The following is a 66,990-nucleotide window of genomic DNA, read 5'->3' as shown; positions in this document are numbered from 1 at the left end:
GCCTGGCTAGGGGGTTGCCAGCCCTCCGGATGCTCCAGAGAGGCGGTGGGTGTGCCCAGGAGCTCTGGGGATGGGGGACTGGGCTGTTCACCCCCAGAACACACTACAGGTCCCAGCAATTTCGCAGACAAGTAGCCGGATCTGGGGCAGTGCTCTGGGCACCACTGTTGGAAAGAAGCTCCTCAGCCAAATAACTGTCCTCCTGCCTCTCCTGCAGGAGCTGCTGGCTGTCCTGCAGCGGGAAGGGCCCACCACGGAGGGGATAATTCCACAGTCATGCCAGCAGGATAGAGCTTCGGAAGCTGCGAGAGGCCTTGGACCACAGTGCAGAAATTGACCTGGGAAGCCAGCCTGCACTGCTGCTGGGCAGCATCTTGAAGGTGAGTGCTTCCGAGCTGTGGCTGGAAGAGCTCCTGGCTGGCCCGGAACGTTCAAAGGCTCATCCGGAGCCCTTGGCATTGCAGGAGTTCCTCCAGAGCATCCCTGCCAAGCTCCTTGTGACAGAGCTCTACGAGGATGGCAGCGATGCAGAAGAGCAACAAGGAGGAGAAGATGAAAGAGCTGAAAGCGTAACCGTGGGTAGCAGCCTGCCTGTTGAGCAGGAGCCCTGGCTGCTGGCTGAGAGCCCCCGGGAAGTCGTGTAACACGGCCGCTGCCTCCCACCTGCCTTGGGCGAGTCTGGGCTATGGCAGTGGGCAACAACTGCTTTCTTCACCTTGTGTTCCTGTTCCCTCAGGGTGGCCAGGAAGTTGCCTGCAGCTGACCTCCTCCTCCTCAAGCAGCTGCTGTCTCTGCTCCACCATATCGGCCACAACGTGTCCACCAGCAGAATGACCTCCAGCAACCTGGCCATCTGCGTTGGGCCAAACCTGGTGAGTCCAGCCAACGAGGACCAGCTGCCACTGGAGGCCATGCTGGAGGTGACTGAGAAGGTACGCTCTCTTGAGCAGCCAGCTGCAGCCTTCCCGGCCCGTCAGAGCCTGGCTGTTGAGAGGTCCCTGGCTGCCTCCTCTCTGGAACAAACGCTGGCAGGGTGGCTGCCTGGAAGAGCAGCCCCACAGCCACAGCCTTCTGCGCAGAGGCGAGGGGCAGGAGCGGGAGAGGCTGCTTGCTGGTTTCAGGCAACTGGCTGGAGACCAAGGGTTTGGTGTGTGCAGGTGAACGTGCTGGTGGAGTTCCTGATCGACAACTGCCGGGAACTCTTTGGGGAGGAGATGGCCTTGCTGTCCAGTCTCTCAGCTGAGGAGTCACCAGCGCTCACGGATGGATGCACAGGTATGAGGAGGGGCTGAGAGTTGTCACAGCCTGAGCAGGCAGCTGGTGCAGGGCTTTGGGTAGGTTTTGCCACAGCCATTGTCCACTTCCCAGGCGTCACTTTGCTGCATGGGCTTTTGCATTCCAGAGCTGCCTTTGGGAGAGCAACGTGGCCCTGCAGGCGAAGCAGAGGTGAAGCAGCAGGTAAAAGCCTTCAGGGACGCAGCACTATCTCTGCCTGTCCTCCAGAAAGCAGCAGGGGCAGACACGGTGGTGGGATTGGGAAGGGCAGAGGTACGGCACCGCGGCACAATGAACTGAGCAAGTCTTTTCTTGCTCAGAGGGGGATTGCAGGCTCACTGCTGAATGCTGCCCCCTTCCAAACGCACTCCCGTGTGAACGTGGTGTTCCAAAGTGAGGCCCTCGGAAGAAAGGGCTAATGCCAACGAGCCAGAGGGTTCTTCTCTGTAGAGCTGAGGTAGCAATTTGCCAAACACTTGCTCACAGGTCCAGGGTGTCCCTTGCCCCCTGCTGACACCAGAAATTGAAAACAGAAGAAGAAGAAAGAGAAAGAAGACCTGGGCAGAGGAGAGGGAGCATCAGCCAGAAAGGAAGAGACAGAGACAGAAGACAGGTGCTACAGAAAAAGCAGAAAGATCCAGAACGTCAGGAAGCCCAGGTGTGTGGCAGGCCCTGCTGCCCATTTTCCCCAACTCTGAACACTGCTCTGAGCCAGCCCAACTCTCTGGCGAGGGATGGTGCAGCGCAGGGTTTGGAAAGAACTCCGTGGCAGCTCCTCAGCAGCTCCCGATGGAGCCCCGCTGCGTGGCACAGGGCCACTGTGCATCTCTGCACACGCACCGGTCTCTAAGGGCATCGCACGTGGGGACAAGGGGCCACAGCCATCCCAGAGTCCATGCCAGCAACAGCTCCCTCCTCTGGGCCATGAACAGCTCCTTGTAAGCGACGTTCCCCACAGCCAGGGGAACCTAGTGGTGCCTGGTCCTGCCTTTGTGGGTTATCAGAGCTTTTGTCTCTGTCGTTCCAGGTGCCGATTTCCTGTTAGTTGTTGAACTACTGTGACTCCTGGGCTCCTGCACTTGATGTCCACAATAAAAGAATATTTTCTCTCTTCTGACTATGTCTGCTGTACGATCTTCTGGACTAGGTAGAGGTTATTTTGTGATGAATCGTGGTGGAGGAGCCTGGGATCATCTCTTGCCCCAGGATCCTTTCCAGAAGGCATCAGGGCTGAGTTGAGAGGCTTTAGGAGTGAAGGCAAAGCGCGGAGTCAGGAGGGTTGAGGTTGGAAGGCATCTGTGGAGGTCATCTGGGCCAAGCCCTCTGCTCAAGCAGGGTATCTAGAGCAGGTTGCTCAGGACCGTGTCTCCTTGGGTTTTGAATATCTGCAAGGACAGAGACTCCACAACCTCCTTGTGCAATATGCGTCAGCGTTTGACCCCCCTTGACTGTAAAAATTGTTCTCGTGTGCAGGTGGAATATCATGTGTTTGAAGCGGTGCCTGTTAACTCTGGTCTTCTCAGCAGGAGCCCTTGAGAAGGGTCTGGCTTCCTCCTCTTCATTTCAACCGACGGTTGAAGAGAGTAACTCTGCCCTCCCTTTAATCCATGAGCTCTCAGTCAGCTCCTCATCCATGCCCAGGCAGAGCTCCATGCACTCCAGCTGCTCTGACACAGAGGACAACGCCTCCTCCCGTTCTCCCCTGCCTGTCCTTCCTAAAGAGCCTGTACCTTCCGTTCTGACACTCCAGTCACAGGATTCATCCCACCACGTCTCTGTGATGCCAGTAAGATCATAACCCTGCAGGTGCACACGCACCTCTAACTTTTCTTTACTCCCCATGCTACGTGGCCACCTGCTTTTGTGTAGAGGCATTGAAGTTGAGCCCCTGATGAAGCTGACTTACTGACTGGGGTGTCTGGAGTTCCTTTCTGCTGCTCTTCAGGTGCTCAGCCTGTCTTGATGGAGCTTGATATTATCCCCCTCCCCTGTCAAATCTAGTTTAAAGCTTTGTCAGTGAGCCCCACGAGCCGTTGTGCACAGACCCTCGTTCCCCGTTGAGAAAGGCAAATGCCATCTGGTGCCAGCCAGCCTGGTGCCGTGTGTGCCACCCCATTATCGAAAACCCCAAAATTGTGATGGTAACGCCAGCCACTTTGTCTGAAGGAACTGATAATGGATTAAACTGATTTGTCCCCACGCCGAGGCTGTTTGCCCGCGGCCGTGGCTCGTGGGTGATCCCTCCCTGTTCTCATCTCAACTCTCAGGCCTTTCCTTACGTTTTTTCTCCGCTCCACCCCACTGCGGGGGGAGGAGTGAGCGAGTGACCGCCCGGTGCCTTAGCAGCTGGCCGGGCTAAACTGTGATGATAAGTTTTGTTAATTTTGCTCTGGAAACAAACAGTTTTTACAGACGAATGGAATTGGCTGTAAGTTATGGACATGCCAGGGGCGTTTGCCACAGCCATAACAGAAGCATTTCTGGAACATGGACAGTGACATGGCTGTAACTGAATTTCCAGTCATAGTAGTTATCCATCAGCCTTGGAACGCTGCACAATCTCATGAGTGACGTCTGTCTGTTGAGGGGCAGGGGAGAGGTGCTCGCTGACGAGAATGTACCGGTCTGTACCGTTGGGTATCGGAATGGTTTAAGGATGCAGCGTAACGTGTGTTGGTGAGCAGGGATTTTAGTAACGAGAATGAGACACAAAGGGGTGGTTAGAAGATGTATAAATGTATTAAATCACGTAGAACCTGAGCATGACGCAAGTGGCGTGGGATAAGGGGTGGAGATCGTGTTGGCTCTGGCTGGGACGGAGTTCAGTTTTTTCCCAGCAGCCCTCACAGTGCGGTGTTCTCTGTTGGCAGCGAGGAAGGTGTTGAGAGCACAGCAGTGTTTGGGCTACTGCTGAGCATCTAGGCTGTCCCTCCAGCATCCCTCCCAGAAGGCTGGGAGTGAGCAAGAGGTTGGGAGGGGACAGCTGACCCAAACTGACCAAAAGGATGTTCCATACCGTAGGACATTGTGCTCAGCATCAAAAACTAAGAGAAGGGAGGAAGGGGGTGGGCGTTAGTCATCAAGGCGATGGCCAGAGCAACCACTACGCACCCTGAGGCCCTGCTTCCCAGGGAGTGGCTGGCTGTTGCCTGCCGATGGGAAGTACAGAAGAAATCTTGTTCTGTGTTTCCCATTGCTTCCGTGCAGAGCCTTTGCTTTTCTTTATTACGCTGCCTTTATCTCAACCCACGAGATCTTTTTCATCTTAATTTCTTCCACCCTGTCCTGCTGAGGAAGGGAGTGATAGAGCAGCTGGGTGGGCACCATGTGGCCAGCCAAAGTCAAACCAACAAAAGGCCTCACTGTCCCCGCCCTCCCTTGTGCAGGGGGGCAGGACATCCCATGGACGGCCATACTGCCCCACCTGTCCTTTGTGCACAGGGGCAGGACATCCCATGGACGGCCATACTGCCCCACCTGTCCTTTGTGCACAGGGGCAGGACATCCCATGGAAGGCCATACTGCCCCACCTGTCCTTTGTGCACAGGGACAGGACATCCCATGGAAGGCCATACTTTTCCCACCCTCCCTTGTGCACGGGGGCCAGAACATTCCATGGAAGGCCACACTGCCCCGCCCCCCCTCTGTGATGTCATTGCCGGGACACCTATATAAGGCCACTCGCCCACCCCAGCAGTGGCAGACGCTGTCTTGGCTTCGGCGCGGTGGCTGCACCGGGCTCAGGGGCTGCCACCCCTCGCAGACCCAGGAGCGCAGCCGCTGTTGTGGAAGAGAGTCCGTAAGGACACACCTGAGTGGGAAGTCTCAACAGCACAAACTGGGACGTGCTGCTGGGTTTCCTGCTGTCGTGAGCAGTGGAAGATTTTCCAGTTGCCTTTTCAGTTCCTCCTTGAGGTCAGTGTCAGATCCTGATTTGCTCTGGACGGGTTTAGTCTCCAGTAGCGGTGGGATGGCTGCTCAGAGTCTGGATTCAGTTGTTCCCAGGAGGTGGTGTGGGTTTTTGGGAAAAGAAATCCCCATGATGTCATGGATGGGCAGATAGATTTAGTGGCTTCACTCTGTGCCAGGCTGTACGCTGAGTACTGTTGGGCTTGTGCTTCCTTTTGGCGAGAAGGATGTAAAAGGAGTTGGAATTAGGGAGCTCTGGAGAGGCTGTGAAACCCGGGCAGGGGTAAAGGTGTGGGGTGAGTTTTGCTGAAACGGTTGGCGACCAAACGGAGAATGCTCAATAGGAGTTTCTTGGTGTCCTGGGAGTTGAGCCTCCTGGGAAACCTAAACAGAGTTTAAAAAATGCCCAGCTGCTGAAGGGCCCTTCTTCCCCAGCGCTCTGGCATGAGCGCTGGGCAGGCGGGCACACAGAAACCTTCCCGGCTTTTTTGTGCGTGTCAGAACGTCACATCCAGACGAAAGCCATCCAGAGCTTTCCCCTCTGTTCCTGAGAGGAGCGATGGACACAACGGGGAACGACTCCTGTGAGTAACGGCTTCAACAGCAAGCCTGGACTTTGTGAATCCCCAAAGGCAAGGGACGTGGCTGGCATGAATTTTGGTGTGCTCGCAACCTAGAGTGAATTCTGGGATGTTTCCTGACAGCAGCCGGGCTTGCCCAGGTGTTTTTGATTAGACACAGAAAAACGCCTTTTGTCACCCCTCTGCCACGATGTACAAGACTTTGAAAGATGACATTGCCCGTAGAAAGTTCTGATGTCAGCAGGGTTACCTTCTGTGATGGGTACTTGCTGGTTTTCCTCAAGTTACAGTCAGGAAAAGGGAAGACTTAACCTGATAATCCAATTCAAGGCTCTAGAGGGAAAGGAAGGTAGCCTGAGGCACGGAAAGCAGAGGGTGGCTTTGTTGGATTCTGGCAAAGTAAGCAGGGGAACAGACTGTTTTCCAAACCTGTTTCTTGACCAGTAAATTTCAATGGCAATGTTAGGCTTCCCCCGATGTTTCTGCGCTGGAGGATAGAGCTGGTTGTCCTGCGTGCTCCTGTACAGAGCTCGACTTTTAAAATACGCTTTTGTGCAACTGCATCGTCTCAACTCTTTCCAAATGTCATTTCCCTGCAGTCGTTGCTGTGGGCATGGCTCCACCACAAAGGAGCCTCTTTCCCTGGAGATCTGCATGGAGTGGCAGCAAAGACAGAGTGTTGGAGCGGGACTCTACAACCTGGGCAACACGTGCTTCCTCAACTCGGTCCTGCAGTGCCTGACGTACACCCCTCCTCTGGCCAACTACCTGCTCTCTCGTGAGCACAGCCAGTCATGTGAGCACTTCTAGGAACATCTCCTTGTAAATCTGTCGGGCACTTCCCAAGGATTCCCAGAAGCTGCAATATGATTTAGGAGAAAAGCAGCCCTTCTTTGTCAACCCCCTGAGTGGGTGTTCTTTGAACGCTCAAGCCTAGAAGCCACTTGTCAAGTTGTCGTGGCTTAGCCCAGCCAGCAGCTAGGCTACCGCCTCGCTCACTCGCTCCTCCGCCTCGGTGGGGCAGCGAGGAGAAATCAGAAGGAAAGGGCAAAACCGGTGGGTTGGGATAAGGGCAATTTAGTAGAACAATACCAGAAGAACGAGAAAGGAACCTGAAACCAAGCTTGCTCCTGACCCAGGAAGCAAGTCCCCGTCCAAGCTCTCTCCCCCGGTATATACTCTGAGTGTGTTGGCACAGTGGGTCCAGAGGAGGGCCACAAAGATGATCCGAGGGCTGGAGCACCTCTGCTATGAAGACAGGCTGAGAGAGTTGGGGCTGTTCAGCCTGGAGAAGAGAAGGCTCCGGGGTGATCTTATTGCAGCCTTCCAGTACCTAAAGGGGGCCTACAGGAAAGCTGGAGAGGGACTTTTTACAAGGGCATGTAGCGATAGGACAAGGAGCAATGGATTTAAACTGAAAGAGGGGATATAAGGAAGAAATTTTTCACTCAGAGGGTGGTGAGGCACTGGAACAGGTTGTCCAGAGAAGTTGTGGATGCCCCATCCCTGGAAGTGTTCAAGGCCAGGTTGGATGAGGCTTTGGGCAACCTGGTGTAGTGGAGGGTGTCCCTGCCCATGGCAGGGGGGTTGCAACTAGATGATCTTTGAGGTCCCTTCCAAAACTCTAACCATTCTATGATTCTATGGGATTGAATAGCCCACTGGCCAGGCTGGGTCTGCTGCCAGTGCTGTGTCCCCTCTCAGCTTCCTGCAAAAAAGTTAACTCTTTCCCACCCAAGCCCAGGACGCATACCTAGGTGTGTCCATCTTCAGAAAGGCACCTCTCTCTAGCCCCGAGTCTTGGTCCCTATTCCTGCAAGTTAAACTCTCTTCGCTTATTGCACAGAAAACTTTGGTCAGTTCAGCATCCCTCTGAAGCAATCTTTCTAAGGCACTAAAATGTTGCGGGCTTATTGGGACGTTGGAATCTTGGGACAAGAGGAGTGGAGACTGTTCTTATAACTTCAAGATCTCCATTAGATTTACCATTGCTAGGGATATTCTAACCTGAGGAGCTTGCTTCCCTCTCTCTCTCTTCAGGTCGTCAGAAAGGCTTCTGCATGATGTGCATAATGGAAGCACACGTTCACCAGGCCCTGCATTCCTCAGGCCGTGCCATCCGGCCTACTGCTGTCACCAGTGTCCTCACCCGTGAGTCCTTTCAGGTGCTTTTACAGGTTTTCTTCCCTTCTTGTAGGAGAGAACTACTAACATCTTCTTTCACAGGAATAGGAGAACATTTCCGGCCTGGCAGGCAGGAAGATGCCCATGAGTTCTTGGGCTGTACTCTCAGTGCCATGCAGACAGCTTGTCTGAGCGGAAGCGGCAAGTAAGCACAAGCAAATTACATTTTCCGATGTTCCCGAGCCCTTTGGACTCCTTGATGGACTCCCGTCAAGAAAGCCCTATGGCCAGGGCTTTCGGACAAAGGAGAACTCTTGGAGGTGATAGCTCTCTGCCTTACCCTTTCTTTCCAGCTGGGACATCTCTTCTCAAGAAACTACCATCGTCCATCAAATATTTGAGGGCCTTCTGATCTCCAGAGGTACTTTTCCACAACTATTGCTCCCCTTGGAATTGTCTGTGCCCTTCTGTCTGCCTGTGATACACAGCTGACCATGTCACTGGCATAGTAGGTATGAAGGACAGAAACCAGCACAGCCAGTCAACTTCCCCTATGGCTGAGCATTTTGATTTGTCTTCCAGTCACGTGCTTGAGCTGCAAAGCGGTTTCCAGTTCCTACGAGGCCTTCCTGGATGTCCCTTTGGATATCAAAGTAAGAGAGTTTGCAATTGTGCTTTGAGACATCCCAAAGCCCCTGTACCTTTCCAGAATCCACGCATTTGGCTTAAAAACTTATACAGCGAGTGCAAGAGAGCTTGGTGGTAGGTGGCAAGTGGAATGGACTGTGTCTGTCTGGGGAGGCCACGGCAGTGGTCTCCCTGTAGGCTCTGGCTTTAAGCCGGACACACGTGATCCTCTCTGCACCCTTGGCGAGCTCTCATCCTTCGTCCTTTGCCCCTCCTGAACACCCGTCTGACTCCCAGGCTGATACTGTTTGTATCGTTGTCATTATTGATGACCCTGCTTACCGTTGGTAGTTGAACTGAGTGGTGGCACAGAGAGGAAGCTCTTGGTAGCCCCGGGAATCCCTGGGAACTGTGGGAAATGTCCAGCAAAATACCCTCTTTCTGCCTCTTTCTGACACTGCTGGTGGGTTCACAGTGGGTCTGCTCGGCGTCAGCTACCTGGGCCCTCTTGTCAGCTCCTCGGAAGTGTTTGGGCCAGGGCGTTTCCCCGAGCTCAGCGCTCTCCTTTCTCACCCCTCCAGGCAGCCTCATCTGTCACCGCAGCTCTGGAGGACTTTGTGAAACCCGAGCAGCTGGACAACGAAAATGCTTATAGATGTGGCAAGTAAGATGACTACTAACCACATACGAACACTAGATCCGGCGTGAAGGTGCTGCACGTCACTGAGCACAAGTTGTCTTTTCATGTCGGTTTAACGCACAATAATGTGACGCAATTTTTAGAAAATATGGTCCTATGGTACTGAGAAGCCTTAAAATAGCATAAGGACACGTCAGACCTGACAGCTTGTCTGGCCTCCCTGGGGGAAGACAAGGTGCGCTCCAGCACTTGTCTCTGTGCTTGGTTCCCAGGTGTGACAAGATGGTCGCTGCCTCCAAGAGGTTCACAGTCCATCATGCACCCAGGGTGCTCACACTGTGCCTGAAAAGGTTCGACGCTTTCACGGGCAGGAAGATCTGCAGGGTGAGTACGCGATTGGAGTGCCCCTTCCTGGGGCGGGAGACTTCCCAAAGCAGGACGCTCTTTCACGAGCTGTTCATGTTGGGCTTTTCGTGCTCCCTTCTGGGGAGACGAGTGTTGCCGTGGGAAGACAAAATGGACTCTGCTCTGACAGAGCTGCTTTGGCCAAGAACAGCTTCCTGCCACCCAAACCATTGCGTGCTGCTTCAGGGAAAACCGAGTGCTCATGAGCCGACGAGATGTGAATTATACACCTCTAGCCTTTCCTCTGGGAAGGCTGTTTCATGTAGTGGTTCAGGATAATTTCTGAGCCCTCTTGGTCTCTCCGTAGGTTGTGAAGTATCCTGAGTACTTGGATCTTCGGCCATACATGTCCCAGGCAGCCGGAGAACCAGTCCTCTATGCCTTATATGCTGTCGTGGTACACAGCGGTCCCAGCTCTCATGCAGGACACTATTTCTGCTACACAAAGGTAAAGAGCAACTTCCTTCCTAGCAGGGGAAAAGTGTGTGCTGGGGAAGACAAACTTTCACGGCAGCGTTACTGGCAGCCAAGGTCTGGGAGGAGAAGGTCTCCTTAGGGGCTGGATTGGATGTGTTTTGGCACACTCTCGGTTCTGTAATTTTCTGCCCGTGTTTTTGTGGAGAAACCATGCAGTTCATCTCCAGGTATCCATGCGCTTCTTTGCAGGCCGCCGATGGACTGTGGTATAAGATGAACGATGAGTCTGTGAATAGTCGTGGCATCGACAAGGTTCTCCGGCAGCAAGCCTATTTACTGTTTTATGTCAGGTAAGAACAAGTGTTAAAATGTCTTTAGAAGACGTTTCTTTTCCCTGGCTCTGCTATTTCTCTTCTCATCCTCCTGAGCGTTTCTCTTTCTGTCACAGGAGACGGTTACTACCTGCACCATTCTGTGCTGTCGAATCTGAACTTCCCCATGTCAGTCCTTATCTTCCCCGGCTGCTGCCCTGGTGTGAACTGCTTCTTGTCTGCTAGCTGAAGCTGGCTAATGTAGGGAGGAGTACTTCAGGGGGGCTGCAGGAAAGATGGGGAGGGACTCTATCAGGGAGTGCATCAGGCCCAGGCATAACGGTTTTAAACTGAAAGAGGGCAGGTTTCGATGAGATCTAAGGAAGAAATTCTTCCCTCTGAGGGTGACGAGGCACTGGACCAGGTTGCCCAGAGAAGCTGTGGCTGCCCCATCCCTGGCAGTGTTCAAGGCCAGGTTAGATGGGGCTTTGAGCAAGCTGGTGTAGTGGAAGGTGTCCCTGCCCATGGCAGGGGCGTTGGAACTAGGTGCTCTTGAAGGTCCCTTCTAACCCAAACCATTCTAGGATTCTATGAAATGGAGGCTGGAGCAGGTAGAAAGACGAGGACTTGCTCTGACAGGGGCAGAACCTGGTGGGAAGACTCTCATCAAATTTCCCCTTTGTAGTCTTGGTTACATCATCCCATTGTTGTAGAAACCACTCCAAGAAAATGGCTGAACCCCAGAGGAGGCTGCAAGAACAGCCCTAACAGAGATCACTTTTTTTTCCTCCAGGTGCTCTGATTTGAAAACTGGAGAAAGGGCTTCTTCCTCACCAGCACCATCGCATGTCCATTCCTTCCCTGGTCAGCGGGGCACTGACAGCAAGCAGGTGGGTTCTGTGGGACCACAGGGTCTGCCTCATTGGACTAGGTTAACTAGGGCACCAGATGCACAGTGGATTTCTTTCTGGGGTCTTGGCATTGCTCTCTTTTCCCTCCCACACTGCAGCCAGCTTTCTTCACAGCTGCAACGCTGCTCCCTCTCAAAGCATCCCTCCTAGCTCCATCCCATTTGTCCACCTTTGGCCCTTCTGCCCTTGCAGCCCGCCAGGAGAGCCTTTGGGAGGCCCTGAGCTGTCCCCCTGCTCTGGTCCTTTCAGGAGGAAAGGGCAGGACCTTTTCACAGCTGTCTTTGCAGGACATGGCGGTGGGCATGGAGGACCCTCCAGGGGACAGCAGCTCCTCCACAACAGCCAGCACCAGCCAGCTAACCTGGGCACGTGCAGGGGAGGCATGTGCAGGCTGGTCAGGGCCCATCTGGCCAGGCACATTGATTATCACCACCTTCTACGTGTGCATCTACTTGCATCTCTGCCTCTGTGCCTGTATCTGTGCCTGTGTGAGGCTGACGTCCAGAAGGAAAGCTGCGTTCCTGACCTGCAGTCAACCATCTGACTATGCGCTGCAGACTGTGCAACAACACAGGAGAGCAAGAACAAACAGGGAAGAACGACAAGAACAGGAGCGCAGATTCAGCTCTTCTCGCTGGGGAAATGTCTCCCTCTGGCAGCACTCCACCGGCCAGAGGAACGGTGACAGAGAGAGGGCTCGGAGCAGATCCCCGCAGCGGGGTGATGATCTCTGTAGCTGGATTGTGGACACCTTGGACTGCGGCCATACAACAGGGAGGAGGAGGAGAACTATTCCTCAAGGTCATGACCACACTCGCAGTGTTGGCAGAGTTTCAGAGCCCTCCAACAGGCGCTCACAGCCGGCTCCTGCACCCAATGCTGCTGGGGAGCCAGCCCTGCTAACGCAGAGAGAGCGGAGCAGATCCCCACAGCGGCACAACTGTCTCCAGAAAGGATATTTGGAGACGACGGACTATCACCCCTCAGTAAGGAGGAAGAGGCGGAAAACAAGTTGATGCAGCACTGGGGCTGCTCTCGCTGCCCAGTCGAGAGCCGCCATCGGGGCACTCGGTGTGACATCCCTGTCTTCTCTCCCCCTTCTTCTCCTGCAAATGTTTTAGGAGTCGCTCAAGTCCAACATGGATGCGTCGGGCGAGCACAGGATGGACAATGCCGTTCGGATGCTGACCCACACGCAACCGCATGACGTGACGGTGACCCTCCTACGCTGCTCCCCATGGTGCAACAGGTACGGGCCGTGCCTGCCTTAGTGGCTCAGGGCTCACCAGCCCAGCAGCCCTGGGAACCCATCCCGTGCGGGCTGCCAGACAGATGGAGATTTTTCAGGACCCTTTGGCCCCTCCATTTCCCAGCCCTGCCATGTCAGCCCCAGCACCCGCTGCCGTGGCCCCTCCCTGCCCCTCAAGGCACCCGCAGAAGCGGGCCCACTGGGTGCTGCTGGCACGGGGCAGTGGGCAGAGGCAGGGCTGGCAGCCAGCCTAGGACCCTGCGGTGCCCCAGGCCACGGTGCTGTGGCCAAGACCCTGCTGACAGAGAGCTCTGCCCCTGCAGAGCTGCTGCGACCATGTGGAGCGCGATGGTCTCCACAAGCAAGACCGCAGAGAAGGAGCTGCTGGAGCTGCTCTGCGTGCTGGAGGACTGTCCGCAGCACAGCACGTCCACCTCCGACGGGAACACCACAGACGTCTTTGCCCCGGCTGTGAGTTTCTGGAGCGGGTCTTTGCTCACCACCAGCATCGCCTCTCCGGGTGGCTCTGCATCCTTCCCTGCTACAGCATCTCCCTGCCTCATGTGGCTGCGAGGGAAGCCCCGTCAGGGGGGCTGGGGCAGAGGGTAGGCTGTGCTGCCTGCCTGTGGCCCTGTGCTGCTGGGGGGATGCTCGGCCCCAGCCATGTTCCGTGCCCTCCATGGGTTGCTCTGGCTCTTCCCTTGTGGCTCCTTGAGGGCCGAGCGATGGGGGGCTGCCAAGGGCGGGTGCTCAGAGGCTTGGCCGCCTGCGCCAGTGCCCGCACCCCATGCTGCCGGCTGGGCCAGCCCTGCACGGAGCTGGGGTCCTGCTGACTGGCACCCCTGTCCCTGCTCGGTGTGTTGCAGCTCCTGGCCTGCCCTGACGTGAAGGGGGAGGAGGACCGCATCCTGCAGCTCATCCCCGAGTACCTGCGGAGCGAGTGCACAGCGCTGCGTCGCCTGGCGCTCAGATGCCTCATGGTGTTCTGGGAGAGCCCCGCGATGGTGAGCCAGGGGCACCGGGGGGCCGGCCAGGGGGTGCCGGGCACCGCAGTAGCTTGGCCGTGTCGGGGCTTCAGGAGCTGCGGTAGCTGCTCCCAGCTCTCCTGCCTCCCCGTTCACCTGCCCGAGTTCTTTGGGGCACAACTTTGGTTTCTGGCCCCGAGGCAGCAGCGTGGGGTCGAATCGCCCGAGCGGCTTTGGCAGTGCAGCCGTTTATGGCTTCATAACCCCGCGTTGTGTTCCGCACAGGCCGAAAGAAGGTGGTTCCTGAGGCAAAGCCTCATAGAGCTGCTGCAGGACAAAGACACGGAGATTGTCAGGACGATCCTGCTCAGCGAGGTGCTCCTGCCCAGAGACATCCCCGTGACCACCTCGATCGCTCTGCAGCTGGCTGAGAGGCTCCGGCCGCTCTTTGACAACGTAAGGCTTTGTGCCCCCACCTGGGTGCTGGGTGCTGCCAGGAAACTTTGTGCCCTGTGGGTTTTCAGACCTGTGCCCAGGTGGGCCTGGAGCAGCCGGTGCTGACGTCTTGCCCTCTTCCTCTGCACCAGGAGTCCAGCTATGTGCGACTGCTCTCCATCCGAATGTTCCGAGATGTGATGCAGTCTGCAGAGACATCGGGAAGAAAGCAGCTGAAGGCGCAGGTGCGCCAGAGCCTGCTCCCGCTGCTCTGCCACTTGCACGATGAGGACCAGCACGTGGCAGAGGTGAGGATTTCTGACGTGCTGGGGTCCCCACGGGAGGTGGCTCGGCCGCCTCCTGCCCTGGCGCCTCGCGGACTGTGGCGCTCCAGCCTCCTCCTGGCCCTGGCTACGGAGCAGCAGCTCTGGGGGACCTCTGTCCCCCAGACATGGGGGTTGCCCCCGTCCTCTGCCTGGTCACTGAACGACCAGCGATGGACACGTTCCCCAGCTGCTGCATCTTCCCACCAGGGCCCAGGGGAGGCCCTGAGCCAGGTGCGGGGAACGCCGATCCGGTGCCCTGGGCAGCGATGCCATCTCTCATTCTCTGCTGCTCTCCAGGCCTCTCGGGAAACCCTCCTTGGAGCTGCCAAGTTCCTGAGAAAGAGGAAGCTCTGCCAGCTGCTGAAGAGGGAGCAGACACAGGCAGTCGGCGAGTGCCTGGTAAGGATGGTCCCAAAGCCCCAGACCCAGCCTGGACAAACCTCCTGCCTCCAATGCCCAGCATATGGAGCTGGCAGCTGTGTCCCTGCCCACTGCTGCAGCCCATCACCACCAGCCTGTGCCCCACACTCACTCCCTTCCCTTGGGCATACGGTCCCATGGGCTTTTCTCCAGGCTCCTCTCCCTCCCCGAGCCCGGGGACGCCAATGGAGCCCTGACCCAACGGGCCTTTGGCAACAGAGTGGCACCACAGCTCCCCGGGCAGCACCCAGCCCTCTGCTCCCTCCAAACCCTGGCACCAGCCGGCTGCCGGCTGGGCATCGTGGGTGTCCTGGCAGTGGAGGCCAGTCTGGGGCGCAGGGACTACGCAGCCGAGGGAAAGAGTCTGCACCAACCCTTCCCTCCATGCCCTTGCGCTCTCTCCAGCTGGCAGAGTACAGCGGCAGAGCAGAGGAGTTCCTGCACCAGTCCCTGCCGTACCTGCAGAGCCCACATGAGTCCACGCGGGAGGCGGCCGTCAGGTTCCTTGGTGAGCCACAAGCCCCGGGGATTCCTCCCTGCCCCACTGCAGCTTGGCCCCAGCCCTGCTGCTGCACCGGCAGAAGGAGTCGGCCCAGTGGCTGTGGAGCCCTGACTACCTGACGCCAGGGCAGGGCAACCACGGGGCTCCCTGCCACCCTCTCCCACCCCTGCCCTTGGGCGTCACGCTCGGGGAACGGCCCGGGCTCGGCGCTGCCGAGGGGAGGGAAGCGTGCAGCGGGGCTGCTGTGGGAAGCTGTGCTGCTGAGGCTTGCAGGGTCTGTGACGGGCTCTGTGTTCCCAGGGCTCGCTGGGCGGCGCGTGAGAGGTCAGCGGGAAGAGAAGCTCCAGAACATCTGCAAGGGTGAGTGAGGGCAGCGGGGTGTCAGGTGGGGCTGGCGGGGAGGACAAAAGAGCCTGGGCAGGGAGATGCGATCCCTGCCTCGGCTGGGGAGGGCTCTGCTCCCTGCCTGGACGAGGGGTGGCATGGGCAGAGCAGAGAGAGATTTCAGGGGCATGTGGAGTATTCGTGGCCAGCACCTTCCAGTGGATCCTGTTGGCCCCTGCTCCCTCCTGGCCACGGGAAGAGCAGGGTGAGGTGGCCCTGGCAGGAGGGGATCCTGGGGTCCCTGCAGATCTGGGCTCTGACCTTGGCTCTGTTCCTCTCTGTTCCAGCCCTTCAAGACATGGCAAATGACATCAGCCCCTCCGTCTCAAACCTGGCAGCTGAAACCCTGTCGCTGCTAAGACCTGCAGAGACAAGTCCTGCCTCTGGATTCCGGCTGTGGGCGCTGCCAGACCAGCTCCGCAGGGCATGGAGGAGGCGGCCTCGTCTCTGGGACAACGGCTGGCTGTGCTGCTGGAGCTCTGGGCAGAGCTGATCCCAGCAGCTCCATGTGCTGGGGCCACCTCAGCCTGCAGGAGAGGCTGGGTGGCTCCTGTGCAAGGCAGGCGAGTGGCTGCGGGCGCATCTTGCTTGCCTTCCTCCACAATATTGACCCCCCTCAGCTCAGCTGGTTGGGGCGACTCCTCAAGACGGTGGTTGAGGGAAGCTGCGCAGCAATGGTGCCCATCCCCGTGTGTGGTTGTGGCCAACTACCAATAAATTGTTTCTCTGCACCTGTCTTCCAAAAGTGGAGTTCGTGGATGTTTTCTGGGGGAGATCTGCCTGGTTGTGGAAGGCGGAAGAGCCGGACACAATGTTTGTAGAAGTGCTCCATCAGAGCCCAGAGTAGCTCCAACACTTGGTAGCTTTGCTTCTGTGAAATCCCAGGTTCACCTGGGTCACCAAGCTTTGGAAAATGTCCTTGGGTGGCCAAGGCTGACTTGCTGATTTGCTCTCCTAGGTGCTGGGCTTTCAGGGGTCCTCGGCGCTCTCCTGGTGAATGCACAGAGGGGTCGTCTCTCCTGGAAATGCTCTTTTGCCTTCCCAGCAGATAAGAAGGAGAAAACAGCCAACTTTCCTACCCAGGAACTACAGCCAGAGAAATGAAACAGATGAGGGTCCAGCTGAGGGACGCCAGACTGCTCCAGTTGCTCACGTCCATTGGCAAAGAGGTGGTGTCGAGGTCACACAACTGCTCCATGTTGACGGAGTTGGAGAGGCAATCCTTGGTCCCTTCATCCCAGGAATGCTGCAGGAAAGAAGTGGCCATGAGGGTCTCATCAAAGTCTGGGTTGTTCTGGTTGGCTTCAGTGAGGCGCTGCTCCTGCCCCTGGGCACAGTCGATGTGCCCGGGTGCTGCCAAGTCCACATCGTGCAATATGGAGCTCGTTGGAGTCGTGAGCTCCAGCTCCCCAAAAGTGGAGGTGTCTCTGTTCAGGTTGGTGTTGAAGACAGCTTCCCAGTCAAAGTCACCTTTGAGCGATCCCAGCTGGGTCTGCTCTTCCTGGGTCAGCAAGGCAGAGTTGGAAAGCTAAGAGGCCTTGGCCATTCACTGGGGTGAGGGCTGCTTGCGCTTTTGCCCTGCTTTGGCATCAGCTGGATTCCAGTTCTGGTCGCCAGTGACTTCTTCAAACTCTTTCAGCAGCTGCTGCAACTCCCTGTAACCTTGAGGATGTTACTGGTGGCTCATCCTTCTCCTGAGGCACCTTGATGAAGCACTTACTGAACGGGAGGTTGTGTTGGATGAAGTTCTAGACCCAAAAGGGAAAAAAAAACAAGGTTGAAGGCTTGTCTGCTGCTGCAGCACCTGCCTGCATGAGGAGGCTGGTGGAAAGGCACATTTTCAGCAAGGACCTTTGGGGAAAAAGAAAGCAGAAATGGCAACATCAAGACATCCCTGGCTATGTGCCCATCTGAAAGTCCCCTGCCCCGAGTCACTGGCAGTTTTCTTGCCTCCTGTCTAACCCAACTAAGGGTGGTGGGAGCCAAGGGATTCAAGCTAGGACTTGCCAGCCAATGGGAAGCTTTTGGACAGCTCTCCTTGACTGTAAATTTGGGTTATGGGGCCTTGGTCATGCAGAGCACTGGGAGAAACCAGCCAGGCTTGCTCTAGGCATGGAGCTAAGCTGGAGGAGGTCAGATCTCTCCTTCATGACCAAGGAGAAAGAAGAGGGTCTTTACACTGATGTGGCCATAGCCTTATCACAAGTGGGAACACATGGAAGCACCATGGGGGACAGCATCATAAGGGCCCTCCTTGCATCCTCCAGTTCATCTGTAGCTATTGCCAGTGTTGAGGAGTGTCCTGGCTTCAGCTGAGACTGAGTCAGCTCTTCTTTTTAGCAGCCAGAAGAGCTCCGTGTTTTGGTTTGAGTCTGAGACTCGTCGTGAGAAGAACGCTGACGGCGCACTGATGTTTGTAGTGGACACTGAGGTCTCAAGGACTTTTCAGCTGCCGTGTTGTTGCCAGTGTGCAGGAGCACAACAGGATAGGGGGGAGCATGCCCGGGACGGGGGCTAAACCACAACACCATGTTACGATCTTGCCTTTCTCATTCTGCTCCGATCTTGCAGATCCATGGTTTCTTTTGTCCTCATTTTACCATCAGGGAAAGCTGTTACAAAGGCCAGTGGTTTCTGAGCAGTGGGCTGTGTCCCTTAGGGCAGTGCAGTGGTGGTTTGCAAGTTCTCTGCTCACGTGGGCTGGTTGCTGCCATCCTATCTGCCATGTGAGGGACACAGAGCAGATGGGACCCCTTGCATTCTCGGCCTTGCTGTGTGTGTGTTCGGCAGTCACGAAGAGATGGTGACGACTGCTTTGTTGAGAAGGAACAAGAGTACCTCTTACATTTACTTGGCCAAACCGTCATTCGTTATGAAACAAAGAAAATGCTTCCAGGTTATACTTTGATGTGTGGGTGTTTTTCTGTCTCTTTGCCGTTCGTGTAGCACTGACAAAATCATCAAGAGCTGAGGATGTATTACGGCAGAAAGAGGAAAAGGTGGGGCCCTCTTCCTGCAAAGTGCGGTGTAAGTAAGGTTGTCTTTATTTTTTTTCTGCCTAAAGAAAATGAAGCAAGCAGTGCCTGTGAGGACAAGCGGTCCTCTTCTATAGCCAGCCAAATGGGAAATACTGCCCAGGCTTTCTGGGAGAGTTTTATTGAACCTTGACCACCACAGTGCCTGTTTTTAAGCAACAGGTAGGTCTTGTTCACTTAGACACACAGAACACACAGCATGGTAGAACATTAGCTGTGGGCAATACAAATGTAGAAGACAATCCATGAGCATAATCTGAGGAAGAAATTCTGTATTTACTTGTATCCTGCTGACCGCTAAATGCCTGCAAAGTGTTTCTTTGATGGGATTGCTTCTCTGAAGCAGGATCTTTCTTCTGTAGCATAGAATTTCTTTCTATCCTATGTTCTTTGTTGTTTGAAATCACTTCTTAATATTTTTATTAAACTGAGGTGACAGTCAAACTCTTTTAGAATATTTATTTACTACAGAGGAAAGGAGAACAATTGTAGGAAAAAAACCCCAAAAACAATTAACCCAAGAACTTGGAGGAGTGCCTAACATGGACACTTACCTTCTGGGGGAATCTCGGATGGGATCCCAACGCCAGTGGAGGGTCACAGAAGACAAGAGAGCACCAAGTGCTGAGGAGCAGAGAACATGCTGCTGCAGCATCTCAGCCTTACGCGCTCCACATAGCAAAGGCCCTTGGGAACAAACAAGACATCTCCTACAAAGTTAAAATTCCAGCAAACCAGCTCTAAACTTTCCCTTTATATCGCCCAGGCAAACCACACTGCTGCTTTTAAAGGATCTCTTTTTTTCATGTTTTTTTTTTGAGAGGGTGAAAGAACCTGTAAAAGCAAGTTTGTCCTCTCACTACAGAATGCCCACCATGGAAGCTCATGCTCTTATCAAAGGAGTCTTATAACTGGAAATCAGTTATACACAAGTTTTTAACAACCAAGGAGTTCCCAGCTGTCACAAACACGATCTTGTTACAGAGCTTTGATGTAGCAGTAATGCACGATTATTTTGGAGATGGATCACAAGATTAGGCTGCATAATTATTAACAGCACTTAATCACCAGTCAATGTAACAGAGGGATTTAATGGAATTCATTACACTCAAAATAGTGACTTGGTTAAAGGTTTGAGAACGAGAAGGTTCACCCAAAGCTTACAGCGGGTTTACTTACAGAAGTGGAGGTTAAATCGAATCACAAGTGCAGACAATCAACACACACACACGCGCGCACGCGCACACACACAGGTTAACCTGTGATTAAAACGTCCCTTTTTGTGACTTTCGTGAATGACTCACTTTCATGTGCTGGCATTCATCAACAGACGGTTGGTGTACCTCATGAAATCAGGCCTTTGAGTGCTCACAAAATCATCGATAGATGATCTTTCCATCCTGGTGAAATCTATCCCGAGAGGTGTCCCAGGTCAGGGGGAGATAGTGGATCCCACAGCCTGCCACAATCAAGGAGAGCTGAAAAGCTCTCACTTCTGGATCACTCTTTATGGGATCTGGAGATGACTGGCTTTGGTTGGTACGCTCTGTTTTGGCCACCATTTGTGCCGAGTCTTTCCGGTAGACAATGCTGGCAGCAGATGGCCCCAGCGTGGCCAGAGAGTGCCCAACGCCCAAGTCACTGCACTCGTATCCCAGATGACAGCACAACGGGGCTTGTCCCGAGATCTTAAAATGGCCCAGGTGGCTGCACTGCCACATCACACCCTGTGGCCAAAGTCAACCTCTCTCTCCACAAAGTGATGGGGTGGTCGGCTCTTGCCTCTGTGCCTATGGATAGACAATGCCTCTCATTCTGAAGGGAAGTGCAAAAAGGAACCAGTAAGTGAAAGCAGTCCTAGCCACCAAACCATCCTTTGCCACATCCTGACTTCGGGTCGAGTGAAGCTACAATCCAGAATCGGGATTTGGCCAAAGAGGCTGCTGTATCCAAGGGAACAGAAGATGAGTCCAAACCTCCCTCACATTCGAGAGAGCGGGGGACCTTCTGATCTCCTTGGCACCAACTTCCATAAATGCAAAAACTCCGAATGACAGTGCGAAAAAGTTTTCACAGAGCCACAGCAAAATATTTTTCCTGAAAGGGGATTGCATTTGTACTTCATGTGGGAAGCAAGTGAAAAGCAGCTCTCGGCCATTTGCTTTCCATTAGTAAATTTAAACTTAAATAAATTGCCACTAAAAAAAAACCCCTCACTGCAATGAGAAAATAGAACGTTGATTAGAAGAAGACATTATGATACATCAAGCTGTAAAGAGATTCCTGACAGATGACGACAATTCTTTAAAAAATGAGACGATTCTTTAAAAAATGAGAATAGAAACAGCACAATCACACTGGTCAGACTTATCAAACCTTGACACAACCGAAGAGTTTCTGTGCAAGTCCGATCAGCTGCAGCAGTTGAGTAACCAAAACCGCTTCGCAACGTAAGTGCAACTGAGCAGTTACCGAAACAACAATTTAAGCAGAAAAGCCCATAAAACCTTTCCTGTTTATACATATATAAAAGGATTAAATCAGTTTGAATTCAAGTCACTTTAGTTTTTAAGTTACGTTATATACAATTTTTTTATATCCTAGGAGAACTAAGGGCAAGTATTTAACAAAAGGATTTTAAAAAGCCACAGTTAATTACTCTGTAATCTGCTCTCATGAGATTTCCCCCTCTGCAGTGCTGTGTTCAGCTCTGGGGCCCCCAACGTCAGAAGGACATGGAGCTGTTGGAGCGGGTCCAGAGGAGGCCACAGAGATGATGCGAGGGCTGGAGCACCTCTGCTCTGGAGACAGGCTGAGAGAGTTGGGGCTGTTCAGCCTGGAGAAGAGAAGGCTCCGGGGTGAGGGACTCCCCTGGAGAGGGGCTTTTTACAAGGGCATGTAGTGACAGGACAAGGGGCAATGGCTTTAAACTGAAAGAAGGCAGATTTAGATTAGATACAAGGAAGAAATTTTTTGCATTGAGGGTGATGAAACACTGGACCAGGTTGCCCAGAGAAGCTGTGGATGCCCCATCCCTGAAAGTGTTCAAGGCCAGGTTGGATGGGGCTTTGAGCAACCTGGTGTAGTGGAAGGTGTTCCTGCCCATGGCAGGGGGGTTGGACTAGATGATCTTTATGGTCCCTTCTAACCCAAACCATTCTATGATTCTGTGAAATTTCGGATCCATCATACAGAAAGACAGCAGGTACGTAAGAACAGGCAGATGAGCCCCAGCACACCTGTACAATGAACAGTATCTGCCTTCCCAGGAGAACATTGACATGGGACACCTGTGAAACAGTGATCTTGAATAATTTCTCACAAAGAAAATCTTCTCTGGGATCAACAGAACAGGCTAAGGGCTGTTTTGAAGGGCTTTTATTTGCCCACTGGAATGTCAAAAGAAGGTTAGCAACGAAAACTTCACGCTATATCATATTCCACAGTTCAGTGAAGGACCTGAGACTGCAGAACAGTGGTGCTGATAGAGCACAAAGTGCTACTTAGCACGGAAGATAAGTGTGGACAAGGACACAACACATGCAGGTACTTTAAGAAGAGGTACCAGACCCATCCCAGACACTAAGGGAGCTGCATTTTCTACCGTCTAACTTGGGTCAGTTATTTTATTTGCAAATTGTACCTCTGGTTAATGTTAGACCTAGTGCTGTACCGATTCTTTTGCCACTGACACACGGACCTGCCATGCACTGCTGTCGTGGTTTTTTTTTTTTGGACTGAGGGTCGAGACAAGAACCGAGCGGGAGCACCCACCAAACATGGTCTCGGGCAAAACATGACTCAGGCTTTCTTAATAAAACAAAACAATTTATTAACAGTTACTAAACAAAAGACAAAAGGGAACGAAACCGGTTACTTGAGAGGAGAAAGAGAAAACAAGGCCCGATCTTAAAACAACACCTCCCCACCCCCTATTTTCCTTTCGTTCCTGGCTCTGCCTTCCCCCCAGCGGCGCAGGGAGACAGGGAATGGGGGAGTACAGGTCAGTTCATCCATGTTGTTCACTGCCGCTCCTTTCTTAAAGGAGGAGGAGTCTTTACACCATTTTTCCCTTGCTTCGGTGGATCCCCTACTCACAAAGAAAAAGTCCCCAAACTTTTCCAAAGTAAGTCCTGCCCGCAGGATTGCAATCCTCCCCATGGATCGCACCAGTTCGGGCTTTACCAGTCTCGGCCTCTTAGGGAGCTGCTGCCACTCGCGTCGGCGTGGGTCGTCCCACGGTCTCCAGATGCCTCCACGACCTTGTCGTGCATTCCATGCCCCATTATCAACAGTACCTGGTCGCGCATCCCCTGCTCCACGACCTCTCCTGGGCTCAGGCATCTCCTTCCCGACGTGGGTTTCTCCACGGGCCGCAAGTGGGTCTCTGCCCCGCCGAGTACACCCTGGCTGCAGGGGGCCGCCTGCCATCTCCACACCGATTTGCAAGGGAAGCCTCAGCTCCAGCACACCTCCTCCTGCTCCATCTTTGCTGACCCGGTCGTTGTGGTTGTTTTCTCTTAGATATTAATCCTCTCTGGGGGAGCTCGGCCCGGCGGGCACCCCGGGAGCGGGGCGCTTACCGAGTCCCCCATGCGGCTCCCCCGGTGCCATCTTGAGCACATGGCGCCGGCCCGGGCCCGAGCGGCCGCTCGGCCGGGAGCCGGGAGCGAGGGCAGCGCCCTCCTGCTCTCTCCTCGCTCCTGAGCAAAAAGCCCTTTCCCGCCCCTTTGTCCCAACTTAAATAGGGCAATTCGCAGAGGCGCCGCCTTGGCTCAACCTCCCCCGGGAGGGATGGGACTCAGATCTGGTGGCACAGGGAGCAAATCCCCTCCCCTGCCACCAGAACACCCCCCCACATCAAACTATCACAACTGCTTAGTTGCAGCCTCACTACAGGCCGCTTAACATCCTCGAACAATAAGACTAGCAAATGTACATTTCTAATTACTGATCATCACTGAGCTACTTCTAAACCACAGGTTTTAGCCATGCCCATGAGCTTGTTCCCTGGCACCCACTGCAGTTCTCCGTTGATGGGTAAGGAGAAGCCAGCGGTCACCAGCCTTCAGCAAGAGTGTATCTTGCAGCACATGACACAGTACTGCCACGTCGCCCTGGCAGTTTCCTTCTGGGCACTATAAAATGGACTGACTGCTGAGCTGGTATTTCTCTTACTCTTTAAAGGACTTCGCAGTGAAATTCAAGAAACAGATCACTATCAAGAGGAACTCTGCAAAAGAATACAGTGCTGAACTGACAGTAGAACTCTCAGGTTAAGTATGCAGAAGTGTCTTAGCAATGCTGGAAGATGGGTCTTGAATTATTGCCGTAGAAGTATCACAAGTGACATGGAACTAACCACTCTTAAGAAGCTGGTAAGTATTGCTTTTTGTTGCTGTCAAACCAGGCTTCTCGTTTTCCTAACAAGAAAAGCCAACAGGGTGTTCAAGAGCCTCGTCACAAGTTAGGTACTTCGCTCTGGCCATTACCTTTAGTCAGAAATAAAGGATCAGTGCTTAAATTTATTTCGAACACATTTTGAAAGCCTCATTCTTGGCATAAGCCACAAGAAAAGAATGCAATTGCAAAGACTCCTGGCCCTCTGCGAGCATCACTTGCTTGTTTATATCTTGCCAGGTTTTGAAATGGTCGCAATCAAGTGACATATAAACATTTAGCTGTGTAAATACGGATTGTACAGGACGCTGGGTGGTGTAAGTGCTGGCCTGGATGGGCACACCCTCCTTTGGGTTAAAAACTGGCTGGATGGCCGGGCCCAAAGAGCGGTGGTAAATGGGGCTAAATCCGGCTGGAGGCCGGTCACCAGTGGGGTTCCCCAGGGCTCAGTGCTGGGTCCAGTTCTGTTTAACATCTTTATCAATGACCTGGATGAGGGGATTGAATGTACCCTCAGTAAATTTGCGGACGACACCAAGCTGGGAGGCTGTGTCGATCTGCTCGAGGGTAGGGAGGCCCTTCAGAGGGATTTGAACAGACTGGATCGTTGGGCTGAGGCCAATGGCATGAGCTTTAATAAGGCCAAGTGCAGAGTCCTTCACTTGGGGTATAAAAACCCCAAGCATCGCTATAGGCTCGGGGAGGAGTGGCTGGAGAGGTGCCTGGCGGAGAAGGACCTGGGGGTGTTGGTTGACTACCGGCTTGATATGAGCCAGCAGTGTGCCCAGGTGGCCAAAAAGGCCAATGGGATACTGGCGTGTATCAAGAATAGTGTGACCAGCAGGAGCAGGGAAGTGATCCTGCCCCTGTACTCGGCACTGGTGAGGCCGCACCTGGAATATTGTGCCCAGTTTTGGGCCCCTCGCTTTAAGAGAGATATTGAGCTCCTGGAGCGGGTCCAGAGAAGGGCGACTAAACTGGTCAAGGGGCTGGAAAATAAAACTTATGAGGAGCGGCTGAGGGAGTTGGGGCTGTTTAGCCTGGAGAAGAGGAGGCTGAGGGGAGACCTGATTACGGCCTACAAATACTTGAGAAAAGATGGTGGGGAGTTAGGGGAAGGGCTCTTTACATTAGTGATGGGTGATAGAACAAGAGGAAATGGGTATAAGCTTAGTCAGGGGAGGTTCAGGTTGGATGTTAGGAAGCATTTCTTCTCTGAAAGGGTTGTCAGCCACTGGAATAGGCTGCCCAGGGAGGTGGTTGAGTCCCCATCCCTGGATGTGTTTAAGAATAGGGTGGATGAACTACTTAGGGATATGATTTAATGGGAGATTAGGGACGGTTGGACTGGATGATCTCTAAGGTCTTTTCCAACCTAGAAAATCTATGAAATCTATGGAAACGCATTTTGTCATAGCAGGGGATTTTTTTTATTACTTGTTTTCACACCAGCAGCGACTCTGACTCCTATGTCTTTAACAGTCATTGCTGTGTGCACCTTCATACTCCTCCCTAAACATCGTCACTTACAAAGCAGACACGCTGCAATCCTGACTACACAGAAAATGTGATTCGTGTGTTTGTTTGAATGTCAACCTACAAGACTAAATCTCTAAACATCTGCTTAAACTATAGCTCCATGATTGCAGTAGGGTTTCCACCACGTTCCTAAACCCGCTCTCCTGCACTTCAAGCTTGACCTATCTAGCTGATAAATGGTCCAGTACTAGAAACCCAAAACCAAGGAACAAATAAAAGCATGAATTTCTGTTAAATTTTTTGATTTCTCTTTCAGCGGAACATCAAATGCTTTTTAAAAGGAAACGCTGGGAAAGATAGCCCTCTTTAAAAAACCTCACCTCTGCAAACTGAAACAATGACGACTTCTGACAAGCTTCCATAGAACTAGCCGCATCAGATCAGCAAGTACCCAAGGAAACCTGAATCAAAGAGTGTGGAGAGTAACACCTCAGGGGTGTTTCTTCCAAGCTGAGAACAAGAGTGAGCAAAACAAAATAGCAGGCAGCAGTGACACGGAGCAGTCTTTCAGGGAAGACGGACAATCTAATGCTTCACAGTCCTGGAGAGGTTAATTCAAACTAGAAGGTGAAAACATAGTTTAGCACCTGTTTTAATGTATTTGACAAACACCTAAGAAGAGAGCACCAAAATACCAGGATTATTATTTTATTATTCCAAACTTTGCAAAGGAGATTTATGCAACAAAGTACTAAACTGATAATTTCAGGCTACATACACAAGTATCGTGTACCGGTGATGCTATCAATGCTGTTATAGCTGTAATTTATACTGTCATTTTGAAGAAGAAAATTACTTAGAAGCTAAAAATCCCAGTTTTTGAAGACACTGAGGGTTGCTAAGTGACAGAACAACAATCCCCGATCACCTAACAGTACGACAATAAGTAGTGAGGGGTACCAAAAGCCTAAAACGGCTCGAATAAGGGACCTAAACATCTGTTTAGGAGTGCTTATGAGAAACAGAGCAAGAAAGAGTTGTAACGTCTGGAATCAAAAGACAAAGAAACGACTGTTCAAAACCAACAGCCTTATTCGAATTAACAGTTGTACTATTCTTATTGGCCAGAAATGTGTTAACCAAACATCATCCTGTACAGGAATTGTGTCGAATATGACACATTTAATGAATGTCACACTTGACTATAAAAATTTACGTGTCACTCCTAGAAGCATGAGGTACTGATAGTATAAAATAAGATATGGAACATGACTGAGAGGAAATTGAGTAAAGGAAGGACACTTCATGGGATTTTAGGAAAAGTTACAGGACAGAGCTTTTCTTCCTTGACGATTTCAAATTTTTCAAGAAATTTCCATCTCTCTGCAACATTTCAATGCAGACATGGTGTTTATCTCATTTATTACCAAAGTAAGTATGTGAATAGTGTTTATTAGTGAATGCACACAGGAGATTTCGCTGACAGCTGCACCTGTTGCCTGGAAGCACAGAGCACCACAGACTGAGCAGGCCTCCAGCGCACGCAGTGTCCTGCTGCTCCTGTTTCTCGGAGATGCTCAAGCACTGCAGTAGCACCAGTGGTGTTTTGCTTCAGGAATCTGCTGCCCACACTCCCCTGCAAACACTAGATCCAAGTGTAGCGTAGCGACCCACCGGCCAAAAGGAACTGTACCATAAAACTAGTTGCTTGCGTGCACAGTCAAACTTGTTTCCTCCCTGCCATAAAACCAAGCAGTAGAAGATCCTCCTATGATCCACGCTTCCATTATATTCCTTAAACACCAAGCAGGATGTTTTGTCAGTGCACTGTGGGAGTACACTCTCCCGAAGGGCTACAAAGAGAGTATTTCTAAGGCCTGCCCTTTACTTTTTCAGTGGTTTCATAGAATCACAGAATCGTCTGGTTGGAAGAGACCTTTGAGATCATTGAGTCCAACCATTCACCCTGCACTGTCAGGGTCCCTAAACCATGTTCCTCAACACCAAATCTACACAGTTTTTAAACACCTCCAGGGATGGGGACTCCACCACCTCCCTGGGCAGCCTGTTCCAATACTTCACAACCCTCTCTGGAAAGAAATTCTTCCTGATATCTAACCTAAATTTCCCCCAGCATAACTTGAGGCCATTCCCTCCTGTCCTGTCATTCATAACGTGGGAGAAGAGACCGACCCCCATCTCCCTACAACTTCCTTTCAGGTAATTGTAGAGAGCGATAATGTCCCCCTTGAGCCTCCTCTTCTCCAGACTGACCAGTCCCAGCTCCCTCAGCCACTCCTCACAGGACAAGTTCGTTGCTCATCTCTGAACCTGCTCCAGCACCTCAACGTCCTTCTTGAAGTGAGGGGCCCCAAACTGGACACAGTACTCCAGGTGTGGCCTCACCAGTGCTGAGTACTGGGGGACAATCACTTCCCTGCTCCTGCTGGCCACACTGTCTCTGATCCATGCCAGGATTCCTTTGGCTTTCTTGGCTGCTTGGGCACACTGCTGGCTCATGTTCAATCGGCTGTTGACCAGCACCCCCAGGTCCTTCTCTGCTGTGCAGCTTTCCAGCCACACTTCCCCAAGCCTGGAACGCTGCAGGGGGTTGTTTGGCCCAAGTGCAGGACCCGGTACTTGGTCTTGTTGAATTTCATACAGTTGGCCTCGGCCCATCGATCCAGTCTGTCCAGGTCCCTCTGTAGAGCTTCCCGATCCTCAGGCAGATCAACACTACCTCCCAATTTGGTGTCATCTGCAAACCTGCTGAGGGTGCACTCGATCCCCTCATCCAGGTCATTGATAAAGATGTTAAAGAGAACAGGCCCCAGCACTGAGCCCTGTGGAACACCACTGGTGACCGGCCGCCAGCTGGATTTAACTCCGTTCACCACCACTCTCTGGGCCCGGCCATTCAGCCAGTTTTGGATCCAGCAAAGCGTACACCTGTCCAAGCCATAGGCAGCCAGCTTCTGCAGAAGAATGCTATGGGAAACAGTGTCAAAGGCTTTGCTAAAATCGAGGCAAACAACATCCACAGTTCTTCCCTCATCCACTAAATGGATCATTTTATCGTAGAAGGAGATCAGGTTGGTCAAACAAGACCTGCCCTTCATAAATCCATGTTGACTGGGCCTCATCATCTGGCTGTCCTGTACATGACGCATGATAACACTAGGGATGATCTGCTCATGAGTTTCCCTGGCACTGAGGTCAGACTGACAGCCCTGTAGTTCCCTGGGTCTTCCCTCTTACCTTTCTTGTAGATCGGCGTCACGTTTGCCAGCCTCCAGTCAGCTGGCACCTCCCCTGCTAGCCAGGATTGTTGGTAAATGGTAGAAAGTGGCTTGGTGAGCACTTCGCCAGCTCCCTCAGAACTCTTGGGTGGATCTCATCCGGCCCCATGGACTTCTGCACATTTAAGCTGTGCAGCAGTTCGCTTACCGTTTGCTCTTGAAAGAAACCTTGATAAAGCTCTCCATCTCCACCATTTGGTTCTAGAGGCACATCACCCAGTGAGCTGGTCTGACCATGAAAGACTGAAGCAAAGAAGGCATTGAGTACCTCAGCCCTTTCTTCATCCTCAGTCACTATTTCTCCCCTTGCATTTAGCAAGGGGTGGAGATTCTCCCTAACCCTCCTTTTACTGTTAAGGTATTTGTAGAAACTTTTCTTATTGTCCTTTATGTTGGCTGCCAGATTAAGCTCCAGCTGGGCTTTTGCCTTTCTAATCTTCTCCCTGCATCGTCTCACAGAATCCTTGTAGTTTTCGTGAGTGACTCGCCCCTTCTTCCATAGGTCATAGTCTTTGTTTTTCTTCTTGAGCTCTAGCCAGAGCTCTCTGTTCAGCCAGGCTGGTCTTCTGCCCTTCCGGCTCGTCTTGCGGTTCGCTGGGACAGCCTGCTCCTGGGCTCTGAAGATTTCCCTCTTGAGAATTGCCCAGGCTCCCTGGACCCCTTTGCCTTTCAGGACCAACTCCCAAGGGACCCTTCCAACCAGTCTCCTAAGAAGGTTGAAGTCCGCCCTCCGGAAGTCCAATGCAGCAGTTCTGCTGACCCCTCTCCCTACTGCTTCTGTGACTGAAAATTCTATTATTTCATGGTCACTATGGCCAAGACAGCCTCTAACCTTAGCACCGTCTATGAGGCCTTCTCTATTGGTAAAGAGCAGGTCCAGCAGGGTGCCTTTCCTGGTTGGTTCCCTCACCAGCTGTATCAGGAAGTTCTCTTCCAGACACTCTAGGAACCTCCTGGACTGTTTCCTCACTGCCGTATTCAAATTCCAGCAAATATCTGGTAGGTTGAAGTCACCCACAAGAACTAGTGGCTGTGACTGTGAGACTTCCTCCAATTGTTTGTAGAATATTTCATCTACATCTTCTTCCTGAGTGGGTGGTCTATAGCAGACTCCCACTGTGATGCCAGCCCTATGGGTCTTCCCCCTTATTTTGACCCACAAGCATTCTACCCTTCCAGCACCATTGCTGATCTCCAGACATTCAAAACCCTTCCTAACGTACAGCGCCACTCCCCCTCCTCTCCTGCCTGGCCTATCTCGCCTGAAGAGCTTGTAGCCATCCAACACAGCACTCCAGTTGTGTGTATCATCCCACCATGTCTCCGTGATGGCAATTATATCATAGGTTTCCTTTTGCACAATGGCTTCCGGCTCTTCCTGTTTGTTGCCCATGCTGCGTGCATTGATGTAGAAGCACTTTAACTGGGCTAGTGATCTCTTCACCTTTTCCTTGAAGGGAGAAGACCTGACTCCTGTTTGATCTCTCCCTGTCACTGCCTTGACACCTGGCAGGCCAGTGACCATTGAGTCTGACCCATCTCCAAACATAGTGCACTCAGTCTCTGCTGGTGCAGCATACCCACGTAACTCTCTGGGACACTGTCCGATTAACAATGATATGCAGCTCTTAGGTTTAGTCCCAGCAAGCCAGACTGTATCCCCTTCCCCCTTCAAATCTAGTTTAAAGCCCTATCAATGAGCCCTGACAACTCCTGTGCAAGGATCCTCCTCCCCTTATGTGTCAGGTGTACCCCATCAGATGCCAGCAAACCTGATGCAGTAAAAAGCAACCCATGATCAAAGAACCCAAAGTCCTGCGCAAGACACCAGGCTCGGAGCCAGGTATTGACCTGGTGGGTCTTTCTGTTTATTCCCTCTTCATTCCCTGCCATTAAAGGGATTGAGGAGAACACCACTTGCGCTCCCGATCCCTTAAGCAGTCTCCCAAGGGCCCTGAAGTCTCTTGATTTTTCTCAGGCTTCTTGCTTGGGACATTTCATCACTGCCTAGTTGGAACGTTAGTAGCAGGTAATAATCAGTAGGCTGCACAAGAGCTGGAAGCTTCCTCACCACATCTCTAACTCGGACGCCGGGCAGGCAACAGACCTACCTGCACAGTGGGTCAGGTCTGCATATTGGGCCCTCAGTTCCCTTCAGAAGAGAGTTGTGGAGGAGTTCCTCTCCGAGACCGGCCATAATATTCTCTCGGGTATGGACAATCCCTGTTTGGGCCCCAGAGTGCAAGGTTACCAACTAGATTACCTTTGATCTTCAAGTTAACTTAATGGCCTTAAAAGGAAATGTAGACTGATGGCCTCGCCAAGATGCACGCCTCCTGGATGCCTCTCCGATGACCACAATGAGGAGAACAAAGGGATGAGCTTATCACTTGTAGTTTGCTAACGCTGCCCTATGACTATAACCCACAAGAGTGTGTTTACGTTAAACAAGCCAATTGTAGAATGTAGTTGTGTCACGCCATATTCTTCTATATAACCTGTGTGTCGGTTGTGATAAAGGAGCATGATTTCTAACCATATTGGTGTACGGTCATGACTCGGGTCTCGTCCGCAGTAGGGACCCTGCAACAGAGGGTCACCTATGACAATGACCTGATGTTTCTTCTTTGTTGCAGCCGTTTTTAAGTTAGGCTTATTTTGATTGATCCTAATTGAAGTTTCCCTTCTTAATGAGTTCTCTCCCTTGTGGTTGGTTGACTCAACCTGCAGAGCCTTATATCTATTACTTGTGGGCACCTGGAAGGGTGGGGGACTTGCTAAGGCAACACGCCTGATACGGTGGGCACGAACTTGTTGCCATTGCCCCTCATCATCCTGATCGTTACGTTCACCCCGGTGAAGATGGGACAGGGAGCCTTCAGTGTCTTGTGTTTCTGTAGTCAGCGGGGTCTGTCCCAGGGAAGGCAGGATGCTGTCCCAGTAATCGATCTCCTGCTCACACCCCCTGATGCTCCTCAGTCTGTCCACCTCCTCTTGGAGCTTTGTCACTAGTCGGAGGAGTTCCTCTGCCTGGGCACATCTCCCACAGGAATGCTCACCCCCGCCATCCTGTACTGGTGTCATATCAGGGCACCCCCTGCAGACTGATGCCTGGGTGGCTGCGTGATTGCAGGGCACTGCTGCTGGTGCAGCTGCATTGGGCATGGCGGGTGCAGCTCTCGGTGGGGCAGCAGGGCTCTGCCAAGCGGGCACCGTTCCTCACTGACCGGGGTAGGCAGCGCCTCAGCGCCCTTCTCCCGCAACCTGCCGCGTAACGCCCTGGCTGTCGCGTAACGCCCCGTTTGCCCGCTCTGTTCGCCACGCTCTGGGCCACTCGCGCTCCCTGGGCAGGTCTTTTATGGGGGGGGCGGGACTGCCACTGCTCTGGCAATGCCCAGGCCACGTCAGCGTCTCCCACGAGAGCTGCCGGCTCCTGGGGAGCCGTTTGTGCCGCACACAGTTTGTGCCACTGTTGTCGCCGATGTAATGTTTATTGCTGCCTTGCTCATGTGCCTGCGTCTGTTAAGGTGTCTGTGCCTCAGCAGCAGTGTGGATGGCACCAGCAGGCACACCAGGCTTCCTGCTGTTGAGTGACCAGCCTCTGAAGGTCTGAGTCTCTGCACTGGTGTGAAATGTATAAGGATGTTGTCTGCATGTCTGAGTGCTCATTTGGTTATTTCAGAAAGCTTCGCTGGTGGGATTCTCCCAGGAATAGCCAAACTTGAGATTTAGTTTAAAATTTAGATTTAAATTTTCCGCAGTTCGACCAGCTGTCTTACATAACTTAGTTTGTGGTGGCAATTGAAGGAGTTTGTTGGGAAGCAGCGCTGACTCGATATGCCAGACAAAGAGGTGCTGCTTTGCTTAGGAGAAGCGACGTGAACAGGGAAGCCGTGTGGAACCTCTCCGCTCCCCAGGGCAGGCGCTGCAGGGCCAGGCGCACCTGAACTCTGCCCACATGCCCTAATGGAGATCGTGGCTCCGCAGCTTCCTTTTCCCATCCAGGGACACGTCCACACGAACGTGTCAACACCCCCCGAGCTGGCATGGCACAAACCAGCTCTGGTTTGGGAGCCGTTGGCCCGTGCCACCCCAAGAGTGCTGTGCTGCTGCACCAGAGGAGCCCTCCTGAGGTGGGCTGTTATGTCTCAGCCTCTGCAACACCAGTGCCACCCAGCTGGGCAGGTGCCGAGAGGGAGGACAAGTCTTCTTGCTGCCTCTGAGGCCACGTGCGGGGCCCTGGTCACCTTGCAGTACAGGAACAAGCTGTGGGAGGTGTGACGTCCAGTTTCTTACCGTGTTGTGTGTAAAGGACAGATTTTTGGTGCCCAGTAAGGAACTCAGAGGTGATTGTGTGGTTAGAACAACGACACCTTTCCTGACATTTTCCGGTGTCTTGAAAAGGTTAATGCTGTTGCCTTCGCTTGACACAAACACTAATTTGAGCTTGTTTCTTCTACTCAGCTGCTCCCCCCAACTCCCAACTTGTGGGAAATTTATTGTCTCCAGGACTTCTAACTTCTGCCAGGCTGAACCTGATCAAAGCCTTAAAAGAATTACCGCAAAGAGTGGATGCACAGATAGTGCCATTTTCTACACCTCATTTCCTGCTGGAATCCTCAACATCTCATTTCTTCTCCTCTTTCCTCCTCCCTGCTTACCCTCAGTTGCACCAGGAGATTTTTCACTTCTGATTTACACCCCAAGTAGTATCACCCTGCACAGACCCAGCATCGCATGCAAGATAATCGTTTGTTCTCAGAGAGAAGGAAACCACGAGGATGCCACCTCTGTTGCCTGCCTTTCCCTTGCAGGTGACCGTAACTTGCTCTAAAATGGATCACATTGAACAAAGGGGAAGGATGGCCCCTGCCTCACCTTCCTTGCTGACTGATGCGAGGCTTTAATGCTGTCCTGATGGGCAGAACTGGTGAGGGGGAGCCAGGTTTTGGACTACACAGCAGATGCCGTGATTTCTGAGTGGTAACCTACAGACAGACTGCTAGGTGCAGCTGTAAGGCAAGCAAAGGGCCTGACGGGCAAGTCAGGGAGATGTGCGGGGAGGTGAGCGGGCAAGCAAGGAGTGCTCCTCACCCAGCTTCACCTTCTGCTAATAAACCCACCGTCAGAAAGTGAGAGGACCAGGCTTTGCCCAGTGCAACAACCCAGTGCACCTCGTGTTTCTGCTGGGGTATTCAACACGACAGGCTCATATACGCGTTACAGTTTTCATAACTGATGAAAGCACCCAAAAGCCCAGTGGAAACCCAGCTCCTTTGCTTACTGCTGGTGAGGTCTGTAACCTCTCCTGCGATCTCCTTAGTAGCTCCAGCCGCTACTTGGAAATCAATCATGTATTGATACTTAATTCTGTTATCAGAAGAAAACTCTCAAGTCTATTGAAACAAAATCACAAGAATAGGAACAAAACCAGCGACATACAGAGACGGCAACTGAAGCCTCAAGGGAAATATCGCTGTTGTGCCTCTTCCCATTCTCCTGCTGGAGCCTCTTCTCTTTGTTACTTGACATCTGGGCTTCTGACAACTCAAAGATTAAACACCTGACTGGAAAAGTGCCTACACATCCATTTAATATCCACTTGACAGAAAATCAGTGAGTGTTAGATATATGGACGTGGGATTAGCAGACCTCTAAGTATCATTTCGCTCAACTTCTCCCAAGTTCTGAGCCAACTAGGCCAATGTGGCCTTCTTTTATATTAACAATTTGATGATAATAGTATTTAACAAGAAGACTACATGATATCATTTAGAGCATTCTTCTAAAAATTACCCTCCATCTGTCTTTTTTTGAAATAGAAATGCCAGGGGTTTAGATGTGTGACATATTTATATAATTAGAAACATATAAACCCAATATTTGCATTTTCCATAATTAAGCAACTACTGAACCTCTTCACTGGCAATAAATATCTCACAGTTACCTGAGTACCTCATGCCAATACCAGCTCTAATGCAACATAACTAAAAAACCTCCACTGAAGAGGAAAGCAACTTACCAATTCCGCAACTAATTCTTGAGCTTTTCTTCTTGACCCTATCATACCACCTCCTGGCATGTTCTGCTAACCTCTCACACACTCCTTTGAGCCTGAAACTGTTCTCAAGCATAAGCATGGAAATCCAACCATAGGTTGTCCTGTAGGCCTGCAAAGATGAACATCTCAGGTCTCCTCCATTCACACTCCCGAGGATGGGAAGCCAGAAGTGCTGTTCACTTACTCAAGTCTAAATAGGTTGAGAATCTTTACTGTATTTGGAGAAAGACAAGTCTAAGAAATATTTGCTCCCTCTCTAATCACCACTGACACACTGAATCAAAAGGAAGCAAAGGAGAACGGGAGACACACCAGGTCTGCCAAGCAAAGAAACTGAGGAAGTTTCTCTGTGCACAGAAGCACAGCTGGAGACATAATTCCTGCTGACACACAGTCACGAGGATTGAACTTCAGCCATTTGGGTCCCTTGGAGAATACCAAGCACCCAGATTGTTCTGGAGGATGGATTTTACATAGGGCACCCCCTGAAAGAATCCCAGATGTGCAGTTTTATTCCCTGGGAAAGTGCGATGATGCTTACCTGCTTCTCAGAGAGCGCAGGACAAACAAAACACAGTAACTCCTCTGTAAGTACGGGCTAATTTCTGTCCCATCAGGATTCTGACAACAGCAAACAAATCCCTCAACTAGTTTTGTTCAGACTGTATCTGTGACAGTTATTTTGCTCTACATTTTTGGGGAAAGCACACAACTCACTTCTTTGACGTAGAGGGCTGGCTTTCAGAAGCATGCTAGCAAAAGAGCTCAGCATGGGACCGCTTATACATAAATATTACATCACAAGCCATATTGCATGCTTCTATCAGAGAAAATGGTGCTTATGAAGACACATGGGAAATGGGTCATTCACTCAAAAAAAAAAAAAATCCTGAACAAAAAGAAGTTCATAGACTAAAACAATACATGATAACCTTTTTGTCTCTAAATCCACAGGGAGATTTTATTTCTTCGCTGCCATCTGAAATTGTTGAAATTGTACTACTGGAGGCACTTTCCATGTAAAATCAAGCAAGCTCACTCAACTCAGAAAGCAAAGATCCTTCTTAATGGAACTAGAGCATCTGGGACTACAATACACCTTCCCACTCATTTAAACATCACAGCAGAATAAAAATGGATTTTATATTCCAAGCTGAGAGATTCTAAGTTTGAAAGCTACAGGACATTCTCATTTTAGCACAAAATCATCAATTTATTTTCACTTCTCTGCCAACCTTACCCTGGTGTTTCTTATTTTTCATGCTGCAGCATGGAAAGCCAGTACCCACTTCTGCACAAAGACTTCCACTGCTCAAACCAGTGTACAAAGCATTGAGGACTTTTGGCTCAGTCTTTGCAGTGCAGGGGCAATCCATCTCAAATGCACTACACGTTTTGCATTTCAGGGTGTCACATATAGATGGCTAATTATTGCTTTTCCTCCCAATAACAACAAAAAAAGGAAAAAGAAACCCTCCTTGTTTCCATGGCTCTTCTTTCCAGGCTAGAGATTCATGGCAGTGAGTACCTCTTTTACCCAACATACAAGCCAACTTTTGAACACTATTCAAAGCTGTCCCAAAAAAGAGATCATAAATAATAATCAGGCTAAAGATGACCAGAAGTCTCTGCACTACTGGAGCACTTTGAAGGACTTAATTGCATTTGTGTGTATGGCATCCAATTATTATTACCCAGCTGGCTTGAATTGAATTGAATGTAATTAACTAATTAACTAAGGTTTAGACCCTGCCTACAAAAGGCAGGCCATTTCCTCCTGGCTGTGGAAGATGCAATGACATCCTTGGAGCTGCAGCCCAGGCTGGTGAGCAGCAACTGGTGACTCTGACTTGATACCCTCATGAGAGACCCAGAAGACCTTGACCCCGAGTCCCTCGCCAGAGTGAGAAGTCCTTTGATAAAGAAGGTAAAGCCACAACCCCAAAAGAAGGAAGCGAGCTGGAGTTGGAATGAATGAACTGGGTCTCTGCTCACTGTAAAGCCTTCTTGAAAACAAAAAACTGTAAAACAAAAAGGGGGAATTATGGCATCAAATTATTATTACCCAGCTGGCTTGAATTGAATGTAATTAACTAAGGTTTAGACCCTGCCTACAAAAGGCGGGCCATTTCCTCCTGGCTGTGGAAGATGCAATGACATGCTTGGAGCCGCAGCCCAGGCTGGTGAGCAATGTGTGCAACACTCCATTGCATGGATTTACGATTTTAGTGCCAAAGGTTTTATGTGCTACAGAGATGGATACCTTTAAAAGAGCAACTGTAATGATCTCGTCCATAAATATACACAAAGATGCTCTAACATCACACACGTTCATAACTCAATGGATGCTCCTACTAAAAGTGGTTTCTTTCTGTAGCAACAGAACAAGTAAAAGCATAGAACAAAATGACCTGATCAAGCTCTAAAGTAAAATTTCTATTTTCATTTAGCTTTAATTTACAGCTGCGTTTAGCGGTGAACAGTGCCAGTCTGACTGCTCTGGCTAAGGATGGGTCAGGGACACCTAGCAGGTGTGGCCACCAAGGGCAGGGATGGCCCCCTGGGGCTTCTGTCCACGGGAACTACCTTGGAGCCAGCACCTCAAAGGCCGCCCTCTGAAGGATGCGGGGCGGTCGGTGGGATTGTGTTGAGCGGGGCTCTGCATGGGCAGCCCTATCACCTCCATGTCACAGTGCCACCAACACGGCAATGCAGCAGTTATATTCCCCAGGGCAGGATAAAGGAGAGCACCCTCCTGTGTCCTGTTCCCAGAGCTGACCCGGGACAGCCCAAAGACATCTGAGAGGACGTCCTTGAGGAGCTGCTGGAATTACTTGGTGGGGGTTGAAAGAGGAAGGATGGAGGCTAGATGAGGCTGGTGGAGGATCGCCAGCTGCAAGGCCAGCTCCCAGCGGGGCCACCTTCCAAGCCCATCAGATGGATGGAAATCCTGCTTCAGCCTTCAGGGAACAGATGAAAGCGCTCAGGAGATGAGAAGAACCACCAAGCCCTGGAGGGGCCTGAGGCTATCAGGCCTTTTCAATTGGATAGCAGTGGCAAAACCAAGGGAATGCCTTCTGAGGAGCACTACAGAGCTCGCTGTCCTCATCCCCAGTATTGCCAGGGGTGGCAGTCATAAGAAATGGGATGCAGAGATGTTGCCAGGGGTCCCAGTGCTTTGGAGCAGCCACTGGTATCCCGCCAGGTGTAGTAATGATTCTTGCCCCTAAGGTTGATCAGGCTGAGGGCCTTTGGCCAGTCTCAGAAGCCCCTGAGAGGGCTCCAGGCTCAAGAAAATAGATCTTGGGCATCTCCTGTGAGATGTGACCAGCCTGTGGGAGGAGGTCTTGCTCACATGCTCAAGGAATAGCCAATGGCCAGCGCGCTGGGGTCAGGAAGGGGTTATCCCTCAGGTCAGATTGACACCGAGTCCTGGGGGTTTTTTGCCTTCTTCGGCAGCATTGAGCATGACCATTTGTCGGGGCTCCTCTCGTTTTGGCTGGGTTACTGCCTGCGGCTCACTCACCACAAAGATGGTCTCTCATGCCCTGAAGCTGTGGAGAGGACAAGTTTTTTCCCCCCATGGTGGGCTAGTAAGAGTCCCCGGCAGTTTTTGCCTTCCTCCACAGTGTCAGGCACAGCCCCTTGCCCAGCTTCCTTTGGCCCATTGTGGCTGCGTGCCAGCTACTCCTGCTCCCAGCGCTGCAGGGAGCATCACCGCACCCCCGGTGTGCACAGAGGGAGGGGGCACCTCTGGGTCCCAACTGCAGAGAGACACAGGGAGCAGCTCCGGGGACAGACCATGGACAGTGGTGGGAGCAGCAGGGGCCCTGACAGTACCCAGGGGCAGGGCACAGCACTGGGGCTTGACAGGGCACAGAGATGGGGAGCAGCAGCATAGCCCCTCTCCACCCTTCCAGCTGGTGGCTTTCTCCATCTTTTTGGATTACTTGCACGATAAACTTGGCATTTTCTGGTTATACTGTCAGTCAGAGTTTGCGTTTTTGGGCCTATTGCATATTGCTGAACACTGGTTATCTTTGCAGCAACTCCCATGGGAGGCTCTTCATGTAGTTTCTTGAGGAGATATTCCACCATTCTAGCTGTACCAAGAATTTGTTGATCAGGGGTCACCCACCATCCGTCAGTATCTTTAGTGCATATTAAGAGTTCTGCTGCTCTATTTTCTGTCTCTACTTGGGGGCTCATTTCAATCTTTCTGCTGGGTATCAACGCTCCTGTCATTTGGCCAGATAAGGTCAATCTGCTCTTCAGTTCCCTCGTATTATTTCTCCTTGTCTTCTTTGATGAGCTTTACAGTGCGTTATTGCCACCTCTTCTGGACCCAGCACCGCTTGCAGCAGCTTCATGATTTCCGGATCATACCTAATGGGAGTTCCTTGTGATGTTAGTAATTCCATATGGCACCACGAGCGTGCACCACCTCAAATGCATACTCAGAGTCCTTTACCAATTTTCAGTGCTCTCGTCAGCGAATGATCATGCTTCCAGCTCTTCTTGTAGTGTCACTGTTGCCTTCCACTCTCCATTTGCCACAACACTGCTCCCACCTGTGTACATTTCCACATCAGGATTTGTTACTGGGAAATCTGATAGATCTGGCCTACTAGAATACACCTGCTCAATAGTATCCATACAGTCGTGTTCTAGTGGTTTGTTGTGATTTAGCCCAAGCTACCATGTGGTTGCTCACTCACTCCTCTCCCTTGGTGGGGTGGAGAGCAGAAAAACATGTAATAAAAGCCCAGAGGATCGAGATAAGGATAGGGAGGGGTCACCCACTGATCATGGCCCCAGGCAAAACAGTCTCCGCTTGGGGACAAATCAATTTAATTTGTTAGTGGTTCATTCAGAGAGGATTACAAGAAAACAAAGCCAGATCTTAAGAACACCTTCCTCCCACCCCTCCCTTCTTCCTGGCTCTACCTCGTCCCCCGGTGGGGCAGAGGGACAAGGAATAGGGGGGTTGCAGGTCAGTTCATCACAAGTTGTTTCTGCTGCTCCTTTCTTAAAGGAGGACTCCTTACCCTCTTCTCCCTGGCTCCAATCGATCCCCTCCTCACAGGACAGTCCACAGACTTCTCCAGCGTGAGTCTTTCCTGCAGTATGCAATCCTTACCCATCCAATTGCTCCAGCGTGGTCTTTTCCCATGAAGTCACAGCTTCTTAGGTAGCTGCCAGCTGCTCCGACATGGGGTCCCCAATGGACATAGCTGTACAGGGCCTTAACCATCAGGTCATCGTTAGGAACTTGCCTTCTTGCAGTCCCCTTTGTCCTCAGTCCCTATTAGCAGATCATCAACTTATTGTAATAGTTTAAGAGAAGGATCATTACCTTGCCATGTCACCAATTCTTTAGTCAACATGTTACCAAATAGGTGAGGCTGTTCTTGAATCCTTGCAGCAGCACTGTCCCGCATAATCGGGTCCTGCTCCCTGTGGTAGCACTTTCTCATTCAAAAGGAAAGATGGTTTGGCTTTCCTTATTCACTGGGATGCAGAAGAAAGCGTCCTTCAGATCTAAAACTGTAAAATACACATTATTTTCTGGTATCGAGGATAACACAGTGTATGGATTTGGTACCACTGCATGTGCATCTACTGTTATTAGTCCTAGGCTTCTGCAACAGTAGAATGGGAGTGCTAAATTCAGACTGGCATTCTCTCAACCATCCCTAGACCCTAGACAGAAAGGTATTTATTGAGAGTTCTAACCTTGTCTTGCTTCCAGTCTCGTAGAGTATTGCTTCATCAGTTGTGCCCCCACTTCTAGTTCAGTCTTGATTGGAGTCATGTTCCTGGCACATCCTGGTTTCCCAGATGCCCAAACGAAGGGAATTACTGCATTCATGATGTCCTCTGGTACGTTAGGGTCTCCAGGTAATTCATCATTGCCATCCACCAACAGGTAAAGTCCATCCTTCCACGCTGTGTCTTCCGGTACATGCAACAGAATAGACTTGTCAGAAAAAGTTGCCTCTGCAATTAATTTGCATAATACGTCACGTCCCAAAAAGCTTAAGGAGCATTCTGGCATATAGAGAAATCCGTGAGTCAGTTTTGTATTTCCAGTTGTACACTCCACAGATTTTAAAATCAGCCCCAAAGCCTTCCTTTCCATTGCCCCGATGACTGACATACGCGTTTTACCCCGTCGTGGTTTTAGGCTGATCCAGCAACTAAAACTCACACAGTCTCTCCTTCTTCAGTAAACTAGAGAGGAGGAAATAAAAGGACTGAGGGTTGAGACAAGAACAGAGGGAGCACCCACCAACCATGGTCCCGGGCAAAACAGACTGGGCTTTCTCAAAGCAAAACAGTTTATTAATGGTTACTTAAAAGGACAAAGGGAAACAAAACCGATTACTTGAGAGGACAGAAAGAAACAAAACCAGATCTTAAAACCGACACCTTCGTTCCCCTGCTTCACCCCCCCCGCCCCCCCTTCATAGATTTCTAGGTTGGAAAAGACCTTAGAGATCATCGAGTCCAACTGTCCCTAATCCCCATTAAACCATATCCCTAAGTAGATCATCCACCCTATTCTTAAACACATCCAGGGATGGGGACTCAACCACCTCCCTGGGCAGCCTATTCCAGTGGCTGACAACCCTTTCAGAGAAGAAATACTTCCTAACATCCAACCTGAATCTCCCCTGACTAAGCTTATGCCCATTTCCTCTTGTCCTATCACCCATCACTAATGTAAAGAGCCCCTCCCCCACCTCCCCACCATCTTTTCTCAAGTATTTGTAGGCTGTAATCAGGTCTCCCCTCAGCCTCCTCTTCTCCAGGCTAAATAGCCCCAACTCCCTCAGCCGCTCCCCATAAGTTTTATTTTCCAGCCCCTTGACCAGTTTAGTCGCCCTTCTCTGGACTCGCTCCAGGAGCTCAATATCTCTCTTAAAGCGAGGGGCCCAAAACTGGGCACAATATTCCAGGTGCGGCCTCACCAGTGCCGAGTACAGGGGCAGGATCACTTCCCTGCTCCTGCTGGTCACACTATTCTTGATACACGCCAGTATCCCATTGGCCTTTTTGGCCACCTGGGCACACTGCTGGCTCATATCAAGCCGGTAGTCAACCAACACCCCCAGGTCCTTCTCCGCCAGGCAGCTCTCCAGCCACTCCTCCCCGAGCCTATAGCGATGCTTGGGGTTTTTATACCCCAAGTGAAGGACTCTGCACTTGGCCTTATTAAAGCTCATGCCATTGGCCTCAGCCCAACGATCCAGTCTGTTCAAATCCCTCTGAAGAGCCTCCCTACCCTCGAGCAGATCGACACAGCCTCCCAGCTTGGTGTCATCCGCAAACTTACTGAGGGTACATTCAATCCCCTCATCCAGGTCATTGATAAAGATGTTAAACAGAACTGGACCCAGCACTGAGCCCTGGGGAACCCCACTGGTGACCAGCCTCCAGCCGGATTTAGCCCCATTTACCACCACTCTTTGGGCCCGGCCATCCAGCCAGTTTTTAACCCAAAGGAGGGTGTGCCTATCCAGGCCAGCAGTTATCAGTTTCTCAACCAGAACACTATGAGAAACTGTATCAAAGGCTTTACTGAGGTCAAGGAAAACTACATCCACAGCCCTTTCCTCGTCAGCCAGGCAGGTCACCCTGTCATAGAAGGTGATCAGGTTTGATTGGCAAGACCTGCCTTTCATAAACCCATGTTGACTGGGCCTGATCACCCGGTTAACCTGTATGTGCTCATTAATAGCACTCAAGATAACCTGTTCCATGACTTTGCCCGTCACCGAGGTCAGACTGACAGGCCTGTAGTTCCCCGGATCCTCCTTCCGCCCTTTTTTGTAAATGGGGGTATCATCCGCCAGCCTCCAGTCCAGCGGAACTTCCCCAGTGAGCCAAGACTGCCCAAAGATAATGGACAGGGGTTTGGCAATGACATCCGCCAGCTCTCTCAGGACTCTCGGGTGGATACCATCAGGCCCCATAGACTTGTGGGCATCCAGCCGAAGGAGCAGATCCTTGACCCATTCCTCTTGGATCACAGGAGCTTCGATCTGCTCTCCCTCCCTGCACTCAGACACCGAAGGCCAGCTCACCTGGGAACTACTGACCTTATTATTAAAGACTGAGGCAAAGAAGGCATTAAGGACCTCAGCCTTGTCCTCATCCCTAGTGACTAACGTACCCTCTGTGTCCAGTAGGGGCTGGAGGTGATCTTTAGCCCTCCTTTTGTTATTAATGTATTTATAGCAGGACTTTTTGTTGTCCTTTACGGAGCTGGCTAGTCTAAGTTCCAGTTGGGCTTTTGCCCCCCTGATTAACTCCCTGCATGCTCTAACTTCCTCCCTGTATTGATTCCTGGATGCCTGCCCATTCTTCCAAGACTTATAGACTTCCCTTTTTCTTTTAAGATGTTCCCAAATCTCCTTTGTCGTCCAAGCCGGTTTTCTACCCCGGCGGCTCGACTTCCGGCACACAGGGACAGCTCGCTCCTGTGCCTCCAGAATTTCCTTTTTGAGTAGTAACCATCCCTCCTGCACCCCCTTTCCCTTGAGAGCTGTCTCCCATTGGACTTTGTTAACCAGACTTCTAAACAGCCCAAAGTCAGCTCTCCCAAAGTCCAGCTTGGCTGTTTTAGTGCTCCCCCTCCTAACTTCCCCTAGAATCGAGAATTCTATTATCTCGTGGTCACTATGCCCCAGGCGTCCTCCAACCTTCACATCTCCCACAAGACCTTCTCTGTTCACAAACAGCAGGTCTAGGGGAGCACCTTCTCTACTTGGTTCACTGACCAGTTGTGATAGGAAGTTGTCCTCCACACTCTGCAGGAATCACCTAGACTGTTTCCTGACTGCCATGCTATACTTCCAGCAGACATCGGTAGGTTAAAGTCACCCACAAGGACACGGGCTGGTGAGCGCGAGACTTCCCCCAGTTGTTTAAAGAATAGCTCATCAGCCTCACCGTCCTGATAGGGTGGCCTGTAGCAGATTCCCACTACAATATCCGCCTTCATAGGCTCCCCTTTGATTTTCACCCACAGACATTCTACCAAGTCATCCCCAACATTTATCTCTAAGCAGTTTAGACCTTCCCTTACATACAGGGCAACCCCGCCACCCCTCCTACCTCTCCTATCCCTCCTGAAGAGCTTGTAGCCATCCATGGTAGCACTCCAATTATACGAGTCATCCCACCATGTTTCAGTGACGGCAACTATGTCATAGTTTCCCCGGATAACAAGGGCTTCCAGTTCCTCTTGTTTATTGCCCATACTGCGTGCATTTGTATAGAAGCATGTAAGTTGGGCTCTCGACCCCAATGCACCCCTAAGGGGGGGAAGCTTTATTTCCTGAGCCATTATTTTTGGAATTTTTTTTTACCTCTAGGCAACTTGTGTGTTGCTCTTGACTACACATATCACCCCCTACTATCACTGAGGTGGCAGGCCGAAGGTACCTGCCTACACTCCTTTCATCAGACACTGGAGGGCCGTCCTCGGCTGTTAATCCTCCAAGTCTGACAATGCCCCCCACCCCCTTCACATCTAGTTTAAAGCCCTATTGATGATCCCAGCTAGTTCTGTAGCAAGAAGCCTTTTCCCCCATGGAGACAAACCCACCCCATCCCTGGATAGAAGGTCTGGCATTAAGGTCAGCCCGTGGTTAAAGAAGCCTAGGTTGTGTTCCTCACACCACTTATGTAACCAATTATTTAAATCCTTGATCTTTGTTTTCCATCCCATGTCATGTCCCAAAGTCGGTATGATAGAAGAGAATATTACTTGGGCCCCCGATCCCTTCAACATTCTTCCCAAAACCCTGAGATCCTTCTTAATAGTCCGGATGTTTCTTTTCCTAAAGTCATCAATACCAACTTGGAAAATAAGAAGATGATACTAATCCGTGGGCCTGTTGGGTCTGCGGGAGGGAGCACAGGGTGCTGGTCCCTTGGTCAATCTCCCTCTCGCACTCCCTGATGGCCCTCAGCCTGCTCACCTCCTCCCTGAGCTCCGTCACCAGGCGGAGGAGTTCCTCCACCCTGGCACAGCTCCCACAGGTGAGTTCCCCGGTGGTGACCTGAGCCAATACACTCGGGGAACAAGTCCTGCAGCTCACCTGGGTGGCAGCGCGCACCCAGCGGGGGTCCGTCTGGGAGGCTGCGTTGGTCGTGGCTGGCCCCGGGCTGGGGGCAGCCTTCGCTTTATGCCTAGTGACCACCATGATAGTCAGGGACTTCCGACCGGGCTCGACGCTCTGCCTGCTTGCTCTGTCTGCGCGAGCTGCCGCGCCCCTCACCCTGCCGCACCATGCCCTTGTTTGCCCGCTCCGGGCCGCTGCGCTCCTCAGGGCAGTTTAAACCTCCTGCGCCTGTTCCCGGGCCGCCCCCCTGCGTCAGCAGTCCCGTGGGCACTGCCGGCACCGGGACACAGGAGATCCTGGCTCCCGCCTGGCTTTGAACTCACTCGACACTCGCTTTTTCCACCTCAATCCACCCCCCGGCCACAGAACTTACCGTCCGTGCTACCAAGGCACACAGAAACACCATTGATGCTGACTCACCACCTTTAAATCTCCCCTTTCCGTTTCCTCCCGGCTCTACCTCCTCCCCCAGCAGCACAGGGGGCAGGGATTGGGGGAGTGCAGGTCAGTTCATTCCGTGCTGTTACTGCTGCTTCTTTCTTAAAGGAGGAGGAGTCCTTACACCCTTTTCCCCTGCTCCAATGGATCCCCTACCCACGAGGAAAAATCCACAAACTTCTCCAGCGTGAGTCCAGCCCACTGGAAACAATCCTTCCCCACAGATTGCTCCGGTGTGGGCTATACCACAGTCTCGGGTACTTAGGGAGCTGTAGCCACTTGCTCCGGCGTGGGTCGTCACGCAGACTCCAGATGCCTCTCTGCCTTGTCGTGCATCCCAACACGACCATCCTCAGGCTCAGGCATCTTCTCCCCACGGGTTGCGAGTGGGTCTCTGCTCCACCGAGGCCGTCCTGGTTGCAGGGGGGCCGCCTGCCATCTCACCATCAGCTGCAGGGGAAACTCGGCTCCGGCACACCTCCTCCCGCTCCATCCTCACTGACCTGCTGTCGATGCGGCTGTTTCTCTCAGATCTCAGTCCTCTCCAGGTGAACTCAGCCCAGTGGGCACCCCAGGAGTGGGGTGCCCCCGAGTTCCCCAGCTGGCTCCGCTGCCGCCATTCTCCGTGGGCAGCGCCGGCCCAACGCAGGCAGCTGCCCGGCCGGGAGCCAGGGAGCGGGGGCAGTGCCCTCCTCCCTTCTCTCCTCTCTCCTGGGCAAAGCACCTTTTCTGGTTCCTTTGTCCCGACTTAAATAGGGCAATTCGCAGAGGCGCTGATTGGCTCAACCCCGAGGGGGATGGCAGTCTGATCTGGTGGCCAGAACTAAGCCTAACCTGGTTCCAAAACCAGGGAGGTCACAGGGACCAAAACTCCTCTCCTGCCACCAGAACCCCCACCCCCTCCACATCAAACCATGACATACCCAAAGGTCCCTTGCAGCTCACAACTACAGAAGGAGCAGCCCCACTATCTATTAAAAATATGGTTTAATTCCCCAGCTTTACTGGAACCAGAGGCTGGGCTGGGGAGACCTCCACCTTTGTATCTTTTCCTCTGGTCCCCTTCAATCCTCATTAATGTCTTCCAACAGAATAAGATCTGCATCCCTCTTGTCCCTTCTCCATTCCTTCCCTGTTGGACAGGACACCCATTTTCCAGTGTCCCTCCTTTCTACAGACGGCACGCTGGTTCAGACCTAAAAGGAGGCATCTAATTGGGGTGCGTCCCTATCCAGCCTCATTCCATTCTCCTCTTCCTCAACCTCTTCCTCTGCCTTTTTCTCTGATACTGTTTCCATTTATTGCTGTCGTTAACAGGGATGCTTGCACTTTCCTTCTCTTTTTCTTTTTCTTTCCCTCTTTATTGTGATGCACCCTGTAAATAATCTCTGTGAGCTGAGAAGTTGACACTCCTTCCGCACCATCTACCCTCTGTCACTGTCTTCTGCCATCCTGTGCCACTGTCCAACAAACAGTGTGTGAAACAGCCTCTGGTTCACCTCCTCATCTGGATTCCAATCCATCCGTTTCCTGCCACTTCACACGATCTTTCACAAAAGGCTGAGGGACTCTCCTGAACCCTCTCTTACTTCATCAAGTTTGGTTATCACCCCATGTTGAATCCTGTACAATATTAACTGCTGATTCTTTACATTGCTTTTCCTTTTTCCTGTCTTTCCTGGTCTCTTCCTCTAACACATACACTCCCTTATCACCCACACTTAAGAGTTTATGTTTTTCCATGTTTCACGATTGTTCCTTAAAGAGAAAAATAAATCAACATGTGGTACTTCATCCTGCTTATCTGTCCTTCTACAAAACAACATGAATTGCAAAACTGTTATATTTCAGAGTTCTGTTTTCTAGACCCTTTTTTTTATCATCCAAATCAGGCATAGGCCACCATTGTCTACAAGATCTCAACAACTTCTCTTTAGTCATGGGATCCCCTCTGAATTTATTCCAGTTTTCAAAATACAGCCCAGGGAGTACAAGGAGAAGTCACAGCAGAGGATGCCGCACCTGTTTTCTGCTTCTTCGTTCACCAAATCGTATTACCCAATTACCACACACTGTTTGTCCAGACCTTCAATAACCCATCACTGCACACTGCTACGACCAGTTAAGGGCCCTGCCACGTGTCATGGTGTGACTTAACCTCTGACCCCCTTGGTTGAAAACAGGAGTTTTAATCCCTTTGACCCCACTGGTTGCTCCTAATGAACTTTAATTTCACCTTATAGAATAGGGCAGCACCTCAACTTGAAATCCAAAACTCCTTTTCCCAGAAATACCTGTTTGGTGTTGTGCCTTTGAGTCGCTCACTGTCACAATGCCAGAGGGGAACCAGAGGAGTCCCCAAAAAACAGGTCAGTGTGTGCTGGAGTCGTATCCGGGCCAATCCTCCGCTGCCAGGAATGACGAGACAATCCGGGCAAGGCCTCAAGCCTGTCTCAGCGTGGTCACCAAAGTGTTGTCCAAAACGTAGTATCTTTGAGGATCCCACATTAGTATAGGTCAAGGGGCAATGGGTTTCAGCTGAAAGAGGGCAGATTTCAATGAGAAGGAAGAAATTTTTTACAACGAGGGTGCTGAAACACCTCCCTAAGAGCAGGGAGAGCTGGAGCAGCAGGGACGAGCCTTGTGCCCTATTTGGGGACATGCTCCATCCCCTCGTGGGGACATTGCATGATACAGAGTATTTCATTGGCAAATCTGGCCCTTAATCCTAAATCTAAGTGCAAATCGTTAGAGGAGTTGTGGCCCCTCTGTCCCGGCCGTGCTCCCCCTCCAGCCTGTTGTGCTCCTGCACATGGCAAAACACGGGAAGCTGGAAAGTCCTTGATGTCTCAGCACCAGCTATCAACATCAGTGTGCTGTCAATATTCTTCTCATACAAATCCCAACTCTGTCCCAGCCAAAACCAGGACACTAATCCAACCCAATTCCGCTCAAGTGACAAACTCCATATTTAAAACGGAGCGATTGCGAGATGGGCACGTGCAAGCAAACTGCTTCCAAAAGCCCGTAACATAAACTTCTCAGCTTGGGTATTTCCACCAATTGCTTCAAAACCTACTGAGAAGGAAACAGCCCATAAATTACACATGCAAGACCAACAAGTGTTTTTAATTCTGGCTTTGGCTTTTCTGCCTGTTTGTTCCAGATGACTGTTGTTTTTGCAAGGTGATCCCAAAAGCTGGATAGGGATTCAAGCTCTTCCTCGAGGGACCTGTGAGTGCAGGCCAGGCAGCAGAACTGTCCAAGTCTCTCAAAGAGCACTCTAAGTTCTACCTGGCCAGATACAGCACTGCGAGGAGGGACAGGGTGGGCTGCTGGTGCCCTTTGTGCAGCTTGGTTCCTGCTGGGGGTGGTTTTGGTGCTTCCTGGATTCCTCCCCCTCCTTGTTTCCAGCATGGCAGAAGTCAGATGCAGAAGTCGCAGTCTGCCCCATGACTACTCAGCACCACGAGCATTTGTCCGATGTGTATCTCGAGGCCACAGAAAAATACCTTCTTCCTGCTGAGGGGTCGTAGTCTGTGATGTCCACGAACGAGCTGCGGAGATCATAGCCCTGGCGCCGGGATCTCCTCTGCTTTCTCTGCCTCAGCTGAGTTTGCTCCCGAGCAGCACTGGGTGCTGGAGCCCCCTTGGAGCTGGTGTTGGAGGGCCCCGGTGCTGCATCAACTTGTTTTCCGCCTCTTCCTCCTTACTGAGGGGTGATAGTCCGTCGTCTCCAAATATCCTTTCTGGAGACAGTTGTGCCGCTGTGGGGATCTGCTCCGCTCTCTCTGCGTTAGCAGGGCTGGCTCCCCAGCAGCACTGGGTGCAGGAGCCGGCTGTGAGCGCCTGTTGGAGGGCTCTGAAACTCTGCCAACACTGCGAGTGTGGTCACGCCTTCAAGGAATAGTTCTCCTCCTCCTCCCTGTTGTATGGCCGCAGTCCAAGGTGTCCACAATCCAGCTACGGAGATCATCACCCCGCTGCGGGGATCTGCTCCGAGCCCTCTCTCTGTCACCGTTCCTCTGGCCGGTGGAGTGCTGCCAGAGGGAGACATTTCCCCAGCGAGAAGAGCTGAATCTGCGCTCCTGTTCTTGTCGTTCTTCCCTGTTTGTTCTTGCTCTCCTGTGTTGTTGCACAGTCTGCAGCGCATAGTCAGATGGTTGACTGCAGGTCAGGAACGCAGCTTTCCTTCTGGACGTCAGCCTCACACAGGCACAGATACAGGCACAGAGGCAGAGATGCAAGTAGATGCACACGTAGAAGGTGGTGATAATCAATGTGCCTGGCCAGATGGGCCCTGACCAGCCTGCACATGCCTCCCCTGCACGTGCCCAGGTTAGCTGGCTGGTGCTGGCTGTTGTGGAGGAGCTGCTGTCCCCTGGAGGGTCCTCCATGCCCACCGCCATGTCCTGCAAAGACAGCTGTGAAAAGGTCCTGCCCTTTCCTCCTGAAAGGGCCAGAGCAGGGGGACAGCTCAGGGCCTCCCAAAGGCTCTCCTGGCGGGCTGCAAGGGCAGAAGGGCCAAAGGTGGACAAATGGGATGGAGCTAGGAGGGATGCTTTGAGAGGGAGCAGCGTTGCAGCTGTGAAGAAAGCTGGCTGCAGTGTGGGAGGGAAAAGAGAGCAATGCCAAGACCCCAGAAAGAAATCCACTGTGCATCTGGTGCCCTAGTTAACCTAGTCCAATGAGGCAGACCCTGTGGTCCCACAGAACCCACCTGCTTGCTGTCAGTGCCCCGCTGACCAGGGAAGGAATGGACATGCGATGGTGCTGGTGAGGAAGAAGCCCTTTCTCCAGTTTTCAAATCAGAGCACCTGGAGGAAAAAAAAGTGATCTCTGTTAGGGCTGTTCTTGCAGCCTCCTCTGGGGTTCAGCCATTTTCTTGGAGTGGTTTCTACAACAATGGGATGATGTAACCAAGACTACAAAGGGGAAATTTGATGAGAGTCTTCCCACCAGGTTCTGCCCCTGGAGGAAGGCAAGCAAGATGCGCCCACAGCCACTCGCCTGCCTTGCACAGGAGCCACCCAGCCCCGTTGTGCTGTCATCTGGGATACGAGCGCAGTGACTTGGGCGTTGGGCACTCTCTGGCCACGCTGGGGCCATCTGCTGCCAGCATTGTCTACCGGAAAGACTCGGCACAAATGGAGCTACTCTGGGCTCTGATGGAGCACTTCTACAAACATTGTGTCCGGCTCTTCCACCTTCCACAACCAGGCAGATCTCCCCCAGAAAACATCCACGAACTCCACTTTTGGAAGACAGGTGCAGAGAAACAATTTATTGGTAGTTGGCCACAACCACACACGGGGATGGGCACCATTGCTGCGCAGCTTCCCTCAACCACTGTCTTGAGGAGTCGCCCCAACCAGCTGAGCTGAGGGGGGTCAATATTGTGGAGGAAGGCAAGCAAGATGCGCCCGCAGCCACTCGCCTGCCTTGCACAGGAGCCACCCAGCCTCTCCCGCAGGCTGAGGTGGCCCCAGCACATGGAGCTGCTGGGATCAGCTCTGCCCAGAGCTCCAGCAGCACAGCCAGCCGTTGTCCCAGAGACGAGGCCGCCTCCTCCATGCCCTGCGGAGCTGGTCTGGCAGCGCCCGCAGCCGGAATCCAGAGGCAGGACTTGTCTCTGCAGGTCTTAGCAGCGACAGGGTTTCAGCTGCCAGGTTTGAGACGGAGGGGCTGATGTCATTTGCCATGTCTTGAAGGGCTGGAACAGAGAGGAACAGAGCCAAGGTCAGAGCCCAGATCTGCAGGGACCCCAGGATCCCCTCCTGCCAGGGCCACCTCACCCTGCTCTTCCCGTGGCCAGGAGGGAGCAGGGGCCAACAGGATCCACTGGAAGGTGCTGGCCACGAATACTCCACATGCCCCTGAAATCTCTCTCTGCTCTGCCCATGCCACCCCTCGTCCAGGCAGGGAGCAGAGCCCTCCCCAGCCGAGGCAGGGATCGCATCTCCCTGCCCAGGCTCTTTTGTCCTCCCCGCCAGCCCCACCTGACACCCCGCTGCCCTCACTCACCCTTGCAGATGTTCTGGAGCTTCTCTTCCCGCTGACCTCTCACGCGCCGCCCAGCGAGCCCTGGGAACACAGAGCCCGTCACAGACCCTGCAAGCCTCAGCAGCACAGCTTCCCACAGCAGCCCCGCTGCACGCTTCCCTCCCCTCGGCAGCGCCGAGCCCGGGCCGTTCCCCGAGCGTGACGCCCAAGGGCAGGGGTGGGAGAGGGTGGCAGGGAGCCCCGTGGTTGCCCTGCCCTGGCGTCAGGTAGTCAGGGCTCCACAGCCACTGGGCCGACTCCTTCTGCCGGTGCAGCAGCAGGGCTGGGGCCAAGCTGCAGTGGGGCAGGGAGGAATCCCCGGGGCTTGTGGCTCACCAAGGAACCTGACGGCCGCCTCCCGCGTGGACTCATGTGGGCTCTGCAGGTACGGCAGGGACTGGTGCAGGAACTCCTCTGCTCTGCCGCTGTACTCTGCCAGCTGGAGAGAGCGCAAGGGCATGGAGGGAAGGGTTGGTGCAGACTCTTTCCCTCGGCTGCGTAGTCCCTGCGCCCCAGACTGGCCTCCACTGCCAGGACACCCACGATGCCCAGCCGGCAGCCGGCTGGTGCCAGGGTTTGGAGGGAGCAGAGGGCTGGGTGCTGCCCGGGGAGCTGTGGTGCCACTCTGTTGCCAAAGGCCCGTTGGGTCAGGGCTCCATTGGCGTCCCCGGGCTCGGGGAGGGAGAGGAGCCTGGAGAAAAGCCCATGGGACCGTATGCCCAAGGGAAGGGAGTGAGTGTGGGGCACAGGCTGGTGGTGATGGGCTGCAGCAGTGGGCAGGGACACAGCTGCCAGCTCCATATGCTGGGCATTGGAGGCAGGAGGTTTGTCCAGGCTGGGTCTGGGGCTTTGGGACCATCCTTACCAGGCACTCGCCGACTGCCTGTGTCTGCTCCCTCTTCAGCAGCTGGCAGAGCTTCCTCTTTCTCAGGAACTTGGCAGCTCCAAGGAGGGTTTCCCGAGAGGCCTGGAGAGCAGCAGAGAATGAGAGATGGCATCGCTGCCCAGGGCACCGGATCGGCGTTCCCCGCACCTGGCTCAGGGCCTCCCCTGGGCCCTGGTGGGAAGATGCAGCAGCTGGGGAACGTGTCCATCGCTGGTCGTTCAGTGACCAGGCAGAGGACGGGGGCAACCCCCATGTCTGGGGGACAGAGGTCCCCCAGAGCTGCTGCTCCGTAGCCAGGGCCAGGAGGAGGCTGGAGCGCCACAGTCCGCGAGGCGCCAGGGCAGGAGGCGGCCGAGCCACCTCCCGTGGGGACCCCAGCACGTCAGAAATCCTCACCTCTGCCACGTGCTGGTCCTCATCGTGCAAGTGGCAGAGCAGCGGGAGCAGGCTCTGGCGCACCTGCGCCTTCAGCTGCTTTCTTCCCGATGTCTCTGCAGACTGCATCACATCTCGGAACATTCGGATGGAGAGCAGTCGCACATAGCTGGACTCCTGGTGCAGAGGAAGAGGGCAAGACGTCAGCACCGGCTGCTCCAGGCCCACCTGGGCACAGGTCTGAAAACCCACAGGGCACAAAGTTTCCTGGCAGCACCCAGCACCCAGGTGGGGGCACAAAGCCTTACGTTGTCAAAGAGCGGCCGGAGCCTCTCAGCCAGCTGCAGAGCGATCGAGGTGGTCACGGGGATGTCTCTGGGCAGGAGCACCTCGCTGAGCAGGATCGTCCTGACAATCTCCGTGTCTTTGTCCTGCAGCAGCTCTATGAGGCTTTGCCTCAGGAACCACCTTCTTTCGGCCTGTGCGGAACACAACGCGGGGTTATGAAGCCATAAACGGCTGCACTGCCAAAGCCGCTCGGGCGATTCGACCCCACGCTGCTGCCTCGGGGCCAGAAACCAAAGTTGTGCCCCAAAGAACTCGGGCAGGTGAACGGGGAGGCAGGAGAGCTGGGAGCAGCTACCGCAGCTCCTGAAGCCCCGACACGGCCAAGCTACTGCGGTGCCCGGCACCCCCTGGCCGGCCCCCCGGTGCCCCTGGCTCACCATCGCGGGGCTCTCCCAGAACACCATGAGGCATCTGAGCGCCAGGCGACGCAGCGCTGTGCACTCGCTCCGCAGGTACTCGGGGATGAGCTGCAGGATGCGGTCCTCCTCCCCCTTCACGTCAGGGCAGGCCAGGAGCTGCAACACACCGAGCAGGGACAGGGGTGCCAGTCAGCAGGACCCCAGCTCCGTGCAGGGCTGGCCCAGCCGGCAGCATGGGGTGCGGGCACTGGCGCAGGCGGCCAAGCCTCTGAGCACCCGCCCTTGGCAGCCCCCCATCGCTCGGCCCTCAAGGAGCCACAAGGGAAGAGCCAGAGCAACCCATGGAGGGCACGGAACATGGCTGGGGCCGAGCATCCCCCCAGCAGCACAGGGCCACAGGCAGGCAGCACAGCCTACCCTCTGCCCCAGCCCCCCTGACGGGGCTTCCCTCGCAGCCACATGAGGCAGGGAGATGCTGTAGCAGGGAAGGATGCAGAGCCACCCGGAGAGGCGATGCTGGTGGTGAGCAAAGACCCGCTCCAGAAACTCACAGCCGGGGCAAAGACGTCTGTGGTGTTCCCGTCGGAGGTGGACGTGCTGTGCTGCGGACAGTCCTCCAGCACGCAGAGCAGCTCCAGCAGCTCCTTCTCTGCGGTCTTGCTTGTGGAGACCATCGCGCTCCACATGGTCGCAGCAGCTCTGCAGGGGCAGAGCTCTCTGTCAGCAGGGTCTTGGCCACAGCACCGTGGCCTGGGGCACCGCAGGGTCCTAGGCTGGCTGCCAGCCCTGCCTCTGCCCACTGCCCCGTGCCAGCAGCACCCAGTGGGCCCGCTTCTGCGGGTGCCTTGAGGGGCAGGGAGGGGCCACGGCAGCGGGTGCTGGGGCTGACATGGCAGGGCTGGGAAATGGAGGGGCCAAAGGGTCCTGAAAAATCTCCATCTGTCTGGCAGCCCGCACGGGATGGGTTCCCAGGGCTGCTGGGCTGGTGAGCCCTGAGCCACTAAGGCAGGCACGGCCCGTACCTGTTGCACCATGGGGAGCAGCGTAGGAGGGTCACCGTCACGTCATGCGGTTGCGTGTGGGTCAGCATCCGAACGGCATTGTCCATCCTGTGCTCGCCCGACGCATCCATGTTGGACTTGAGCGACTCCTAAAACATTTGCAGGAGAAGAAGGGGGAGAGAAGACAGGGATGTCACACCGAGTGCCCCGATGGCGGCTCTCGACTGGGCAGCGAGAGCAGCCCCAGTGCTGCATCAACTTGTTTTCCGCCTCTTCCTCCTTACTGAGGGGTGATAGTCCGTCGTCTCCAAATATCCTTTCTGGAGACAGTTGTGCCGCTGTGGGGATCTGCTCCGCTCTCTCTGCGTTAGCAGGGCTGGCTCCCCAGCAGCATTGGGTGCAGGAGCCGGCTGTGAGCGCCTGTTGGAGGGCTCTGAAACTCTGCCAACACTGCGAGTGTGGTCATGACCTTGAGGAATAGTTCTCCTCCTCCTCCCTGTTGTATGGCCGCAGTCCAAGGTGTCCACAATCCAGCTACGGAGATCATCACCCCGCTGCGGGGATCTGCTCCGAGCCCTCTCTCTGTCACCGTTCCTCTGGCCGGTGGAGTGCTGCCAGAGGGAGACATTTCCCCAGCGAGAAGAGCTGAATCTGCGCTCCTGTTCTTGTCGTTCTTCCCTGTTTGTTCTTGCTCTCCTGTGTTGTTGCACAGTCTGCAGCGCATAGTCAGATGGTTGACTGCAGGTCAGGAACGCAGCTTTCCTTCTGGACGTCAGCCTCACACAGGCACAGATACAGGCACAGAGGCAGAGATGCAAGTAGATGCACACGTAGAAGGTGGTGATAATCAATGTGCCTGGCCAGATGGGCCCTGACCAGCCTGCACATGCCTCCCCTGCACGTGCCAGGTTAGCTGGCTGGTGCTGGCTGTTGTGGAGGAGCTGCTGTCCCCTGGAGGGTCCTCCATGCCCACCGCCATGTCCTGCAAAGACAGCTGTGAAAAGGTCCTGCCCTTTCCTCCTGAAAGGACCAGAGCAGGGGGACAGCTCAGGGCCTCCCAAAGGCTCTCCTGGCGGGCTGCAAGGGCAGAAGGGCCAAAGGTGGACAAATGGGATGGAGCTAGGAGGGATGCTTTGAGAGGGAGCAGCGTTGCAGCTGTGAAGAAAGCTGGCTGCAGTGTGGGAGGGAAAAGAGAGCAATGCCAAGACCCCAGAAAGAAATCCACTGTGCATCTGGTGCCCTAGTTAACCTAGTCCAATGAGGCAGACCCTGTGGTCCCACAGAACCCACCTGCTTGCTGTCAGTGCCCCGCTGACCAGGGAAGGAATGGACATGCGATGGTGCTGGTGAGGAAGAAGCCCTTTCTCCAGTTTTCAAATCAGAGCACCTGGAGGAAAAAAAAGTGATCTCTGTTAGGGCTGTTCTTGCAGCCTCCTCTGGGGTTCAGCCATTTTCTTGGAGTGGTTTCTACAACAATGGGATGATGTAACCAAGACTACAAAGGGGAAATTTGATGAGAGTCTTCCCACCAGGTTCTGCCCCTGTCAGAGCAAGTCCTCGTCTTTCTACCTGCTCCAGCCTCCATTTCATAGAATCCTAGAATGGTTTGGGTTAGAAGGGACCTTCAAGAGCACCTAGTTCCAACGCCCCTGCCATGGGCAGGGACACCTTCCACTACACCAGCTTGCTCAAAGCCCCATCTAACCTGGCCTTGAACACTGCCAGGGATGGGGCAGCCACAGCTTCTCTGGGCAACCTGGTCCAGTGCCTCGTCACCCTCAGAGGGAAGAATTTCTTCCTTAGATCTCATCGAAACCTGCCCTCTTTCAGTTTAAAACCGTTATGCCTGGGCCTGATGCACTCCCTGATAGAGTCCCTCCCCATCTTTCCTGCAGCCCCCCTGAAGTACTCCTCCCTACATTAGCCAGCTTCAGCTAGCAGACAAGAAGCAGTTCACACCAGGGCAGCAGCCGGGGAAGATAAGGACTGACATGGGGAAGTTCAGATTCGACAGCACAGAATGGTGCAGGTAGTAACCGTCTCCTGTGACAGAAAGAGAAACGCTCAGGAGGATGAGAAGAGAAATAGCAGAGCCAGGGAAAAGAAACGTCTTCTAAAGACATTTTAACACTTGTTCTTACCTGACATAAAACAGTAAATAGGCTTGCTGCCGGAGAACCTTGTCGATGCCACGACTATTCACAGACTCATCGTTCATCTTATACCACAGTCCATCGGCGGCCTGCAAAGAAGCGCATGGATACCTGGAGATGAACTGCATGGTTTCTCCACAAAAACACGGGCAGAAAACTACAGAACCGAGAGTGTGCCAAAACACATCCAATCCAGCCCCTAAGGAGACCTTCTCCTCCCAGACCTTGGCTGCCAGTAACGCTGCCGTGAAAGTTTGTCTTCCCCAGCACACACTTTTCCCCTGCTAGGAAGGAAGTTGCTCTTTACCTTTGTGTAGCAGAAATAGTGTCCTGCATGAGAGCTGGGACCGCTGTGTACCACGACAGCATATAAGGCATAGAGGACTGGTTCTCCGGCTGCCTGGGACATGTATGGCCGAAGATCCAAGTACTCAGGATACTTCACAACCTACGGAGAGACCAAGAGGGCTCAGAAATTATCCTGAACCACTACATGAAACAGCCTTCCCAGAGGAAAGGCTAGAGGTGTATAATTCACATCTCGTCGGCTCATGAGCACTCGGTTTTCCCTGAAGCAGCACGCAATGGTTTGGGTGGCAGGAAGCTGTTCTTGGCCAAAGCAGCTCTGTCAGAGCAGAGTCCATTTTGTCTTCCCACGGCAACACTCGTCTCCCCAGAAGGGAGCACGAAAAGCCCAACATGAACAGCTCGTGAAAGAGCGTCCTGCTTTGGGAAGTCTCCCGCCCCAGGAAGGGGCACTCCAATCGCGTACTCACCCTGCAGATCTTCCTGCCCGTGAAAGCGTCGAACCTTTTCAGGCACAGTGTGAGCACCCTGGGTGCATGATGGACTGTGAACCTCTTGGAGGCAGCGACCATCTTGTCACACCTGGGAACCAAGCACAGAGACAAGTGCTGGAGCGCACCTTGTCTTCCCCCAGGGAGGCCAGACAAGCTGTCAGGTCTGACGTGTCCTTATGCTATTTTAAGGCTTCTCAGTACCATAGGACCATATTTTCTAAAAATTGCGTCACATTATTGTGCGTTAAACCGACATGAAAAGACAACTTGTGCTCAGTGACGTGCAGCACCTTCACGCCGGATCTAGTGTTCGTATGTGGTTAGTAGTCATCTTACTTGCCACATCTATAAGCATTTTCGTTGTCCAGCTGCTCGGGTTTCACAAAGTCCTCCAGAGCTGCGGTGACAGATGAGGCTGCCTGGAGGGGTGAGAAAGGAGAGCGCTGAGCTCGGGGAAACGCCCTGGCCCAAACACTTCCGAGGAGCTGACAAGAGGGCCCAGGTAGCTGACGCCGAGCAGACCCACTGTGAACCCACCAGCAGTGTCAGAAAGAGGCAGAAAGAGGGTATTTTGCTGGACATTTCCCACAGTTCCCAGGGATTCCCGGGGCTACCAAGAGCTTCCTCTCTGTGCCACCACTCAGTTCAACTACCAACGGTAAGCAGGGTCATCAATAATGACAACGATACAAACAGTATCAGCCTGGGAGTCAGACGGGTGTTCAGGAGGGGCAAAGGACGAAGGATGAGAGCTCGCCAAGGGTGCAGAGAGGATCACGTGTGTCCGGCTTAAAGCCAGAGCCTACAGGGAGACCACTGCCGTGGCCTCCCCAGACAGACACAGTCCATTCCACTTGCCACCTACCACCAAGCTCTCTTGCACTCGCTGTATAAGTTTTTAAGCCAAATGCGTGGATTCTGGAAAGGTACAGGGGCTTTGGGATGTCTCAAAGCACAATTGCAAACTCTCTTACTTTGATATCCAAAGGGACATCCAGGAAGGCCTCGTAGGAACTGGAAACCGCTTTGCAGCTCAAGCACGTGACTGGAAGACAAATCAAAATGCTCAGCCATAGGGGAAGTTGACTGGCTGTGCTGGTTTCTGTCCTTCATACCTACTATGCCAGTGACATGGTCAGCTGTGTATCACAGGCAGACAGAAGGGCACAGACAATTCCAAGGGGAGCAATAGTTGTGGAAAAGTACCTCTGGAGATCAGAAGGCCCTCAAATATTTGATGGACGATGGTAGTTTCTTGAGAAGAGATGTCCCAGCTGGAAAGAAAGGGTAAGGCAGAGAGCTATCACCTCCAAGAGTTCTCCTTTGTCCGAAAGCCCTGGCCATAGGGCTTTCTTGACGGGAGTCCATCAAGGAGTCCAAAGGGCTCGGGAACATCGGAAAATGTAATTTGCTTGTGCTTACTTGCCGCTTCCGCTCAGACAAGCTGTCTGCATGGCACTGAGAGTACAGCCCAAGAACTCATGGGCATCTTCCTGCCTGCCAGGCCGGAAATGTTCTCCTATTCCTGTGAAAGAAGATGTTAGTAGTTCTCTCCTACAAGAAGGGAAGAAACCTGTAAAAGCACCTGAAAGGACTCACGGGTGAGGACACTGGTGACAGCAGTAGGCCGGATGGCACGGCCTGAGGAATGCAGGGCCTGGTGAACGTGTGCTTCCATTATGCACATCATGCAGAAGCCTTTCTGACGACCTGAAGAGAGAGAGAGGGAAGCAAGCTCCTCAGGTTAGAATATCCCTAGCAATGGTAAATCTAATGGAGATCTTGAAGTTATAAGAACAGTCTCCACTCCTCTTGTCCCAAGATTCCAACGTCCCAATAAGCCCGCAACATTTTAGTGCCTTAGAAAGATTGCTTCAGAGGGATGCTGAACTGACCAAAGTTTTCTGTGCAATAAGCGAAGAGAGTTTAACTTGCAGGAATAGGGACCAAGACTCGGGGCTAGAGAGAGGTGCCTTTCTGAAGATGGACACACCTAGGTATGCGTCCTGGGCTTGGGTGGGAAAGAGTTAACTTTTTTGCAGGAAGCTGAGAGGGGACACAGCACTGGCAGCAGACCCAGCCTGGCCAGTGGGCTATTCAATCCCATAGAATCATAGAATGGTTAGAGTTTTGGAAGGGACCTCAAAGATCATCTAGTTGCAACCCCCCTGCCATGGGCAGGGACACCCTCCACTACACCAGGTTGCCCAAAGCCTCATCCAACCTGGCCTTGAACACTTCCAGGGATGGGGCATCCACAACTTCTCTGGACAACCTGTTCCAGTGCCTCACCACCCTCTGAGTGAAAAATTTCTTCCTTATATCCCCTCTTTCAGTTTAAATCCATTGCTCCTTGTCCTATCGCTACATGCCCTTGTAAAAAGTCCCTCTCCAGCTTTCCTGTAGGCCCCCTTTAGGTACTGGAAGGCTGCAATAAGATCACCCCGGAGCCTTCTCTTCTCCAGGCTGAACAGCCCCAACTCTCTCAGCCTGTCTTCATAGCAGAGGTGCTCCAGCCCTCGGATCATCTTTGTGGCCCTCCTCTGGACCCACTGTGCCAACACACTCAGAGTATATACCGGGGGAGAGAGCTTGGACGGGGACTTGCTTCCTGGGTCAGGAGCAAGCTTGGTTTCAGGTTCCTTTCTCGTTCTTCTGGTATTGTTCTACTAAATTGCCCTTATCCCAACCCACCGGTTTTGCCCTTTCCTTCTGATTTCTCCTCGCTGCCCCACCGAGGCGGAGGAGCGAGTGAGCGAGGCGGTAGCCTAGCTGCTGGCTGGGCTAAGCCACGACAACTTGACAAGTGGCTTCTAGGCTTGAGCGTTCAAAGAACACCCACTCAGGGGGTTGACAAAGAAGGGCTGCTTTTCTCCTAAATCATATTGCAGCTTCTGGGAATCCTTGGGAAGTGCCCGACAGATTTACAAGGAGATGTTCCTAGAAGTGCTCACATGACTGGCTGTGCTCACGAGAGAGCAGGTAGTTGGCCAGAGGAGGGGTGTACGTCAGGCACTGCAGGACCGAGTTGAGGAAGCACGTGTTGCCCAGGTTGTAGAGTCCCGCTCCAACACTCTGTCTTTGCTGCCACTCCATGCAGATCTCCAGGGGAAAGAGGCTCCTTTGTGGTGGAGCCATGCCCACAGCAACGACTGCAGGGAAATGACATTTGGAAAGAGTTGAGACGATGCAGTTGCACAAAAGCGTATTTTAAAAGTCGAGCTCTGTACAGGAGCACGCAGGACAACCAGCTCTATCCTCCAGCGCAGAAACATCGGGGGAAGCCTAACATTGCCATTGAAATTTACTGGTCAAGAAACAGGTTTGGAAAACAGTCTGTTCCCCTGCTTACTTTGCCAGAATCCAACAAAGCCACCCTCTGCTTTCCGTGCCTCAGGCTACCTTCCTTTCCCTCTAGAGCCTTGAATTGGATTATCAGGTTAAGTCTTCCCTTTTCCTGACTGTAACTTGAGGAAAACCAGCAAGTACCCGTCACAGAAGGTAACCCTGCTGACATCAGAACTTTCTACGGGCAATGTCATCTTTCAAAGTCTTGTACATCGTGGCAGAGGGGTGACAAAAGGCGTTTTTCTGTGTCTAATCAAAAACACCTGGGCAAGCCCGGCTGCTGTCAGGAAACATCCCAGAATTCACTCTAGGTTGCGAGCACACCAAAATTCATGCCAGCCACGTCCCTTGCCTTTGGGGATTCACAAAGTCCAGGCTTGCTGTTGAAGCCATTACTCACAGGAGTCGTTCCCCATTGCGTCCATCGCTCCTCTCAGGAACAGAGGGGAAAGCTCTGGATGGCAAAGGATGTCAGGACGCGCTGCAGAAACAGAAGACCGGTGCCGATCCTGTCACCTGATTGCAAAGAAATAGTTGTAGCTCAACAAAATGGTTTAAAAAAAATACCCAAACGTGACCCACAGAACAGCATCTGCCACCAGAAGTGCTCCAGTGGTACTTGGAACTGCTGCAGAGCTGCAGGCTGGTGGCCCTACTATCCCTGTCACAGGACTCCAAGTGATGGCAATTACCAAGGCCCTTTTGAAAGACCATTGCATGTCACCTTCTCTGAAGAGGACCTGCTGCTGACCTGTGGCTCGCGTTAGCAGCGGAGCCCTCTGGCTCTCCAGCCCACGCTTGCCCACCGCGTACACTGGAGTGACCGGCTCTCGGCCGCTACTTTCACGGCCGCCTTCGCCACGCTGCTTTTCAGTCTCCCTCCCTACCGCATCGGTCAGGGTGGCTTCTTGCCATTCTAGGCTGAGCCCAATGCTGCCGACTGCACTGCCACCCCCTACTTACCTATCCTAGGATATGGGAAAGAAATAAGAACTAACAAATAGCAACTCCATCCGTGGCCCTGGCCAGCCTGTGAAGGTGTACTAGTTCAGCTGACAGCTCAGGAGGCACAGACCAGCCTCTACTTCTTCCCTGTACCTACCTACCCTGTGATCTGTCCTGAAAGTCCAATGAGAATTACCTTTGAAAGAGGATGGAAGTTGAGGAGAAGTGGGCAGTAAACGATAACTGGTTGGAAAAAAGTAACCACGCAAGTAGCCAAGGAAGGAGCCGAGTTATCCCGAAGGCTGGCTCAGCCCAACTAGCTTTTGCTGGCCCACTTTTCAGGATCTCAAGCCCTGGCCAGGTGAGGTCACAATCGCCGGGCAGGTGCAACATCACTGCCCCTTTGTGACACAGGGGCATGTCCCCTGGAGACCATGGAAACACCTTCAGCAACTGCACTGGGTTGACGTCGGCTGGCTGCCGGGCCCCCACCCAGCTTCTCTCTCCCCTGCAGCACCGAGAAACGTTTGTAGGTGGCTTTCTAGCATCAGGTTTAATTCCTTGACCTACTGGCAGGGCAGTGAGTATTGCTCCTGCCCCAACGAGGCAGCTGGTTGGTATTTCTGCCTCACCTGAACTGGCCAGTTTGGCCCTTGCACCGCCTGGGCCATCTGGTTTTCCCCAGCCCTGCTTGGGGCAGCCAGTTTCCCTCCTGCTGAGCTCAGGGCAGTTTGTCTGGCTGCTGCTCCACTCGCCTGCACAGAAGCTGGGGAGGGGGCAGCCCCCACCTCCCCCCTCTCTTCACTGCAGCTCCGAGCCACACTTCGGGCTCCCTTGTCCCGCCGTACGTGGGGCATCGGCAGAGGCGCTGCCGGCTCGGCCCTGGCCTGAAGGGATGGGGGGTCCGACCTGGCCAGAGACCGCTCCGACCGGTGTTGGAGCCCGGGAAGTTACAGGGGCTGCAGCCCCTCTCCCGCTACCAAAACCCCCAGCACACAGACCCGGCACACCGTGACGTTCTGACGTGCACAAAAAAGCCGGGAAGGTTTCTGTGTGCCCGCCTGCCCAGCGCTCATGCCAGAGCGCTGGGGAAGAAGGGCCCTTCAGCAGCTGGGCATTTTTTAAACTCTGTTTAGGTTTCCCAGGAGGCTCAACTCCCAGGACACCAAGAAACTCCTATCAAGTATTCTCCGTTTGGTCACGAACCGTTTCAGCAAAACTCACCCCACACCTTTACCCCTGCCCGGGTTTCACAGCCTCTCCAGAGCTCCCTAATTCCAACTCCTTTTACATCCTTCTCGCCAAAAGGAAGCACAAGCCCAACAGTACTCAGCGTACAGCCTGGCACAGAGTGAAGCCACTAAATGATTTCTTTTCCCAAAAACCCACACCACCTCCTGGGAACAACTGAATCCAGACTCTGAGCAGCCATCCCACCGCTACTGGGGACTAAACCCGTCCAGAGCAAATCAGGATCTGACACTGACCTCACGGAGGAACTGAAAAGGCAACTGGAAAATCTTCCACTGCTCACGACAGCAGGAAACCCAGCAGCACGTCCCAGTTTGTGCTGTTGAGACTTCCCACTCAGGTGTGTCCTTACGGACTCTCTTCCACAACAGCGGCTGCGCTCCTGGGTCTGCGAGGGGTGGCAGCCCCTGAGCCCGGTGCAGCCACCGCGCCGAAGCCAAGACAGCGTCTGCCACTGCTGGGGTGGGCGAGTGGCCTTATATAGGTGTCCCGGCAATGACATCACAGAGGGGGGGCGGGGCAGTGTGGCCTTCCATGGAATGTTCTGGCCCCCGTGCACAAGGGAGGGTGGGAAAAGTATGGCCTTCCATGGGATGTCCTGCCCCTGTGCACAAAGGACAGGTGGGGCAGTATGGCCTTCCATGGGATGTCCTGCCCCTGTGCACAAAGGACAGGTGGGGCAGTATGGCCGTCCATGGGATGTCCTGCCCCTGTGCACAAAGGACAGGTGGGGCAGTATGGCCGTCCATGGGATGTCCTGCCCCCCTGCACAAGGGAGGGCGGGGACAGTGAGGCCTTTTGTTGGTTTGACTTTGGCTGGCCACATGGTGCCCACCCAGCTGCTCTATCACTCCCTTCCTCAGCAGGACAGGGTGGAAGAAATTAAGATGAAAAAGATCTCGTGGGTTGAGATAAAGGCAGCGTAATAAAGAAAAGCAAAGGCTCTGCACGGAAGCAATGGGAAACACAGAACAAGATTTCTTCTGTACTTCCCATCGGCAGGCAACAGCCAGCCACTCCCTGGGAAGCAGGGCCTCAGGGTGCGTAGTGGTTGCTCTGGCCATCGCCTTGATGACTAACGCCCACCCCCTTCCTCCCTTCTCTTAGTTTTTGATGCTGAGCACAATGTCCTACGGTATGGAACATCCTTTTGGTCAGTTTGGGTCAGCTGTCCCCTCCCAACCTCTTGCTCACTCCCAGCCTTCTGGGAGGGATGCTGGAGGGACAGCCTAGATGCTCAGCAGTAGCCCAAACACTGCTGTGCTCTCAACACCTTCCTCGCTGCCAACAGAGAACACCGCACTGTGAGGGCTGCTGGGAAAAAACTGAACTCCGTCCCAGCCAGAGCCAACACGATCTCCACCCCTTATCCCACGCCACTTGCGTCATGCTCAGGTTCTACGTGATTTAATACATTTATACATCTTCTAACCACCCCTTTGTGTCTCATTCTCGTTACTAAAATCCCTGCTCACCAACACACGTTACGCTGCATCCTTAAACCATTCCGATACCCAACGGTACAGACCGGTACATTCTCGTCAGCGAGCACCTCTCCCCTGCCCCTCAACAGACAGACGTCACTCATGAGATTGTGCAGCGTTCCAAGGCTGATGGATAACTACTATGACTGGAAATTCAGTTACAGCCATGTCACTGTCCATGTTCCAGAAATGCTTCTGTTATGGCTGTGGCAAACGCCCCTGGCATGTCCATAACTTACAGCCAATTCCATTCGTCTGTAAAAACTGTTTGTTTCCAGAGCAAAATTAACAAAACTTATCATCACAGTTTAGCCCGGCCAGCTGCTAAGGCACCGGGCGGTCACTCGCTCACTCCTCCCCCCGCAGTGGGGTGGAGCGGAGAAAAAACGTAAGGAAAGGCCTGAGAGTTGAGATGAGAACAGGGAGGGATCACCCACGAGCCACGGCCGCGGGCAAACAGCCTCGGCGTGGGGACAAATCAGTTTAATCCATTATCAGTTCCTTCAGACAAAGTGGCTGGCGTTACCATCACAATTTTGGGGTTTTCGATAATGGGGTGGCACACACGGCACCAGGCTGGCTGGCACCAGATGGCATTTGCCTTTCTCAACGGGGAACGAGGGTCTGTGCACAACGGCTCGTGGGGCTCACTGACAAAGCTTTAAACTAGATTGACAGGGGAGGGGGATAATATCAAGCTCCATCAAGACAGGCTGAGCACCTGAAGAGCAGCAGAAAGGAACTCCAGACACCCCAGTCAGTAAGTCAGCTTCATCAGGGGCTCAACTTCAATGCCTCTACACAAAAGCAGGTGGCCACGTAGCATGGGGAGTAAAGAAAAGTTAGAGGTGCGTGTGCACCTGCAGGGTTATGATCTTACTGGCATCACAGAGACGTGGTGGGATGAATCCTGTGACTGGAGTGTCAGAACGGAAGGTACAGGCTCTTTAGGAAGGACAGGCAGGGGAGAACGGGAGGAGGCGTTGTCCTCTGTGTCAGAGCAGCTGGAGTGCATGGAGCTCTGCCTGGGCATGGATGAGGAGCTGACTGAGAGCTCATGGATTAAAGGGAGGGCAGAGTTACTCTCTTCAACCGTCGGTTGAAATGAAGAGGAGGAAGCCAGACCCTTCTCAAGGGCTCCTGCTGAGAAGACCAGAGTTAACAGGCACCGCTTCAAACACATGATATTCCACCTGCACACGAGAACAATTTTTACAGTCAAGGGGGGTCAAACGCTGACGCATATTGCACAAGGAGGTTGTGGAGTCTCTGTCCTTGCAGATATTCAAAACCCAAGGAGACACGGTCCTGAGCAACCTGCTCTAGATACCCTGCTTGAGCAGAGGGCTTGGCCCAGATGACCTCCACAGATGCCTTCCAACCTCAACCCTCCTGACTCCGCGCTTTGCCTTCACTCCTAAAGCCTCTCAACTCAGCCCTGATGCCTTCTGGAAAGGATCCTGGGGCAAGAGATGATCCCAGGCTCCTCCACCACGATTCATCACAAAATAACCTCTACCTAGTCCAGAAGATCGTACAGCAGACATAGTCAGAAGAGAGAAAATATTCTTTTATTGTGGACATCAAGTGCAGGAGCCCAGGAGTCACAGTAGTTCAACAACTAACAGGAAATCGGCACCTGGAACGACAGAGACAAAAGCTCTGATAACCCACAAAGGCAGGACCAGGCACCACTAGGTTCCCCTGGCTGTGGGGAACGTCGCTTACAAGGAGCTGTTCATGGCCCAGAGGAGGGAGCTGTTGCTGGCATGGACTCTGGGATGGCTGTGGCCCCTTGTCCCCACGTGCGATGCCCTTAGAGACCGGTGCGTGTGCAGAGATGCACAGTGGCCCTGTGCCACGCAGCGGGGCTCCATCGGGAGCTGCTGAGGAGCTGCCACGGAGTTCTTTCCAAACCCTGCGCTGCACCATCCCTCGCCAGAGAGTTGGGCTGGCTCAGAGCAGTGTTCAGAGTTGGGGAAAATGGGCAGCAGGGCCTGCCACACACCTGGGCTTCCTGACGTTCTGGATCTTTCTGCTTTTTCTGTAGCACCTGTCTTCTGTCTCTGTCTCTTCCCTTCTGGCTGATGCTCCCTCTCCTCTGCCCAGGTCTTCTTTCTCTTTCTTCTTCTTCTGTTTTCAATTTCTGGTGTCAGCAGGGGGCAAGGGACACCCTGGACCTGTGAGCAAGTGTTTGGCAAATTGCTACCTCAGCTCTACAGAGAAGAACCCTCTGGCTCGTTGGCATTAGCCCTTTCTTCCGAGGGCCTCACTTTGGAACACCACGTTCACACGGGAGTGCGTTTGGAAGGGGGCAGCATTCAGCAGTGAGCCTGCAATCCCCCTCTGAGCAAGAAAAGACTTGCTCAGTTCATTGTGCCGCGGTGCCGTACCTCTGCCCTTCCCAATCCCACCACCGTGTCTGCCCCTGCTGCTTTCTGGAGGACAGGCAGAGATAGTGCTGCGTCCCTGAAGGCTTTTACCTGCTGCTTCACCTCTGCTTCGCCTGCAGGGCCACGTTGCTCTCCCAAAGGCAGCTCTGGAATGCAAAAGCCCATGCAGCAAAGTGACGCCTGGGAAGTGGACAATGGCTGTGGCAAAACCTACCCAAAGCCCTGCACCAGCTGCCTGCTCAGGCTGTGACAACTCTCAGCCCCTCCTCATACCTG

The 66,990-nt window shown here is 53.0% G+C and overlaps 7 protein-coding genes across 7 annotated transcripts in view; 4 read left to right on the top strand and 3 right to left on the bottom strand.

Moving 5' to 3' along the window:
• The first annotated feature begins 516 nt into the window (after nucleotides 1–516).
• On the top strand, nucleotides 517–2,337 carry LOC147527706 (T-cell activation Rho GTPase-activating protein-like). The gene is made up of 4 exons (XM_086621880.1): nucleotides 517–569; nucleotides 737–932; nucleotides 1,158–1,275; nucleotides 2,303–2,337. Exons 1-4 carry the CDS (start codon nucleotides 517–519, stop codon nucleotides 2,335–2,337), a joined length of 402 nt encoding a protein of 133 aa, XP_086478006.1.
• Nucleotides 2,338–6,419: 4,082 nt separating this feature from the next.
• On the top strand, nucleotides 6,420–9,184 carry LOC147527705 (ubiquitin carboxyl-terminal hydrolase 17-like protein 6). Its single transcript, XM_086621879.1, has 6 exons — nucleotides 6,420–6,561; nucleotides 7,806–7,916; nucleotides 7,992–8,094; nucleotides 8,243–8,310; nucleotides 8,472–8,542; nucleotides 9,098–9,184. The coding sequence occupies exons 1-6, from the start codon at nucleotides 6,420–6,422 to the stop codon at nucleotides 9,182–9,184; spliced, it is 582 nt and encodes a 193-aa protein (XP_086478005.1).
• A 254-nt stretch (nucleotides 9,185–9,438) lies between these two features.
• LOC147527704 (ubiquitin carboxyl-terminal hydrolase 42-like) lies at nucleotides 9,439–12,471 on the top strand. Its single transcript, XM_086621878.1, has 5 exons — nucleotides 9,439–9,540; nucleotides 9,869–10,009; nucleotides 10,228–10,328; nucleotides 11,083–11,179; nucleotides 12,322–12,471. Exons 1-5 carry the CDS (start codon nucleotides 9,439–9,441, stop codon nucleotides 12,469–12,471), a joined length of 591 nt encoding a protein of 196 aa, XP_086478004.1.
• A 314-nt stretch (nucleotides 12,472–12,785) lies between these two features.
• On the top strand, nucleotides 12,786–15,974 carry LOC147527703 (uncharacterized). The gene is made up of 6 exons (XM_086621877.1): nucleotides 12,786–12,920; nucleotides 13,316–13,453; nucleotides 14,002–14,157; nucleotides 14,473–14,574; nucleotides 15,001–15,103; nucleotides 15,769–15,974. Exons 1-6 carry the CDS (start codon nucleotides 12,786–12,788, stop codon nucleotides 15,972–15,974), a joined length of 840 nt encoding a protein of 279 aa, XP_086478003.1.
• A 34,862-nt stretch (nucleotides 15,975–50,836) lies between these two features.
• LOC147527702 (uncharacterized) lies at nucleotides 50,837–57,371 on the bottom strand. Its single transcript, XM_086621876.1, has 11 exons — nucleotides 57,270–57,371; nucleotides 56,801–56,941; nucleotides 56,482–56,582; nucleotides 55,631–55,727; nucleotides 54,362–54,489; nucleotides 53,891–54,038; nucleotides 53,358–53,495; nucleotides 52,654–52,809; nucleotides 52,237–52,338; nucleotides 51,708–51,810; nucleotides 50,837–51,042 (listed from the first exon to the last, which is right to left on the bottom strand). The coding sequence occupies exons 1-11, from the start codon at nucleotides 57,369–57,371 to the stop codon at nucleotides 50,837–50,839; spliced, it is 1,422 nt and encodes a 473-aa protein (XP_086478002.1).
• A 254-nt stretch (nucleotides 57,372–57,625) lies between these two features.
• On the bottom strand, nucleotides 57,626–61,057 carry LOC147527701 (ubiquitin carboxyl-terminal hydrolase 42-like). The gene is made up of 7 exons (XM_086621875.1): nucleotides 61,042–61,057; nucleotides 60,248–60,445; nucleotides 58,893–59,003; nucleotides 58,716–58,818; nucleotides 58,500–58,567; nucleotides 58,268–58,338; nucleotides 57,626–57,712 (listed from the first exon to the last, which is right to left on the bottom strand). The coding sequence occupies exons 1-7, from the start codon at nucleotides 61,055–61,057 to the stop codon at nucleotides 57,626–57,628; spliced, it is 654 nt and encodes a 217-aa protein (XP_086478001.1).
• A 4,868-nt stretch (nucleotides 61,058–65,925) lies between these two features.
• Nucleotides 65,926–66,990, bottom strand: part of LOC147527700 (T-cell activation Rho GTPase-activating protein-like) — a 1,821-nt gene continuing 756 nt past the window's right edge. The window contains exons 3-4 of the mRNA XM_086621874.1: nucleotides 66,988–66,990; nucleotides 65,926–65,960 (exon numbers count right to left, since the gene is read on the bottom strand). The exon at nucleotides 66,988–66,990 is cut by the window's right edge and continues 115 nt beyond it. Coding sequence (XP_086478000.1) covers nucleotides 65,926–65,960; nucleotides 66,988–66,990 — 38 coding nt within the window. The remainder of the gene's footprint in view (nucleotides 65,961–66,987) is intronic.

The sequence above is a fragment of the Tauraco erythrolophus genome, chromosome 16 (assembly GCF_009769465.1).
Source record: "Tauraco erythrolophus isolate bTauEry1 chromosome 16, bTauEry1.pri, whole genome shotgun sequence".
Lineage (NCBI taxonomy): Eukaryota > Metazoa > Chordata > Aves > Musophagiformes > Musophagidae > Tauraco > Tauraco erythrolophus.
This window is presented reverse-complemented; position numbering and strand designations above follow the sequence as displayed.

What these genes read in the sequence shown, in the direction of transcription:
- LOC147527706 (XM_086621880.1), top strand. Translation starts at nt 517, where the DNA reads ATGGCAGCGATGCAGAAGAGCAACAAGGAGGAGAAGATGAAAGAGCTG. An exon ending in TGCTGGAGGTGACTGAGAAG is followed by an intron (nt 933 to 1,157) that starts GTACGCTCTCTT and finishes TGGTGTGTGCAG; the next exon opens with GTGAACGTGCTGGTGGAGTT. An exon ending in GCTCACGGATGGATGCACAG is followed by an intron (nt 1,276 to 2,302) that starts GTATGAGGAGGG and finishes CTGTCGTTCCAG; the next exon opens with GTGCCGATTTCCTGTTAGTT.
- LOC147527704 (XM_086621878.1), top strand. Translation starts at nt 9,439, where the DNA reads ATGGTCGCTGCCTCCAAGAGGTTCACAGTCCATCATGCACCCAGGGTG. An exon ending in TATTTACTGTTTTATGTCAG is followed by an intron (nt 10,329 to 11,082) that starts GTAAGAACAAGT and finishes TTTTTCCTCCAG; the next exon opens with GTGCTCTGATTTGAAAACTG. An exon ending in GGGGCACTGACAGCAAGCAG is followed by an intron (nt 11,180 to 12,321) that starts GTGGGTTCTGTG and finishes CAAATGTTTTAG; the next exon opens with GAGTCGCTCAAGTCCAACAT.
- LOC147527702 (XM_086621876.1), bottom strand. Translation starts at nt 57,371, where the DNA reads ATGGTCGCTGCCTCCAAGAGGTTCACAGTCCATCATGCACCCAGGGTG. An exon ending in AGGACCAGCACGTGGCAGAG is followed by an intron (nt 52,339 to 52,653) that starts GTGAGGATTTCT and finishes GCTGCTCTCCAG; the next exon opens with GCCTCTCGGGAAACCCTCCT. An exon ending in AGGCAGTCGGCGAGTGCCTG is followed by an intron (nt 51,811 to 52,236) that starts GTAAGGATGGTC and finishes CGCTCTCTCCAG; the next exon opens with CTGGCAGAGTACAGCGGCAG.
- LOC147527703 (XM_086621877.1), top strand. Translation starts at nt 12,786, where the DNA reads ATGTGGAGCGCGATGGTCTCCACAAGCAAGACCGCAGAGAAGGAGCTG. An exon ending in CAGACGTCTTTGCCCCGGCT is followed by an intron (nt 12,921 to 13,315) that starts GTGAGTTTCTGG and finishes GGTGTGTTGCAG; the next exon opens with CTCCTGGCCTGCCCTGACGT. An exon ending in AGGCAGTCGGCGAGTGCCTG is followed by an intron (nt 14,575 to 15,000) that starts GTAAGGATGGTC and finishes CGCTCTCTCCAG; the next exon opens with CTGGCAGAGTACAGCGGCAG.
- LOC147527705 (XM_086621879.1), top strand. Translation starts at nt 6,420, where the DNA reads ATGGAGTGGCAGCAAAGACAGAGTGTTGGAGCGGGACTCTACAACCTG. An exon ending in TCGTGAGCACAGCCAGTCAT is followed by an intron (nt 6,562 to 7,805) that starts GTGAGCACTTCT and finishes CTCTCTCTTCAG; the next exon opens with GTCGTCAGAAAGGCTTCTGC. An exon ending in GGGCCTTCTGATCTCCAGAG is followed by an intron (nt 8,311 to 8,471) that starts GTACTTTTCCAC and finishes TTTGTCTTCCAG; the next exon opens with TCACGTGCTTGAGCTGCAAA.
- LOC147527701 (XM_086621875.1), bottom strand. An exon ending in TGTCACCAGTGTCCTCACCC is followed by an intron (nt 58,819 to 58,892) that starts GTGAGTCCTTTC and finishes CTTCTTTCACAG; the next exon opens with GAATAGGAGAACATTTCCGG. An exon ending in TGTCTGAGCGGAAGCGGCAA is followed by an intron (nt 58,568 to 58,715) that starts GTAAGCACAAGC and finishes CTTTCTTTCCAG; the next exon opens with CTGGGACATCTCTTCTCAAG.